General features: G+C 46.4%; 1 protein-coding gene across 1 annotated transcript; it reads left to right on the plus strand.

The window, feature by feature from the left end:
- Positions 1–27,403: 27,403 nt before the first annotated feature.
- LOC129693597 (uncharacterized) lies at positions 27,404–48,563 on the plus strand. Its single transcript, XM_055630390.1, has 3 exons — positions 27,404–27,573; positions 42,308–42,440; positions 45,450–48,563. Exons 2-3 carry the CDS (start codon positions 42,382–42,384, stop codon positions 46,528–46,530), a joined length of 1,140 nt encoding a protein of 379 aa, XP_055486365.1. The 5' UTR covers positions 27,404–27,573; positions 42,308–42,381; the 3' UTR covers positions 46,531–48,563.
- Positions 48,564–65,353: the final 16,790 nt, after the last annotated feature.

Raw genomic sequence — 65,353 nt, forward strand, 5'->3', positions numbered from 1 at the left:
AAAATGCAACACCTCTTATATCTCTGTATTAAATTCCATCAACCATTCCTCTGCCCAATGGCTAATCGATCAAGATCTTGTCGAATGCCTTACTAAAATCCATGTACACGACATAAATAGCTCTGCTCTCATCGATCTTTTAGGTCATGTCTTCAAAAAAATCAATTAGATTTAATCAATAGTTTATTCAAGATGGCTGCTGGCCAGAGGCATTGTGTTTTTCAGCTCTACCAATCTATCAAAAATCATGAAAATGGCTTGACATCCATGCAGTAAGAAAATTTTACAGCTTTATAAGAAAGTTAAGTTTCAATCTGCAGGACTATTTTCTGTTATTTTTGAAGTTTTGGGAACTTTTGATGACATGTGACGAAATGTGTTGACACACCAGCAATACTGGATCACCTGGAATCAGCAGAACTGGATTTCCTGGAATTTCTTTGTACTTTCATAACTAACCAAAGAAATGGCTACTAAGAAATTGGCAGAAGAAATGGAAGAGGTTAAAAAATCTCTGAACTTCATGTCAGATGAACTAAGTAAGGTAGCCAAACAACAGATGAGCCTACTTGACTTAATTGATGAAGTGTGACAACTGAAGACTGTGATCAAAGAAAAGGATAAGAAAATTGAAGAGCTTGAAAGAAGAGTAGAAGATTTGGAACAGTACACAAGGATGGATGACCCTGTAATATTTGGACCTGAGACAACCCATCGCACCTATGCACAGATCACTGCAGGTGATAAGGAGGGTGAGGAGGCACCAAGAAGTGAATTACACTCACTTGAACAGCAACTCATTAAGTTCTTCAATGCCAAAGACATTCCTATAGACAGTAAAAATATAGCTGCTTGTCATACCATGCCTCAAAAACAGGACAACAGGCCGAAAATCATCATTCGATTTGTGAATAGAAAACATAAAATTGAAGTGCTAAAGCTTGCAAAAAAAATTGAAGGGCACAAGGGTCTATGTAAATGAGCACCTCACAAAGAGAAATGTTGAAATTGCAAGACAAGCCAGAATCCTGAAAAAGGAAAAATGAATTCAGGACACTTGGACAAGGAACGGTAGAGTAATGATAAAACTGAATGGGACACCAAAACAAGCTAAATTAATAGCCAGGGTAGACAAAATTGCTGGAAAAACTCAGCGGGTGCGGCAGCATCTATGGAGCGAAGGAAATTGACAACGTTTCGGGCCGAAACCCTTCTTCAGACTGAAGAAGGGTTTCATAGAAACATAGAAAATAGGTGCAGGAGGAGGCCATTCGGCCCTTCGAGCCAGCACCGCCATTCATTGTGATCATGGCTGATCGTCCCCTATCAGTAACCTGTGCCTGCCTTCTCCCCATAACCCTTGACTTCACTAGCACCTAGAGCTCTATCTAACTCTCTCTTAAATCCATCCAGTGACTTGGCCTCCACTGCCTTCTGTGGCAGGGCATTCCATCAATTCACAACTCTCTGGGTGAAAAGGTTTTTTCTCACCTCAGTCTTAAATGACCTCCCCTTTATTCTAAGACTGTGGCCCCTGGTTCTGGACTCGCCCAACATTGGGAACATTTTTCCTGCATCTGGCTTGTCCGGTCCTTTCATAATTTTATATGTTTCTATAAGATCCCCCTCATCCTTCTAAACTCCAGTGAATACAAGCCTAGTCTTTTCAATCTTTCCTCATATGACAGTCCCGCCATCCCAGGGATCAATTTCGTCAACCTACGCTGCACTGCCTCAATCACAAGGATGTCCTTCCTCAAATTAGGTGACCAAAACTGCACACAATACTCCAGATGGGGTCTCACCAGAGCCCGATAAAACTGCAGAAGAACCTCTTTACTCTTATACTGAAATCCTTGTGTGATGAAGATCAACAATCCATTAGCTTTCTTCACTGCCTGCTGTACCTATAAGCCAACTTTCAGTGACCGGTGTACATGGAAGCCCAGGTTTCGCTGCACCTCCCCCTTGCCTAACCTAACCCCATTGAGATAATAATCTGCCCCCTTGTTTTTGTGCCAAACTGGATAACCTAACATAGAAAATAGGTGCAGGAGTAGGCCATTCGGCCCTTCGATATGATCGCCATTCAATATGATCATGGCTGATCGTCCAACTCAGTATCCTGTGCCTGCCTTCTCTCCATACCCCCTGATCCCTTTAGCCACAAGGGCCACATCTAACTCCCTCTTAAATATAGCCAATGAACTGGCCTCAACTCCCTTCTGTGGCAGAGAGTTCCAGAGATTCACCACTCTCTGTGTGAAAAATGTTTTCCTCATCTCGGTCCTAAAAGATTTCCCCCTTATCCTTAAACTGTGACCCCTTGTTCTGGACTTCCCCAACATCGGGAACAATCTTACTGCATCTAGCCTGTCCAACCCCCTAAGAATTCTGTAAGTTTCTATAAGATCCCCCCTCAACCTTCTAAATTCTAGCGAGTACAAGCCAAGTCTATCCAGTCTTTCTTCATATGAAAGTCCTTACATCCCAGGAATCAATCTGGTGAACCTTCACTGTACTCTCTCTAAGGCAAGAATGTCTTTCTTCAGATTTGGAGACCAAAACTGTACACAATACTCCAGGTGTGGTCGCACCAATACCCTGTACAACTGTAGAAGAACCTCCCTGCTCCTATACTCAAATCATTTTGCTATGAATGCTAACATACCATTCGCTTTTTTCACTGCCTGCTGCACCTGCATGCCTACTTTCAATGACTGGTGTACCATGACACCCAGGTCTCGTTGCATCTCCCCTTTTCCTAATCGGCCACCATTTAGATAATAGTCTACTTTCCTGTTAATGCCACCAAAGTGGATAACCTCACATTTATCCATATGATATTGCATCTGCCATGCATTTGCCCACTCACCCAGCCTATCGAAGTCACCTTGCAGCCTCCTAACATCCTCCTCACAGCTAACACTGCCCCCCAGCTCCACGTCATCCGCAAACTTGGAGATGTTGCATTCAATTATGATCCTTGTCCAAATCATTAATATATATTGTAAATAGCTGGGGTCCCAGCACTGCGTCTTGCGGTACCCCACTAGTCACTCCCTGCCATTCTGAAATGGACCTGTTTACTCCTACTCTTGGCTTCGTGTTTGCTAGCCAGTTCTCTATCCACATCAATACTGAACCCCCAATACCGTGTGCCTTAAGTTTGTATACTAATCTCTTATGTGGGACATTGTCAAAAGCCTTCTGAAAGTCCAGATAAAACACATCCACTGGTTCTCCCTTATCCACTCTACTAGTAACATCCTCGAAAAATTCTATAAGATTCGTCAGACATGATTTACCTTTCGAAAATCCATGCTGACTTTGTCAAATGATAACCTAACCCCATTGAGTTAATAATCTGTCCCTTGTTTTTGCCGCCAAAGTGGATAACCTCACATTTGTCTATATTATACTGCATCTGCCACGCATCTGCCCACTCGCTCAACCTGTCCAGGTCACACTGCAACCTCCTAACATCCACTTCACAGTTCACACTGCCACCCAGCTTTGTGTCATCCGCAAACTAGTGTTGCTCCTAATTCCCTCTTCCAAATCATTAATATATATGGTAAACTGTTATGGCCCCAACACCGAGCCTTGCGGCACTCCACTCACCACCGCATTCTGAAAAGGACCCGTTCACTCCTACTCTTTGCTTCCGGTCTGCCAATCAATTTTCTATCCATATCAACACCCTACCCCCAATACCATGTGCTCTAATTTTAGTCATCAGTCTCCTGTGCGGGACCTTATCAAAGGCTTTCTGAAAGTCTAGATACATTGGACCACATCCACTGGCACCCCTTCATCCATTTTACTTGTCACATCCTCAAAACATTCCAGAAGATTAGTCAAGCATGATTTCCCTTTCATAAATCCATGTTGACTTGGACTAATCCCTTTACTGCTATCCAAATGCCCCATTATTACCTCTTTAATAATTGACTCCAGCATCTTTCCCACCACCGAAGTCAGGCTAACTGGTCTGTAATTCCCCGTTTTCTCTCTCACTCCTTTCTTGAAAAGTGGGATAACATTAGCTGTCCTCCAATCCACAGGAACTAATCCTGAATCTATTGAACATTGGAAAATGATCACCAATGCGTCCACTATTTCTAGAGCCACGTCCCTGAGGACCTTGGGATGCAGACCATCAGGTCCAGGAGATTTATCATCCTTCAGTCCCATTAGCCTACACAATACTATTTCTCACCTAATGAAAATTTATTTCAGTTCCTCTACCCCCTAAGATCCGCTGTCCTCCAGTACATCTGGGAGATTGTTTATGTCTTCTTTAGTGAAGACAGATCTGAAGTACCTATTCAATTCTTCTGCCATTTCCTTGTTGCCCATAATAATTTCACCCGTGTCTGCCTTCTAGGGACCCACATTTGACTTTGCTACTCTTTTTCCCTTAACATATCTAAAGAAGCTTTTACTGTCCTTCTTTTCAGCCCGTACTGCTGAGGATTTTAAGCCCGTATAGGCCAACCTTTTCGGCCCAAAACGTTGCCTATTTCCTTTGCTCCATAGATGCTGCCGCACTCGCTTAGTTTCTCCAGCAATTTTGTCTACCTTCGATTCTCCAGCATCTGCTGTTCTTTCTTGAATAAAGTGATAGCCATCAGAGACATAAGAGAACTTGATCAATAAATATGTGAAAATGAGGAACATTTTGGTAGAGAGGTGGAATCTGGTGAAACAATGTTTGTGAGTGACAAATCTAGTATAAGATAATGTGTGAATACACAGACTTCAAGCCTTTTGACTTTCAAGATCATAAACATTATGTGTTGGAAAATAACATTAATCCAGAGATCCACTTCTACCAGAACATTAACATGGATTGTGAATATTACTCAGAAGACAAGTTCAATGCAAATGTGAAAATGGAGGGGTTTTCAGTGATTCACTTTAATAGTACGAGTCTCTACAGTAACATCTCCAAAATTAAAGATTACCTTCAACAGTTTCAGCAAAGGTTCAGCGTAATAGTAATATCAGAGAGGGTTACACAAAAAAGCTGGAGAAACTCAGTGGGTGCAGCAGCATCTATGGAGCGAAGGAAATAGGCAACGTTTCGGGCCGAAACCCTTCTTCAGTAATATCAGAGACTTGGCTGAGTGATGGTAAAGAACTATAGGATGGATTAGAAGGCTATGAAATATTTTGGCAAAACAGGGTTAATAAAACAGGAGGTGGTGTGGTATTTGTGATGTCTGCTCTTAAATGTAAGGTTATTGGTGATATGACAACTGCTATTGACAATTTGATGGAATGTGTAACATTGAAATTAATATTCAAAGATTCAAAAATATATTCATTAGTTGCATTTATAGAACACCGAGGTCATGTATTGACCAATTGACCAATAAGAAGGTTTCTGAATTATATGATAAACATAATGATACGGTAATTTTGGTTTGTGGTGTCTGAAAAATATTGATTTACTGAAATATAATGATCATACAAAAACTACAGAATTTGTTAATATTATGTTTAGCTTGAGTTTCTATCCGTTAATTGTAAAGCCTAGTAGAATAACAAAGGATAGTTTAACATTGATTGATAATATTTTCATTTCAGTTGGGATGTAATGTTAAAATTGTGCAAGGCATTGGTGAGGCCAATTCTGGAGTATGGTGTACAATTTTGGTTGCCTAATTATAGGAAGGATGTCAACAAAATAGAGAGAGTACAGAGGAGATTTACTAGAATGTTGCCTGCGTTTCAGCAACTAAGTTACAGAGAAAGGTTGAACAAGTTAGGTCTTTCTTCTTTGGAGCGCAGAAGGTTAAGGGGGGGACTTGATAGAGGTCTTTAAAATGATGAGAGGGATAGACAGAGTTGACGTGGATAAACTTTTCCCACTGAGAGTAGGGAAGATTCAAACAAGAGGACATGACTTGAGAATTAAGGGACAGTAGTTTAGGGATAACATGAGGGGGAACTTCTTTACTCAGAGAGTGGTAGCTGTGTGGAATGAGCTTCCAGTGAAGGTGGTGGAGGTAGTTTCGATTTTATAATTTAAAAATAAATTGGATAGTTATATGGACGGGAAAGGAATGGAGGGTTATGGTCTGAGTGCAGGTAGATGGGACTAGGGGAGAATACGTGTTCGGCACGGACTAGAAGGGCCGAGATGGCCTGTTTCCGTGCTGTAATTGTTATATGGTTATATGGTTATATTAATGTAAATGATGGGAAAATAAAAAGTGGACTATTAGTGACTGATGTAAGTGATCATTTGCCTGTTTTTACAGTGTTGGAGATTAACATTATGTCAAAATTAAGAACAAAGAGACAGAATAATTTGGTTAGAATAAAATCACCAGAGGCAATTATAGCTTTTAAGACAGCACTCTTGAATTATGACTGGCAAGACGTTTATGTGACATAGAAACATGGAAAATAGGTGCAGGAGTCGGCCATTCAGCCATTCAATATGATCATGGCTGATCATCCCAACTCAGTATCCCGTACCTGCATTCTCTCAATACCCCCTGATCCCTTTAGCCACAAGGGCCACATTTAACTCCCTCTTAAATATCGCCAATGAACTGGCCTCAACTACCTTCTGTGGCAGAGAGTTCCAGAGATTCACCACTCTCGGTGTGAAAAATGTTTTTCTCATCTCGGCCCTAAAGGATTTCCCCTCTAGCCTTAAGCTGTGACCCCTTGTCCTGGACTTCCCCAACATCGGGAACAATCTTCCTGCATCTAGCCTGTCCAACCCCTTAAGAATTTTGTAAGTTTCTATAAGATCCCCCCTCAATCTCCTAAATTCTAGCGAGTACAAGCCGAGTCTATCCAGTCTTTCTTCATATGAAAGTCCTAACATCCCAGGAATCAGTCTGGTGAACCTTCTATGCACTCCCTCTATGGCAATAATGTCCTTCCTCAGATTTGGAGACCAAAACTGTACGCTATACTCCAGGTGTGGTCTCACCAAGACCCTGTACAACTGCAGTAGAACCTCCCTGCTCCTATACTCAAATCCTTTTGCTATGAATGCTAACATACCATTCGCTTTCTTCACTACCTGCTGCACCTGCATGCCTACTTTCAATGACTGGTGTACCATGACACCCAGGTCTCGCTGCATCTCCCCTTTTCCTAATCGGCCACCATTTAGATAATAGTCTACTTTCCTGTTTTTGCCACCACATAGGACATTGCTAATGTAGATGATATTAATGAAACATATGAAGCATTTTTAGAGACATTCTTGATAATATATGACCGACATTGTCCATTGAAAGAGTATAGACACAATTCCAAAAAGAGGGTGAAACCATGGTTAACATACGGGTTGGAAAAAGCTTGTAAAAAGAAAAATAGGCTTTATAGGAAATGTATTAAATATCGAACAAAGGAAAAGGAGGACGTACAAAAAATATAAAAACAGACTGACATTAATTATGAGATCACAAAAAAAGATTAATATGGTCAAATGTTGCAAAAACATAAAAATAATATTAAGGCTATTTGGCGTGTACTTAATGATATAATTAAAAATAGTAGTGAAATGGATTTTCCAACATATTTTGTAAAAAATGACAATTCAATTATTGAAAATACAGTGGAGATTGCTAATGAGTTGAATGATTTCTTTGTTAATGTGGGCCCAACATTTGGCAAAGGAAATGAACCTTCCTAGAGATGAAAACATTAATTTTGATTTTGAATTTAACAACAGCAATTCAATGTTCCTTGTTGGAGTTTATGAGTTAGTAGTCAGAAAGGATAAAAAAATCAACTGATGGTAACACCATATGTCGCTTATAAAATAAGTAATTGATTGTGTCCTCGAGCCCTTGACCTATATATGCAATAAATCCTTTTTAAAAGGTATTTTTCCCAATCAAATGAATATGGCTAAGGTGGTTCCAATCTATAAAATAGTGACAAACATATTGTATCAAATTAGACCTGTGTCTTTGCTTCCTCAATTTTCTAAAATACTTGAAAAGCTATTTGTGAATAGACGATGACCATTGAGAAATATGAGATTAAGTGGTCATCAATATGGATTTAGTAATCGATCCGACATCCATGATGGATTTTGTAGAAAATATAGCAGCAGCAATAGATAAGAAACTACACACTGTGGGTGTATTTATTGATTTATGTAAAGCATTTGATAAAATTGATCATTCCTTACTTTTGCAGAAATTGGAACGTTATGGTATAAGAGGTGTTGTAGTGCGTGGGTCTCAGAATGAGGCAAGTAGTCCGCAGTTTGAGAAGCACTATACTTTATTTCCTCCCGGTTCAGGGGAAGACGAAACCAGGGGAAGATGGCACCCAAACCCTGCCTTTTATACCCTCCGGCTAAGGACCGCCTCCGGACTGCACCACTCCTGTGCCGAGGGGTTCGGCAGTATAATGGGACGACCCTTAGGAGCTGCCACAGGACCCCCCCCCAGAACCAGAGGCACAAAACGCACCGGCGGGCGCACGACCCGGCCGGCCCGCGTGCGGAAGTCAGCAGATCCCGGGGCTTGCGGGGGCGTAGGTGGAGGGACAGGTCGAGGGGCCGGCGGGAGGACAGGTGGAGTGACAGGTGGAGGGAGTCGTGAGGGGGGACGCCCTCGGGGCCGAGGTTGAGCAACCAGCACCGGCTGGTCAATGTCCAGGTGCGCCGGCTTCAAACGGTCAATCGACACGGCCTCCGGCCGGCCCCCCATGTCCAGGACAAAAGTCGACTGCCCGTGTTCCAGCACCCGGAACGGGCCCTCGTACGGCCTCTGAAGTGGCGTCCGGTGGGCATCACGGCGCAGGAAGACGTATGGGCAGACCGTGAGGGCCATTGGCACGTGTGGTCGAAATGTCCCATGGCGGGACGTCGGGACGGGTGCGAGCCTGCCAACTCGCTCGCGAAGGCGTTGAAGGGCGGAGGAGGGCGTTTCCTGATGCTCCGGCGCCGATGGCACGAACTCCCCGGGCACTGTGAGTGTTGACCCGTACACCAGCTCCGCCGATGATGAGGCCAAGTCCTCTTTGGGAGCGGTCCGGATGCCCAGCATGACCCACGGCAACTCGTCCATCCAGTCCGGGCCGGTGAGCCGTGCCTTCAATGCCGCCTTCAGCTGCCGGTGGAACCTCTCCACCAGACCGTTAGCCTGCGGGTGGTAAGCCGTGGTGTGGTGCAGCTGCACCCCCAGCAAGCGAGCCATGGCTGACCACAGCTCGGAGGTGAACTGTGGCCCCCGGTCGGAGGAGATGTGCGCCGGCACCCCGAAGCGAGCAATCCAGTGCGCGGACAACGCACGAGCACACGTAGCCGATGAGGTGTCAGCCAACGGAATGGCCTCCGGCCACCGCGTGAAGCGGTCCACCATGGTCAAAAGGTGGGTGATGCCCCGGGACGGTGGAAGGGGCCCCACAATGTCCACGTGGAGATGGTCGAACCGCCGGTGAGGTAGACCGAACTCCTGGAGAGGTGCGCGGACATGGCGCTGGATCTTTGCTGTCTGGCACGGGATGCAGGTGCGAGCCCAATGGGCAACTTGCTTGCGCAGACCGTGCCACATGAAGCGAGCTGCCACCAGTGCCGTTGTCGCCCGGATTGATGGGTGAGCCAGTCCGTGGATGACCTCGAACACTCTCCGGCGCCAGGGCCGATGGGGCGCGGCTGACCGGACGACACATCGCACAGGATTGTCATACCCCCAGGACCGAGAGGGACATCCTCAAGACGGAGTCCGGAGATGGCAGTCCGGTAGGTGGGCACCTCGTCGTCCGTGAGCTGTGCCGCCGCCAGAGCAGAATAGTCCAATCCGGGCGCCACCTCGAACACGGCATTTATAGCAGGGCGGGACAATGCGTCGGCCACCCGGTTCTCTTTCCCCTTGACGTAGCGGATGGCTGTGGTGTACTCGGAGATGTAAGCCAACTGCCGCTGCTGACGTGCGGACCAGGGGTCGGAAACCTTCTGCAGGGCGAAAGTGAGCGGCTTATGGTCGGTGTAGGCGGTGAACGGGCGGCCCTCCAGGAAGTAACGAAAATGGCGCACAGCCAGGTACAGAGCCAGGAGCTCACGATCGAACGCACTGTACTTGGACTGCGCGCGGGTGAGGTGCCCACTGAAGAAGGGCCAGAGGCCGCCAAACTCCGCCCGTCAGCTGCTCCAGCACAGCACCAACTGCCGACTCCGAGGCATCCACAGTGAGAGCAGTCGGGGCATCTTCCCGCGGGTGCACCAGCAGCACGGCCCGAGCAAGGGCCTCCTTCGCGCCGTCGAAAGCTGCCTCCGCCTCGTGGGTCCACTCAACGCTCTTCTGCTGCCCACCCGCCAGAAGTTGATACAGGGGCCGCATGATGTGGGCCGCGGATGGCACGAAACGATGGTAGAATGCCACCATGCCGACAAATTCCTGCAGGCCGCGCACCGTGCGTGGGCGGGGAAACCGACGGACTGCGTCAACCCTGTCAGGTAGGGGAACTGCGCCTAGCGCAGTCACGCGGTGGCCGAGAAAGTCAATTTCGTTGACCCCAAAACGGCACTTGTCCAGGTTGATGGCCAAACCATGCTCGCTGAGCCGCTGACAGAGCTGTCGAAGGTGAGCGCAGTGTTCCTGCTGCGAGCGGCTGGCCACCAGGATGTCGTCCAGGTACACGAACACGAATTCGAGGTCCCGACAAACCCCGTCCATGAGGCGCTGAAAGGCCTGTGCAGCGTTCTTGAGGCCGAACAGCATCCGAGTAAACTCGTAAAGCCCGAATGGCGTGATGATAGCCGTCTTGGGTACGTCATCCGGGTGAACCGGGATCTGGTTATAACCCCGCACCAGATCCACTTTAGAAAAAAATGTGGCCCCAGCCAAATGGGCCGTGAAGTCCTGGATGTGGGGTACGGGGTATCGATCCGCTGTTGTTGCAGCGTTCAGCCGTCGGTAATCCCCACAAGGTCGCCAGCCCCCGCTTGACTTAGGGACCATGTGGAGTGGGGACGCCCAAGGGCTGCTCGAAGGGCGGACGATCCCCAAGGCCTCCATCGTGCGGAATTCCCGCCGTGCCAGACGCAGTTTATCTGGTGGCAGTCGTCGTGCTCGTGCATGGAGGGGTGGGCCGGTAGTCGGGATATAATGTACAACTCCATGGCTGGGGGTTGCTGAATGAAACTGCGGAGTGAGAATGTCCGGGAACGCAGCCAAGATTTGTGCGTATCGGGAGTCCACGGACGCCAGTGGCCGCCCCACCGATTGACCCAAGCGCAATGTGATCGGCTCCATTGTAGTGGCGTTGACCAAACGCTGACGCCCGACGTCCACCATGAGGGAATGCGTCCGGAGAAAATCGGCCCCGAGCAATGGTTGGGAGACGTCGGCAACGGTAAAGTTCCATGAAAAATGGCAGGAGCCGAGCACGATGGGAACCATGCGCAGTCCATATGTGCGGATGGGGCTGCCGTTCGCCGCGGTGAGGACGGGCCCCCGCTTACCGGAACGAATGTCGGCCAGCGAAGGGGGCAGGACGCTGAGCTCCGCACCTGTATCCACGAGGAAGCGAGTCCCGGAGCGCCGATCCCAAGCGAAAAGGCGGTGAATTTGGCCGGCCACCGCGGGGACTATTGGCAGCCGGCCCAGGCGTTTCCCGGGAACGTGCATGGCTGGCGGCATTGTCGTGCTGCAGCACCCCAGCGCTGATGGAAATAGCACCAGCTCCTTGTGTTCGTGCTATTTTGAGCTTGCCTGCCCCTGCTGGTGGTGCCTGCAGCTTGCTGGCGCTGGACTGCAGGTGCAGTACCCCTCACTGCCGCTGGGGGTAATCGAACGGGCCGTCGGGCTGGAGCTGTCACTCCTTCCACAGCTCCCCCGCCCCACCGGAGGAAATCGGGAGCTGCTGGGCTGACGTCATCGGTGTGCCTGCCGACGGCCAGCGCGTTGACGTCACCGGCTTGCCTGCCGACGGCCAGCGCATTGACGTCATCCCGGCGCGTCGACCTCGTCACTGCTGACGCCCAGCGCGCTGACGTCATCAGGGCGCGCCATCCACATGGCGTCGGCGCGCCTCCCGAGGGCCCGAAGATCAGCAAACGAGGCGTCGGTGAGTTGCAATCGAATGTAGGCCGGCAGCAGATGCAGGTAAGTATATTCAAACAACAGGCATGGCGTGTGCCCGTCTAATAACGCCACCATTTCCTTTAGGAGGGTAGATGGCCGCCGGTCGCCCAGGCCCCCCATATGCAGGATCCTACCTGCCCGCTCCATCCTACTTAGTCCATAAATTTGGAGCAGGAGCTGTTTCAGGCCGAGGTATTTGTCATTGTCCGGGGGGGCTGCGAGGAAGTCCGATACTTCTTCCACCGCATCCTGGTCGAGGGCTCCCACCAGGTAATAGAAGCGGGTGGCATCGACCGTGATGCCCCGCAGGTTGAACTGGGCCTCCGCCTGCTGGAACCAGATGAGCGGCCGTGTGGTCCAGAAGCTGGGCAGTTTTACGGAGACCGCGTCCAGAGACAGGGTCGGGCTGGCGTGTGAGGAGGTAGGGCTTTGTTCTGTCTCCATCATGATGCCAATGGAGCGTCGGGGTCACCAATGTAGTGCGTGGGTCTCAGAATGAGGCAAGTAGTCCGCAGTTTGAGAAGCACTATACTTTATTTCCTCCCGGTTCAGGGGAAGACGAAACCAGGGGAAGATGGCACCCAAACCCTGCCTTTTATACCCTCCGGCTAAGGACCGCCTCCGGACTGCACCACTCCTGTGCCGAGGGGTTCGGCAGTATAATGGGACGACCCTTAGGAGCCGCCACAGGGTCACACAAAATTGGTTGGGAAGTTATTTAAGTAATAGGTTTCAGTATGTAAAAATTAATAATACTGAATCACTGCTTAGAAGAGTAACCTGTGGTGTTCCACAAGGTTCGGTACTGGGACCTAAGTTATTTATAATTTATTTAAATTTAAATAAATGTGAGGTTATCCATTTTGGTGGCAAAAACAAGAAAGCAGACTATTATCTAAATGTAGGTATGTTACAAAACCTACCTGAATCGTCATTGGGAATCTGCCCACAGCCAGGTCCGTGATTTTGGCGCTGTTTGGAGGGGGCGGGTTTAAAACGCGATTTTTACTAGGCTGTACTAATCGCAGATGTTCAGCCTAGTAAATCATTAACGAAAAATCGCTGCAAGACCCGGTCGCAAAAGGTATTATTAGTTTTATAGGCCTCGATAATATAGTTTTAATAATTTTAAAATTACTGTCTCATTCCGCAACCTCTCGCAGCCCCAGGGTTTTATAAAGCAAACAATTAAAGGTATGTACCTTATTTTTACATTAAATGGGGCATATATATAACCCTATATATCAAGTTATCTATAGCGAGTAGTTCATTTTGGGCTTTTTATATCCCGCAGTATTTTTCTCGGCATTTGAGGGCACTAATCCAGCGCGATGTCAACGTTCTAAACTAGCGCGTTCACATGAACCCACTAGAAAGCCGATTTAAATGGGCATTTATTTACAGCAATTGAACACTAAATTCCTTCCGTTTGGCCTATAAATTAATGTAAATTAGATATAAAAATCATGTTATATTGTGAATTATTTGTGAATAATCTTTGGACACTTAGGCTATTTAAAAATGTTAATCTTTCCTTAAGAAATGGGCTTTTGACTATCCAAGATCACAGCTTTTTTGTAATGTCCATTGAAAATCAATAGGGAACAAGATGCTAATTTCCGAGTATGAAAATGGCCATTACTTTTTTAATACTTGAGATATGAAAGTGAATTTGGTGTCAAATTAAACTTATTGTTATGCTTTATCTGATGGGATAAATTGCAGACTTGATTTTTAAAATCTCAAAATTTTGTAACATTGCTACTAAATGGTGGCCGACTAGGAAAAGGGGAGATGCAGCGAGACCTGGGTGTCATGGTACACCAGTCATTGAAAGTAGGCATGCAGGTGCAGCAGGCAGTGAAGAAAGCGAATGGTATGTTAGCTTTCATAGCAAAAGGATTTGAGTATAGGAGCAGGGAGGTTCTACTGCAGTTGTACAGGGTCTTGGTGAGACCACAACTGGAGTATTGCGTACAGTTTTGGTCTCCAAATCTGAGGAAGGACATTATTGCCATAGAGGGAGTGCAGAGAAGGTTCACCAGACTGATTCCTGGGATGTCAGGACTGTCTTATGACGAAAGACTGGATAGACTTGGTTTATACTCTCTAGAATTTAGGAGATTGAGTGGGGATCTTATAGAAACTTACAAAATTCTTAAGGGGTTGGACAGGCTAGATGCAGGAAGATTGCTCCCAATGTTGGGGAAGTCCAGGACAAGGGGTCACAGCTTAAGGATAAGGGGGAAATCCTTTAAAACCGAGATGAGAATAACTTTTTTCACACAGAGAGTGGTGAATCTCTGGAACTCTCTGCCACAGAGGGTAGTCGAGGCCAGTTCATTGGCTATATTTAAGAGGGAGTTAGATGTGGCCCTTGTGGCTAAGGGGATCAGGGGGTATGGAGAGAAGGCAGGTACGGGATTCTGAGTTGGATGATCAGCCATGATCATATTGAATGGCGGTGCAGGCTCGATGGGCCGAATGGCCTACTCCTGTACCTAATTTCTATGTTTCTAAATGATATTTGTAAAGTATCCAATACGTTGAAGTTTGTAACGTTTGCGGATGATACAAATGTATTTTGTTCAGGGAATGTTATAAAAGAACTATTGAAAACAGCGGAAAGAGAATTGATAGTGCTAAAAAAATGGGTTGATATTAATAAATTATCCCTAAATGAACAAGAAACAAAATTTATGGTGTTTGGTGGTGACAGGGTTAAATGTGAAATGAAATTGAATTTAAATGGAGTTGAAATTGAAAGTGTATGTAGATTGATTATTGCATGTGAACCAATCATAGTAGAAATAGCATCACTAACCCCACCTTACTGTATGATTTATACTAACACCCACTTCCTACACTTTTTCCCGTCATTTGCAGGTCCCGTGGGAACAGACCCTCCAGCTCAGCGTCTAATCTGCACCTGTTGCAACAAAACCAAACAATTCCTGAATCTCAAGACCAGCTCGACTCTGCCCACGAGGACGATCCAATTAACACATATGAGGTGTCGACTGTGCATTCACTCCATCACAAAACTGGTAAGATTCTGGATCCTTCTGTTCTAATGACAATTAAAAACAAGTCCATGAAGGCCAAGCTAGACACTGGGGCCCGCGTGAATGTATTTGTCTGTGCACATCTACAACAAGGAGAAGTTTTGTATCCTCTGGGAAGAACTATTTTCAAATACGTGCTGAAAAACACCACAAGAAACCTGATTTTCTATATTTTAAAATCTGAATCTGACTGTCACTCTACTGGGCATCCATGCGTGCCTGGCTAATCTTCTTTGACCGGTCCGTTCACAAGCTACTAATATCTGAGGACCCGAAAAAAGGATACTGTGATCTATTCAATGGCAAACTAGGCAAGCTGCCTGTGACCTACAAGCTGCCTGTGACCTACAAGATATCGATTGACCCCAACGTTGACCCAGTCGTCCGTGCACCCACATGAAAGACAGAATTGAGGCTGAACTAAAAAACATGGTCTCCATGGGCATATTAGCTGAAATCAGTGAACCCACTGACTGGGTTTCCACCATGGTTGCCACCCTTTAGAAGGACAAAAACGAGCTCCGTGTATGCATCAATCCAAAAGATTTAAAGGCCCCCATCAGGCGTCCACATTATCCTATGAGGACTGTTGAGGACGTCGCTGCGCAGATCGGACGAGCAACAGTATTTTCCGTCCTCAATGCATTAAGCTCGTTTTGGCAGATACCGCTTCATGACGAGTCATCAAACATGACCACATTTGCCATTCCGTTTGGCAGATTTAAATTTCTCAGAATGCCATTCGGCATTAACTCGGCCAGCGAAGTCTTCCAGAAAAACATGGAACTACTGTTCCAGGTACTCCCATGTGCCATTATCGTAGACGATAACCTGGTTTATGGCAAAGACACAGCAGAGCATGACCAACCTAAAGCTTATCATGGACCAGGCATGTCAGATCAACCTGAAATTCAACCCTAATAAGTGCAAGTTCAGGGTTCCAGAGGTCACATATGTTGGACATGTTTTCACTCCTGACGGTCTTAAACCCGATCCGAAGAAAACTGCTGCCATCACAGAGATGCCAGCCCCCATCGACGTGTTTAGCCTGCAACTATTCCTGGGTATAGTGAACTATCTGGTAAAATTCATACCGAACCTCAGTGAACTGAGTTCGCCTCTGAGACAACTAATTCAGAAGGATACTGCCTGGTCCTGGTTCCAGCAACGCCAACAAGCATTTCACTCTTTAAAGTCGAGGCTGACCAGCGCTCCCACGTTGACATTCTTCGACCTGAGGCATCCTGTCACAGTTACCTGGGATGCCTCACGATACGGGCTGGGCGCTGCCTGCCTACAAACATCTGCCGATGGGACTTGTATCTTATGCCTCCCGCACCATGACGGACACCGAACAGCATTACGCGCAGATCGAGAAAGAGCAGTTGGTTGTGGTCTTCGCTTGTTCAAAATTCAAGGACTTCATCTTTGGGAATGCTTTCATGGTCGAGACAGACCACCAACCTCTTGTGACCATCCTTAATGCACCTATACACGCAGCACCTGCACGACTGCAGCGTATGATGATGCAGCTCCAGCGATTAGACTTCAGAATTGTTTATAAAAAGGGTAAAGACATGTTTGTTGCTGACATTCTCTCTCGTGCACCACGGGCATCCAGCGAATGATACCCCTATGAACAGGACGAGTTTACGGTTCTCAGCATTGACTTTATTCCCATGGAACAATTGCGCCGTCTAGCTGAACACACAGCTGCCGTTGGCATTCCCCAGCTACTCTCATCCATAATGAAGAGAAGCTGGCCAGACAGGCAATCCAGCACACCGCTGGAGGTGCAGCCGTTCTTCTTAGGCCGTGATGAACTGGTAATACAGGACGGTGTCATAGTTAAGGGCCACAAAGTCGTGATCCCTTCTTCCTTACGTGACGAATAATACAAAGAGGCACACAGCGGCCACCCAGGCACCGATGCCATGTTGGCCCATGCACAGAACATGGCTTGGCATGGCCAAGTACATGCGGGACAGGACAGCCTCCTGCCCCATCTGCAACAGCCTGGCGCCGTACCAACAGAGACAGCCTCTGCTACAACAACCTCCACCAGCACTGCCCTGGACGTCACTGGCAGCAGACATTTTCGAATGGCACGGTAAACATTATCTAGCACGGTCTGAAGAAGGGTTTTGGCCCGAAACGTTGCCTATTTCCTTCGCTCCATAGATGCTACTGCACCCGCTGAGTTTCTCCAGCTTTTTTGTGTACCTTCGATTTTCCAGCATCTGCAGTTCCTTCTTAAAAACAATATCTAGTCCTGGTCGACTCCTACTCTAACTGGTTCGAACTTGATTTACTGCCCTCTATCACATCAGAAATGGTCATTCAAAAGCTACAGAGACACTTTTCCACATTTGGCGCACCTGTCCGCTTGCAAACCGACAACGGAAGACAATTTAACGGCCACGCGTTCAAACACTTTGCCAACTGATGGAATTTCCTCCATGTCACGAGCAGCCCCGAATACCCACAAAGTAACGGGCTCGCTGAACGGGCTGTCAGAAGCGCAAAACAACTAATGGAACGTGCTCACCTAGCCAAGTCAGATGTGTACCTAGACCTTTTAAACCTCAGAAACATCGCTAGAGATGGGGTCCTGGGCTCACCAGCCCAACACTTGATGTCCAGAACAACGCGACCTCCGATATTAATTGCCAAGCAGAAGCTGATGCCACAGGTGTTTAAGCCAGCCACGATCCAGAAGCACATTCAGGAGAAACACAACATCCAGAAACGATCATATTACAAGTCCAGCAAACCGCTGAAACCACTACTGCCGGGCCAAGTCGTACGTTTGCAAACTACTTTGGGACATTCTCGTCTAGATTGCGTTGTTGGTCCGTCCAAAGAACCCCGATCCTACCTTGTTGACATTGATGGTGCCTTGTACCGACGGAGCCGCCAACACTTGCTGGCTGTGAAGAACCACATCCTCCACCAGCTGATCCTTTCGCTCCACCTCTACTGTTCCAGCCGTCTGCTCCCGTGGCCACCACTAGTCCCAGCATGTCCCATTCTCCACCGTGACCGGCAGCTGTGACTAATAACAACACTACCTCTCCCGCATGCTCCCCCTATCGGTCACCACAACTATCCCCTGCTGCTTTCTCACTTCCGGCTTCACTGCCTCCCTCTCCCACTAACCTTTCTGGCGAAGGGGAAGAGGGGTTGGTCCGTACCCGTTCGGGCTGTATTAGTAGACCGCCTAACAGATATGGCGAGTATGTTTGAATTCTAAAGTCGCATGTGTGTTTAACTATATTCACTCTTTACGGGGAAGGATGTAGATTGGTTATTGCATGTGAAGTAGAAATAGCATCACTAACCCCACCTTACTGTATGATTTATACTAACACCCACTTCCTACACTGGTCAGTCTTGGAAGCGGTAACGATGAACTAACAACTAACAACCTGCTGTACGTTATGCTATGTGTACAGATTAAAGATGACTTTGAACTCTAGATTGCACAGCTTGATTATTTACAGAGTATATCAAACAAAATTCCTGGAAGTGATTATAGATTACAAACTTTGTTGGAAGCCACATATAGAATACATCAAACGGAAATTATCTAAATCCGTTGCTATTCTTTCCAAAACAAAGGATCTGTTGAATAAGAAGTGATTGTATATATTGTATTGCTCGCTTATAATGCCATATATGTTATATTGTGTTGAAGTTTGAGAAAATGTAGATAAAACATATATAGACCCTATAATTTTACTTCGGAGTCATGTGAGTGACCACATGAAGACCCCGCCAGCACGCATGCGCGACATATCGTCTCACGCATTGCACAGCGACAGGCGGGGTGAAGAGTTCTCCTGCGGCAAGATTTAAAAACGGGACCTACAGGTACTGTAAGTTACTAATCTGAGGTCGTGTATTTTGCCCTTGTGTTCTCTGTTGCAGAAAACCATGGACAAGGACAGGAAGTCTAGGGTCATGTTTCGACTGGCTGGGGGGGACCGCGAAAGTTCCGGCAGCCAACAACGATCTGCGGCACCTGGACTGCAGTTACTGCGGTCCGTAGTCACCAATGTAACACCTGCTCAGCTGGGACCAGCGCCGCAAGCTGCACAAGCCGAACCAGCGCAGCGGACTGGGGGGAAAGCGAAGCAGAAGTCGCTCCGGCCGGTTGACACGGATGAGTCGGGCCAGGAGGACTCGCTGCCGGGGAGCAGTGGAGGTGACTGCATGGAGCGGTTGATGGAGCAAATGCTCCAACATGACATGCTCCGTAAGATGGAGTATGGTCACCATGGGAGTCTTAGGACACCCATTACAGCACCTTACCCAGGGCTGTATGATGCATCTCCCTCGACAGAGGGGAACATTATGGGCCAGGGCTGGGCTGGCTCCGAAGAAGGTGGTATGGCTGAAGAAACCGGCAGTGTGCTGATGGTGCAGGATCCACAAGAGCTGCTGGGGGTAGTCATGAAATTTGCATTGCCAGCGCAAACAAGACAGCCGTTACAACCTAAGCTGGCAGCCAGTATCGACTACCTGTCCTTTCATCCACTAAAGGAGCAGGTAGTCAATGAGACAACAGCAAAATACATGCCTCCTGAGAACTGTGTCTCATTAAATGTCCCCGCAGTGAATAGTGCTATCTGGGGGTACATTGGAGCCGGCATCAGAACCCAGGAGGTTAAGATGCAGAAGATATTGAAACTCTAACATCGGGCATAACGGCATTTGCTCGTTCCGTGGATGGAACGGAGATGACGGACACTCAACAAGACACTCTGGCGTTGCTTTGTAGCACGCAATATGAAATGAGGAGCACGATTAGACCTGCATTAAACCCCATATTTGCTGGGTTGTGTAAGACTGCTACTACACAACCGCAAATATTGCTATTTGGAGGTAATTTATCCAAACAGGTCAAAGTGCTCAACGAGGAGGCTAAAGCCGTCGGGCTCATGAGGGCGTCATCATCAACGAGCAAGACCACATTTCCCAGACGGCAGCACCCCTATGCATCCACCAGAAGGCAACGACACCAGGACGCTGGTGAAAGCATGAGGGCCGCACAACAACCACAAAGGTCTTTTTTAGGCCAAGGCCCAGAGCGACCCTCATGGAAAATGTGCCAACCCCGCACTCCGGCGCCTCTTCCACAGAAGAGGCAGAAACAGACTGATTCCTGGGATGTCAGGACTTTCATATGAAGAAAGACTGGATAGACTCGGCTTGTTCTTGCTAGAATTTAGAAGATTGAGGAGGGATCTTATAGAAACGTACAAAATTCTTAAGGGGTTGGACAGGCTAGATGCAGGAAGATTGTTCCCGATGTTGGGGAAGTCCAGAACAAGGGGTCACAGTTTAAGGATAAGGGGGAAATCTTTTAGGACCGAGATGAGGAAAACATTTTTTCACAGAGAGAGTGGTGAATCTCTGGAATTCTCTGCCACAGAAGGTAGTTGAGGCCAGTTCATTGGCTATATTTAAGAGGGAGTTAGATGTGGCCCTTGTGGCAAAAGGGATCAGGGGGTATGGAGAGAAGGCAGATACAGGATACTGAGTTGGATGATCAGCCATTATCATATTGAATGGTGGTGCAGGCTCGAAGGGCCAAATGGCCTACTCCTGCACCTATTTTCTATGTTTCTATTTGAATGTTCCACCGGTAACCATGGAGGTAGGTGGGTCTGGTTCTTTCCAGAACATAAAAGGTGTAGGTTCTGTACTAACAGGGGGTAGGTTACACCTGTTTTGGGAGGCATGGAGGTCTATTACTACTGACCCATATATACTACAAAGTATTCAGGGATATGAAATTGAGTTTATCCAAAAAGACATGCCCCCAGTTCAACATGTGCCTAGCCGAGAGTTTGTGCTTTCACAACAGGAAAAACTGGAAGGACATGCAGAGCTGGGGAAAGGAGTAATAGAGAGATCAGAACATGACTCTCTAGAATTTGTATCCAACATATTCACAAAAACCAAAAAAGATGGTGGATACAAAAGTATTCATCATCATTGATTTGCCAAAACTGAATACTTTTGTAAAGTATATTTATTTCAAAATGGAAACATTTGTTACTGCCAAGCAATTGGTTTCCGAAGGTTACTTCGTGGCTTGCATACTATTCGGTACCTACACAAAAGGATCATCGCCGATACCTAAAATCTAACTGGATGGGGCAAGTGGCAGTATAAAGCGTTGCCTAATGAATTAACATCAGCCCCAAGACTATTTACCAAGATATTAAAACCAGCCTTGGCACTACTCCGGAAACTAAGGGGCAGAAAACGCTGGTGGGTGTTGTGTACAGGCCAACTAACAGTAGTAGTGAAGTTGGAGATGGTATCAAACAGGAAATTAGAAATGCGTGCGACAAAGGCAAAACAGTTATAATGGGTGACCTCAATCTACATATAGATTGGGTGAATCAAATTGGCAGGGGTGCTGAGGAAGAGGATTTCTTAGAATGTATGCGGGATAGTTATCTAAACCAACATGTAGAGGAACCAACGAGAGAGCAGGCTATTTCAGACTGGGTATTGAGTAATGAGGAAGGGTTAGTTAGCAATCTTGTTGTACGTGCCCCCTTGGGCAAGAGTGACCTTAATATGGTTGAGTTCTTCATTAGGATGGAGAGTGACATTGTTAATTCAGAAACAATGGTTTTGAACTTAAAGAAAGGTAACTTTGAGGGTATGAGACGTGAATTGGCCAAGATTGACTGGCAATTAATTCTAAAAGGGTTGACGGTGGATATGCAATGGAAGACATTTAAAGACTGCATGAATGAACTACAAAAATTGTTCATCCCAGTTTGGCAAAAGAATAAATCAGGGAAGGTAGTACATCTATGGATAACACTGTTATGCAGATGATACCCAACTTTATTTGCCGCTGAGGGGGGAAGACGCCTTTTCTGTAAAATCGCTTCTGTCTTGTCGTGATGACATTAAGTCCTGGTTGGCCCTAAACTTTCTTGGATTTAATGAAAAGAAGACAGAGGTGATTTTATTTGATCCCAATGGCTGCCGTGAGCCTCCATTTGTTGATTTAGGACCATTGTCAAGGTACGTGAAGCCAACAGTTGTGAACCTGGGTTTTAGGATGGACAGTGACTTTAAATTAGATCGCCAAATATGCGCGGTGGTTAAGTCCAGCTTCTTTCACCTAAGGAAGCTGGCGAAGGTGAAGCCCATTCTCGAGCGGCAGCATTTTGAGACAGTAATCCATGCCTTTATTACATCTAGGCTGGATTACTGTAACGCGCTCTATTTTGGTGTTGCTCGTTCTTCACTGGCTCGTCTCCAGTTGGTTCAGAATGCTGCTGCTCGCCTTTTAACAGGGACTCGAAAGAGGGAGCACATATCGCCAATTCTGGCCTCCCTACACTGGCTCCCGGTGCACTTTCGAGTTCATTTTAAGATACTGTTATTTGTTTTTAAATCTCTGAATGGGCTCACCCCGCCTTACCTCTCTGAGCTGCTCCACCCATACGCTCCTGCCCGGTCCCTCAGGTCAGCTGGTCAGCTGCTCCTGGAGGTACCGAGGTCTAGTCGGAGGCTCAGAGGGGATAGAGCCTTCTCTGTTGCTGCTCCGGCACTCTGGAACACCCTGCCGTTGCACATCAGACAGGCCCCCTCACTGTCCATCTTCAAATCCAGTGTTAAAAACACATTTGTACTCCCTGGCTTTTGACCATGCCTGAGGCTTTGCTTCTGTTTGTGGTGTTTTTGATGTTTCTTTATTTTACATGTCCTTTCCTACTATTTCTTTTGATTGTTATTTTTGGTGTGTATTAACTTTATTGTCAATGATTAGTGATGTACAGCACTTTGTTGCAGCTATGTTTGTTTTTAAAGTGCTCTATAAATAAAATTATTATTATTATTATTTATTATTATTAACAAGGGAAATCAGGGATAGTATCAAAGCGAAGGATGATGCGTACAAATTAGCCAGAAAAAGTAGCATACCGGAGGACTGGGAGAAATTCAAAGACCAGCAGAAGAGGACAAAGGGCTTAATTAGGAAAAGAAAATTATATTATGAAAGAAAACTGGCAGGGAACATAGCAACTGACTGCAATAGTTTTTATAGATATGTGAAAAGAAAAAGAGATTAGTTAAAACAAATGTAGGTCCCTTGCAGTCAGAAACAGGTGAGTTGATCATGGGGAACAAGGATATGGCGGACCAATTGAATAACTACTTTGGTTCCGTCTTCACTAAGGAAGACATAAATAATCTGCCGGAAATAGCAGGGGACCGCGGGTCAAAGGAGTTGGAGGAATTGAGTGAAATCCAGGTTAGCCGGGAAGTGGTGTTGGGTAAATTGAATGGATTAAAGGCCGATAAATCCCCAGGGCCAGATAGGCTGCATCCCAGAGTACTTAAGGAAGTAGCTCCAGAAATAGTGGATGCATTAGTAATAATCTTTCAAAACTCTTTAGATTCTGGAGTAGTTCCTGAAGATTGGCGGGTAGCAAACGTAACCCCACTTTTTAAGAAGGGAGGGAGAGAGAAAATGGGGAATTACAGACCAGTTAGTCTAACTTCGGTAGTGGGGAAACTGCTAGAGTCAGTTATTAAAGATGGGATAGCAGCACATTTGGAAAGTGGTGAAATCATTGGACAAAGTCAGCATGGATTTACGCAAGGTAAATCATGTCTGACGAATCTTATAGAATTTTTCGAGGATGTAACTAGTAGCGTGGATAGGGGAGAACCAGTGGATGTGGTGTATCTGGACTTCCAGAAGGCTTTCGACAAGGTCCCACATAAGAGATTAGTATACAAACTTAAAGCACACGGCATTGGGGGTTCAGTATTGATGTGGATAGAGAACTGGCTGGCAAACAGGAAGCAAAGAGTAGGAGTAACAGGTCCTTTTCACAATGGCAGGCAGTGACTAGTGGGGTACCGCAAGGCTCAGTGCTGGGACCCCAGCTAGTTACAATATATATTAATGATCTGGATGAGGGAATTGAAGGCAATATCTACAAGTTTGCGGATGACACTAAGCTGGGGGGCAGTGTTAGCTGTGAGGAGGATGCTAGGAGACTGCAAGGTGACTTGGATAGGCTGGGTGAGTGGGCAAATGTTTGGCAGATGCAGTATAATGTGGATAAATGTGAGGTTATCCATTTTGGTGGCAAAAACGGGAAAGCAGACTATTATCTAAATGGTGGCCGATTGGGAAAGGGGGAGATGCAGCGAGACCTGGGTGTCATGGTACACCAGTCATTGAAGGTAGGCATGCAGGTGCAGCAGGCAGTAAAGAAAGCGAATGGTATGTTAGCTTTCATTGCAAAAGGATTTGAGTATAGGAGCAGGGAGGTTCTACTGCAGTTGTATAGGGTCTTGGTGAGACCACACCTGGAGTATTGCGTGGTGAGACCACACCTGGAGTATTGCGTACAGTTTTGGTCTCCAAATCTGAGGAAGGACATTATTGCCATAGAGGGAGTGCAGAGATGGTTCACCAGACTGATTCCTGGGATGTCAGGACTGTCTTATGAAGAAAGACTGGATAGACTTGGTTTATACTCTCTAGAATTTAGGAGATTGAGAGGGGATCTTATAGAAACTTACAAAATTCTTAAGGAATTGGACAGGCTAGATGCAGGAAGATTGTTCCCGATGTTGGGGAAGTCCAGGACAAGGGGTCACAGCTTAAGGATAAGGGGGAAATCCTTTAAAACCGAGATGAGAATATCTTTTTTCACACAGAGAGTGGTGAATCTCTGGAATTCTCTGCCACAGAGGGTGGTTGAGGCCAGTTCATTGGCTATATTTAAGAGGGAGTTAGATGTGGCCCTTGTGGCTAAGGGGATCAGGGGGTATGGAGAGAAGGCAGGTACGGGATACTGAGTTGGATGATCAGCCATGATCATATTGAATGGTGGTGCAGGCTCAAAGGGCCGAATGGCCTACTCCTGCACCTAATTTCTATGTTTCTATGAAACAAAAACATATTGTCATGGCATATCTTGATGATATATTAATTTTGGGGAAAACCCTGGAACTAGCTAAATGAGCTGTTTTAGCTACCAAACTTTAGTTTGAAAAACTGGGGTTTAGCATCCATCCAGATAAGCTATTAATTCATTCAAATTTGTGATTTGTGTGTTCTGCTTCAGGTCCTGACTAATGTACTGTACATCTGGAGCTGAATATCGTCTCAAAGAAGATCATCCATGGTGCTGAGGACATTGTGGATGGCATGTAGAGTGAGCTAGTCACCCAGTAAACAATGGGTAGAAATACAGTGGGTGCCCACCAGGGATCAGTGGGCACAGGCGGGTGGTGCAGGAGACCCCTGTGGCCGTCCCGCTGTTGAACAGGTAGGCCTTGTTGGATACGTTTGGGGGCAGCCTCTTTGGGATGGGAAGAAACAGGCATGTTTGTGGCACTGGGACTAGCTCAGCTGCACAATGAGCGCGGTCAAAGATCAGCAGAACCGCAGTAAATGGGGGCTCAATTGTAAAGGGAGCAGTTGGGTGAACAAGGCCCTTGAATTCTCTGTTGTCCTCCTGGTGACAGGCTCATGAATATCTCAAAGTACAATCTCATCAGCGAGGATAAACAATCAGTGGTTGTAATACACATCACTACTAATGACATGTAAATCAGGGATCAATGGCAACAGGATGAATAGTTGGAGCTCAGAAAAGGTGCTATTCCTTGGAGTGCAGGCGGCTGAGGTGTGATCTTATAGAGGTAAATATAATCATGAGGGGATAGTGTGAATGCACTGAGTGTTTACCCAGGGTAAAGGAATTAAGAACCAGAGCTCTTTGGTTTCAGGTGAGAGGGAAAAAAATTAACAGGAGCCTCATGGACAACTTTTCATTCAGGGTGTAATTGGAATAAGGAATGTGTTGCCAGAGGAATTATTTAAGGCAAGTACTATAACAATATTTAAAAGACATTTGGACAGGGACATGGATAGTAAAGGTGTAGAGGCATATGGGCCCCCAACGTGAGAAAATGGGACGCTTATATCTTGGTCGAAATGAACATATTGGGCTGAAGGTAGAAACAAAAAGCTGGAGTAACTCAGCGGCAGGCAGAATCTCTGGGAGGAATGGGAGACGTTTCGGGTTGAGACCCGACTTCAGACTTGCCTGAAGAGTCTGTTACCGTGCTGTATGACACTAATCAGGCCCTTTGGCCCTCCATGACCATACATCTTTGCCCATATGAACTAATCCATTTGCTCGCATTAGAGTGTATCCTTCCATGCATTACATAGCAGAATCATGAGCAGGATCTTCAAGATTGTAATCTCTGCATTGTTTCTGGTGTCACATGCTCCTGATTATCAGAATACAAAGGAAGGCCAGATGAATGTGTGGCCAAAGGGATGGTGAGGAGGGAGGGCTTTGGATGGTGGGACATAGACATTTCTGGAGTGGGCACAGCCTATACAAGCAGGTCAGTTTGCACCTGAATGGCAAAGGTCCAATATCCTTGCTGGGAGTTTTACTCCTATTGTTGGGAAAGTTTGAAACTAATTTGATCAGGGGAAATGGGACTTAGACTAGATGTGCGAATGAGGGTAAGTTTCAGTCAATTGCAGAAACCCTAGGTCAGTCATTAGGTAGAACAGACATGGGAATGATGTTGTACATGGTAGGATGAGAAGGTCAAATTGCATCTATTTTGTTGTAAAGATTCTGACCAGTAAAACAGATGAATTTAGCGCTGTGGTATATGGTATTTTTGCAATCACTGAGACATAGTTGAAAGACTAGTAACTAAATGTTAAAAGGTATAGAAGTTCCAGGCATGACAAGGGTAGTGTAAAAGAGGAGAAAACATTGCATTATTTGTGAAGGACATCATCATTGCACTAATGAGGGAGGATGATCCAGCATGCACTTCAAATGCAACAATATGGGTAGAGATTAAGAAAGGAGGGGATTAGATTCCCAACAGTTAGCAGAAGATAGAGGATCAAATATCAAGGAAAATTGCAGAGAGAAATTGTATTGGAATAATAGAGGATTTGAATTTCCCCAGTATTGTGGGATCATCTTTATGAGATAGGATTACAGAGGGTAAAGTTTTTAAAGTGTATACAAGAAATCTTTTTGTGCCAGATGATAGTCCACCTATGGGGCCATTCTGGGCGTAGTCCTATGGAATGGTCAGATAAATGGGTGAAGTGTCAGTTGGTGAGCACTTTGGCATTATTGGTCATATCTCAGTAAGTTTCTATTTGGGGTTAAAACTCAGCAGCATCAGTTTGACTTCACAATCCCTCCCACCACGGCCACTCCCACTCTATCTGGCCCTCCTTCTATACCTCCGTTGTGGCAATCCCACAGCTGCTGCCGGTCTCCGTCCCCTCTCTTGGCCTTACCGCTCACGAAAGTTGTGTCTGTGGCTCCGATCACACGGTCTCACCGCTCACACTCTGCCAGAAATAACATTGGAAGGTGAGTGAACTGAACACCAGAGACAGCACTGAATAAGTGTAACGCAGACCAATAGACAGCAAAACGTACAGTGACTGATTACCAGCTCCTTCCTTCAGTGTCCCGCACAGGGGACTGGCTGCTTCAGGTTGTCATTGTGACCTGCCCTGATCAGCCATGATCATATTGCAGGCTCAAAGGGACACACACACACAGGGAGACACACACACAGGGAGACACACACACACAGGGATACACACACACAGGGAGACACACACACACAGGGAGACACACACACACAGGGAGACACACACACAGGGAGACACACACACATACAGGGAGACACACACACACAGGGGAGACACACACACACAGGGAGACACACACACACACACAGGGAGACACACACAGGGAGACACACACATAGGGAGACACACACATAGGGAGACACACACATATGGAGACACACACATAGGTAGACACACACATAGGGAGACACACACAGGGAGACATATACACAAAGGGAGACATATACACAAAGGAAGACACACACACAGGGAGACACACACACAGGGACACACACACACACACCTTTCCTTCACCCCCCCTATCCTCCCCCCCTCTCTTTCCTCCCCTCCCTCTTTCCTCCCCTTCCTCCCTCTCTTTCCTCACCCTCCCTCTTTTTCCTCTCGCTTCCTCTTTCTCCCCTTTCTCCTTCCCTTCCTTCGTCCCCTTTCTACATTCCCTCCCCACACACAGGGAGACACACACACACAGGGAGACACACACACACAGGGAGACACATACACAAAGGAAGACACACACAGGGAGACACACATACAGAGAGACACACACACAGGGAGAGACACACACAGAGAGACACACAGACACACACACACACACAGAGACACAGACAGACAGACACACACACACAGGGAAACACACACACACAGGAAACACACACACAGGGAGACACACACACAGGGAAACACACACGCACACAGGGAGACACACACACACACACACACACACACAGACAGGGACAAAGACAGGGCCAGGGAGAGAGAGAGACAGACAGAGGGAGAGAGAGACAGGGACAGAGAGGGAGACACACACACATACACAGAGACAATATAGTGTACTCTAGTATAGGGGAAACACACACACACACAGGGAGACACACACACATGCACACATACACAGGGAGACACACACACACAGGAAGACACACAGACATGCACACACAGGGAGACACACAGACATGCACACACACAGGGAGATACACACACATAGGGAGACACACACACACACACACCTTTCCTTTACCCCCTCCATCCTTCCCCCTCTTGTTCCTCCCCTCACTCTTTCCTTCCCCTCCCTCTTTTTCCTCACGCTTCCTCTTTCTCCTTCCCTTCCTTCGTCCCCTTTCGACATTCCCTCTCCGTCTCTCTTTGCCTCCATCCCTCACTTTTTTTTCTCTCTCTCTCTCTCTCTCTCTTTCACCCCTCCCTCTCTTTCCCCGGCCGCCCAATGGGGTGTCTGGCGGGCACGGTGCAGCGCGGATTTGCGGCGCTGGCGCTGCCGTGCGAGCTGAAGGGCAGGAGGGAGTGAGGGAGCGAGGTTGCCGCAGTAGTCGGAAGCGCAGCGCTCGCAGACGGCTCAAAAAAGCTCTGGCACCCGCTGCCCGGGAGCGACGCGCTTCCCCAATCCGTGCATATCGCTGTCATGCGGCGTAAACTTGAGACAAACTGTGCAGGTACTGAAGACAGCCTGTCAGCGTGAGAATTCTGTCTTCAGCGTGAGGGCGTGAGAATTGGCTGAAATGCGTGATTGTCACGCTCAAAGCGTGAGAGTTGGCAGCCCTGATAGACAATAGGTGCAAGAGTGGGCAATTTGCCCCTTTGAGCCAGCACTGCTATTCACTGTGATCATGGCTGATCATCCACATTCAGTACTCCGTTCCTGCCTTCTCACCATATCCCTTGACTCCGCTATCTCTAAGAGCTCTATCTAACTCTCTCTTGAAAGCATCCAGAGAATTGGCCTCCACTGCCTTCTGAGGCAGAGAATTCCACAGATTGACAACTGCGCGGTCAATCCCTTGATAATCTTATGTTTCAATAATATATCCTCTCATCCTAAATTCCAGAGTATACAAGCCCATCCGCTCCATTCTATCAACATATGACAGTCCCACCATCCCGGTTATTAACCTCGTAAACCTAAATAGCAAGAATATCCTTCCACAAATTTGGAGACCAAAACTGCACACAATACTCCAGGTGTGGTCTCACTAGGGCCCTATACAAATGCAGAACGCACTCTTTGCTCCTATACTCAATTCCTCTTGTTATGAAGGCCAACATACCATTTGCTTTCTTCACTGCCTGCTGTACCTGCATGCTTACTTTCAGTGAGTGATGAACAAGGATCCCCAGATCTCTTTGTACTTACCCTTTTCTCAACTTGACGCCATTTAGATAATAATCTGCCTTCCTGTTTTTGCCACCATAAGTCACAACTATCCACATTAAACTACATCTGCATGCATCCGCTCACTAACCCAACCTGTCCAAGTCTCCCTGCATCTTCATAGCGTCCTCCTCACAGTTCACACTGCCACCCAGCTTTCTGTCATCTGCAAATTTGCTAATGGTACTTTGAATCCCTTCATCTAAATAATTGATGTATATTGTAAATAGCTGTGGTCCCTTGCGGTACCCCACTAGTCTGCCACTGCCTGCCACTCTGAAAGGGACACGTTAATCTCTACTCTTGGTTTCCTGCCTGCCAACCAATGTTCTATCCATGTCAGTACCCTACACCCAATATTCAGGAGGGATGGACAGAAAGGAAAAGGAGGCGGGGTAGCGTTGCTGGTTCGAGAGGAGATTAACACAATAGAAAGGAAGGACATTAGTTTGGAGGATGTGGAATCAATACGAGTAGAGCTGCAAAACACTAAGGGGCAGAAAACGCTAGTGGGTGTTGTGTACAGGCCACCTAACAGTAGTAGTGGAGTTGAGGATGGCGTCAAACAGGAAATTAGAAATGCGTGCAACAAAGGTAAAACAGTTATAATGGGTGACTTCAATCTACATATAGATTGGGTGAATCAATTTGGCTGAGGAAGAGGATTTCTTGGAATGTATGTGGGATAGTTTTCTAAACCAACATGTAGAGGAACCAACGAGAGAGCAGGCTTTTCTAGACTGGGTATTGAGTAATGAGGAAGGGTTAGTTAGCAGTCTTGTGCGTGGCCCCTTGGGCAAGAGTGACCATAATATGGTTGAGTTCTTCATTAGGATGGAGAGTGACATAATTAATTCAGAAACAAGGGTTCTAAACTTAAAGAAAGGTAACTTTGATATGAGACGTGAATTGGCCAAGATAGACTGGCAATTGATTCTTAAAGGGTTGACGGTGGATATGCAATGGAAGGCATTTAAAGGCTGCATGGATGACCTACAACCATTGTTCATCCCAGTTTGGTAAAATAATGAATCAGGGAAGGTAGTGCATCCGTGGATAACAAGGGAAATCAGGGATAATATCAAAACAAAAGATGAAGCCTACAAATTAGCCAGAAAAAGCAGCCTACCAGAAGACTGGGAGAAATTTGAGTCCAGCAGAGGAGGACAAAGGGCTTAATTAGGAAAGGGAAAATAGATTATGAAAGAAAATTGGCAGGGAACATAAAAACTGTAAAAGTTTTTATAGATATGTGGCGAGGAAAAGATTAGTTAAAACAAATGTAGGTCCCTTGCAGTCAGAAACAGGTGAATTGATCATGAGGAACAAGGACATGGCAGACCAATTCAATAACGACTTTGGTTCTGTCTTCATTAAGGAAGACTTAAATAATCTGCCGGAAATAGCAGGGGACCGGAGGTCAAATGAGATGGAGGAACTGAGTGAAATCCAGGTTAGCCGGGAAGTGGTGTTAGGTACATTGAATGGATTAAAGGCCGATAAATCCCCAGGGCCAGATAGGCTGCATCCCAGAGTACTTCAGGAAATAATTTTGCAAAACTCTTTAGATTCTGGAGTAGTCCCTGAGGATTGGGGGATAGCTAATGTAACCCCACTTTTTAAAAAGGGAGGGAGAGAGAAAACGGGGAATTACAGACCAGTTAGTCTAACATCGGTAGTGGGGAAAATGCTAGAGTCAGTTATTAAAGATGGGATAGCAGCACATTTGGAAAGTGGTGAAATCATTGGACAAAGGCAGCATGGATTTATGAAAGGTAAATAATGTCTGACGAATCTTATAGAATTTTTCGAGGATGTAACTAGTAGAGTGGATATGGGAGAACCAGTGGATGTATTATACCTGGACTTTCAGAAGGCTTTCAACAAGGTCCCACATAAGAGATTAATATACAAACTTATAGCACACGGTATTGGGGTTCAGTATTGATGTGGATAGAGAACTGGCTGGCAGACAGGAAGCAAAGAGTAGGAGTTAACGGGTCCTTTTCAGAATAGCAGGCAGTGACTAGTGGGGTACCGCAAGGCTCAGTGCTGGGACCCCAGCTATTTACAATATATATTAATGATTTGGCCGAGAGAATTGAATGCAACATCTCCAAGTTTGCGGATGACATGAAGCTGTGGGGCAGTGTTAGTTGTGAGGAGTGAGGATGCTAGGAGGCTGCAAGATGACTTGGATAGGCTGGGTGAGTGGGCAAATGCATGGCAGATGCAGTATAATGTGGATAAATGTGAGGTTATCCACTTTGATGGCAAAAACAGGAAAGTAGACCTGAATGGTGGCCGATTAGGAAAAGGGGAGATGCAACGAGACCTGGGTGTCATGGTACACCAGTCATTGAAAGTAGGCGTGCAGGTGCAGCAGGCAGTGAAGAAAGTGAATGGTATGTTAGCATTCATAGCAAAAGGATTTGAGTATAGGAGCAGGGAGGTTCTACTGCAGTTGTACAGGGTCTTGGTGAGACCACACCTGGAGTATTGCGTACAGATTTTGTCTCCTAATCTGTGGAAGGACATTCTTGCCATAGAGGGAGTATAGAGAAGGTTCACCAGACTGATTCCTGGGATGTCAGGACTGTCTTATGAAGAAAGGCTGGATAGACTCGGCCTGTACTCGCTAGAATTTAGAAGATTGAGGGGGATCTTATAGAAACGTACAAAATTCTTAAGGGGTTGGACAGGCTGAATGTAGGAAGATTGTTCCCGATGTTGGGGAAGTCCAGAACAAGGGGTCACATTTTAAGGATAAAGGGGAAATCTTTTAGGACTGAGATGAGAAAAACATTTTTTACAGAGAGTGGTGAATCTCTGGAATTCTCTACCACAGAATGTAGTTGAGGCCAGTTCATTAGCTATATTTAAGAGGGAGTTAGATGTGGCCCTTGTGGCTAAAGGGATCAGGGGGTATGGAGAGAAAGCAGGTACAGGATACTGAGTTGGATGATCAGCCATAATCATATTGAATTGCGGTGCAGGCTCGAAGGGCCGAATGGCCTACTCCTGCGCCTATTTTCTATGTTTCTATACCCTGTGCCCTAATTTTGCACTCCAATCTCCTATGTGGGACCTTATCAAATGCTTTCTGAAAGTCCAGGTACATCCACTGGCTCTCCCTTGTCCATTTTCCTAGTTACATCCTCAAATAATTCCAGAAGATTAGTCAAGCATGATTTCCCCTTCGTAAATCCATGCTGACTCGGACTGATCCTGTTACTGCTATCCAAATGTGCCATTATTTCATCTTTTATAATTGACTCCAGCAACTTCCCCACCACCATTAAAATCACACATAGAAAGATACAAAATGCTGGAGTAACTCAGCATCTCAGGACAGAAGGAATGGGTGACGTTTCGGGTCGAGACCCTTCTTCCCTAATTTCCTGCTTGATCCTATCCCAAACTCCTGATCTCTTTGCTATCAGCAGTTCTCTTGCACCAGTGGCGTGAATCATTTCCAGAATCACATCCAGTTCAAGTTCAACAACATTGCTGATGGTCTTGGCAATTGTGTATTCACAGTTAGAAATATCTTACAATTAGATGTCTCTCATTGGCAAGTACTCAATACTTGGACGAGGAAGCACTTTTTCCTCAGAGTGGTGAGTCTGTGGAATTCTCTGCCTCAGAGGGCGGTGGAGGCAGGTTCTCTGAATGCTTTCAAGAAAGAGCTAGATAGGGCTCTTAAAAATAGCGGAGTCAGGGAATATGGGGAGAAGGCAGGAACGGGGTACTGATTGGGGATGATCAGCCATGATCACATTGAATGGCTCGAAGGGCCAAATGGACTGCTCCTGCACCTATTGTCTATTGTTGTGATACTGGGCACAGACAGAAAATAACCCATGACGTACATGCTTATAAAGATTCAGTTTTTCAGTTTCAGATCAGGGCACTGCCAGCAAGCTGAGGATTTACTGCTCAACTGAAAATGCCCTTAAGAAAGTGATGATGAGCAGCCTTAGTCAGACAGCATGGAAAGAGGCCCTTCAGCTCAACCAGTCCATGCTGACCAAAATGCCCCATCTGGACTGGTCCCACCTGGACTAGTGCCCATATCCCTCTGAACATTTCCCCTGAATAACCACAGACCTGTTTGACCAGTTTTACCTGGGTTTCTTCATGCCAGACACATTAATTCTGCCTTCCTGTTAAGGGCAGTCAATCATACACCCCCTCGGGAATTCAGCTCTTTGGTCCAGGTTTGAATCAAGGCTGCGATGGGGTATGGAGTCTTGTGGAACTGGCAAATACCAAACTGCCCATTAATGAGCAGGTTATTGGGGAGTAATTGCTACTTGATATCACTGTTGACAACAGCTTTCATTGCTTTGTTCATGACTGAGAGTCGACTGTTTGAGCAATAATTAACTGGATTGTACAGACTTGCCTTTTGTAAATAGGACACACCTTGGATATTTTCCACATTGTCACATAGATTTCTATGTTGTAAAGGCACCATAATTGGTTGGTGTACACGTCCTAGGAGCTAAACTGGGATGTTGCCTGCTCTCAAAGCCAGAGATCTCAGCCATTGCTTGATATCCCATGGAATGAATCTAACTGGCAGCCTTCTGCGATGGTGGTATCTCTGGCTTTGAGAGCAGGCAACATCCCAGTTTAGCTCCGAGGACGTGTACACCAACCAATTATGGTGCCTTTACGGACTGTTCCAGCTGCTACGGTCAGGCAAACGCCTCCGTTGCCATGCGGTGAGAACGGAGAGGTTGAGAAGGAGTTTCTTCCCAGAACCAATTCGGACTGTAAACGCCTTTCTCACCAGGGACTAACTCTACAGAACGTTTTTCCTTCCATTATTTATTATGTAAAAGAATATGTGTGTTATGATTGTGTTTATAATTTGTTTGGTTGTTTTGTTGTTTGTCTTTTGCACAAAAGTCCGCGAGCATTGCCACTTTCATTTCACTGCACATCTCGTATGTGTATGTGACAAATAAACTTGACGACTTGACTTGACTTAAGTTCTACCATCTACTCGGCACTCACATACTCAGCCCCACTATTATTGAGAATGCCTTGGAGCCTCTTCAGCTGCTAATTATCCACCATCTATCCAGCCTCCTCTTATAATTCATGTTTTAGGAGCAGATTAAGGCAATTTGGCCCATCAAGTCTGCTCTGCTATTCAATCATGGCTGATCTATCCTGATCAAGCTGATCAGCCATCCAAGGTGCTGAACATCCCCATAAATCTCCTATACCTGCCCACCAGTTTAATGACATCCTTCCTAATGCAGAGCAACCCGAAATGTTCACAGTAGTTTAAATGTTGCCTTGCCAACGTCTTGCACAGCTGTAACATGACATCCCAACTCCCGTGCTCAGTACAGACAGAATCATAATCATACTTTATTAGCCAAGTATGTTCTACAATATATGAGGAATTTGATTTGCCAGTCATACCAATAAAATGTAACAACACACAAAATACATTTTAACATGAACATCCACCAGAGTGACTCCTTCACATTCCTCACTGCAAAGGAAGGCGATAAAAAAGTTAAATCTCTTCCCTTCTTTGTTCTCCCGTGGTCGTGGGGCTCCTGGGAACGTCAATCAAACAATCCAAATCTGTCCACGTGGGCAGAACTCAAGGGGTTGAGCTACAGGGAGAGGTTGAGCAGGCAGGGCCTCTATTCCTTGGAGAGCAGGAGATCGAGGGGTGATCTTGTAGAGGTGTATAAAATAATGCGATGAATAGTTCGGGTAGACGCACAGAGTCTCTTGCCCAGAGCAGGGGGATCGAGAAGCAGAGGGCGTAGGTTCAAGGTGAAGGGGAAAAGATTTAATAGGAATCTGAGGGGTGACCTTTTCACACAAAGGGTGGCGGGTGTATGAAACAAACTGCCAGAGGAGGTAGTTGGGGCAGAGTCTATCGCATTGTTAAAGAAGCGATTAGACAGGTACACGAATATGACGGTTTAGAGGGAAATGGACTAAACGCAGGCAAGTGGGACTAGTGTAGATGGGACAGTTGGGCCTGTTTCCATACTGTATGACGCTATAACCTCTCCCTGTAGCTAATGCCCCGTAATCCAGGAATCAATCTGGTAAACCTCAGCACTTTTTCCACATCCCTCTTGTAATGGTGTGAACAAAACTGCACACAGTACTTCAAATGCGGTTAATCAAAGTCCTATAAAACTGTATCATGACTTTCTGGACCCTTATACTCAATGCCTTGACCTATGCTTGTAAGCTTGCCTTCTTTCCCACTCTATCTACTTAAGTTGCCATTTCCAGGTAGTTATGAACTTGGACCCCATGATCCCTCAATGCCATTCATTGTATATTTCCGCTTACATTTGATCTCCAAATTGCAGCACCTCACACTTGTTCGTATTAAACTCCACCTGCCATTTCTCCATCCATTTCTGTAGCTAATCTATATTCCACTCGAGACCTTACGCCTTCCTCACACTCAAAACCCCAACAATCTTAGTGGCATCTGCAAACTTAATAACCAACCCGTCTACATTTACGTCCAGGTCATTTTTATATATCATCAACAGGAAGTTATGTTAACATTGTATAACATCTTGGGTCAGCTCCCGACTAAACGTCAGAATATCAGAAAACTATACATAAATAAAGATCTGATCGTGTGCTCTTCCCATTTGCGTGATTTTTCTATTTTGCGCAAGATCGGTACACGATCGAGCTACAATTTTTTGCCATATTACTCACCTTTCTCCTGTGCTCAAGTGTAACAAGTTTTGTTCCGATCGATGGTTTAACCAGGTTAATTGGCGGGACTGTCATATGTTAATAGAATGGAGTGGCTGGGCTTGTATACTCTAGAAACATAGTAAATAGGTGCAGGAGGAGTCCATTTGGCCCTTCGAGCCAGCACCGCCATTCATTGTGATCATGGCTGATCGTCCCCTATCAATAACCTGTGCCTGCCTTCTCCCCATATCCCTTGACTCCACTAGCCCCTAGAGTTACTCCATCATTTGGTGTCTCTCTCCACTGTATTAGCCATGCCTTTTAAATATCATCCGAGGACCTGACAACTACTGCTCTGCAGCTCTATCCATATACCACACCCAATGTGTGAAAAGGTTACCCTTCAGGTTCCTATTAAATCTTTCTCCTCTCAGCTGAAAACGTTGTCCTCTGGTTCTCGATTCCCCTACTCTTGGTAAAAGACACTGTGCAGTCACCATATCTAATCCACTCATGATGTTATACGCTTCTATAAGGTCACCCCTCAGCCTCCTGCACTCTGAGGAATAAAGTCCTTTACATACATTACAATCAGTAATAGCACCAGCACGGATCCTTGTGGGACACCACTAGTCACGGGCATCCAGTCGCAAAAACAACCCCCTCGCATCATCCTCTGCTGCATATTACCATGGTTCTTTTGGTTCAGTTTGCCAGCTTGCCCTGAATCTCTGTAGTAATGTCCTGATGCTCTGGTGATTGTGTTTCCACAGCCACATCAATCTTCATTTGTCTGAGGTAGGACTTGAACCACTCAATTGTATTAAATCTAATATCCATTGACTTTGGTGTTACCAGGGCTGCTTGATGTCCAACTCGTCAAATGCTGCCATGAAGTAAAGGGAAGTCACCCTCACCATACCTCTCAAACTCAGATCTTGAATTCATGTGGTCTGAAGACAAATGATCTGGACTGGGCAATCTGATCATATTGGCACAGTATTTATTTGTGCTAGCGCCATGAATCATGCAGCAGGGCAGACCAATGTGGTTATGTTCCTGGACTAATAATCAGAGGTTTAAACTATTCATCTATATACATCAATCGAATCCCACTGGTGCAGCTGAAAATTTGAATTCAAAAAATTAAATTAAATTGGCAGCTGGTTTGAATATCCCCTCTGGTTCACCAAGTCTGAGAATTCTGCAACATCCTCTCACTTCTCTCCCGCTGTGATTCTTCCTGCTCTCCGTGTTTTAACTTGACTCGCTGCCACAGCCACGTATTCCTTGGCACTTGCCTGCGGCTCCAGCAGTCTGAAGGGTCCCGACCCGAAATGTCACCCATCCTTTTTCTCCAGAGATGCTGCCTGACCTGCTGAATAAAGCCCCTGTCCCACTTTCCAGAGTTAATCACGAACTCTCCCGAGTTTTCCCCTTGATTCGAACTCGGGGAATGTCGGTAACAAGCTCGTAGGAGACCGTAGGAGTCCGTAGATGTTTCGTAGCGGCTCGTATTGGTAGCCGTAGGAAGTCGGGGCATCAGGCAAGTCGGGACATGTTGAAAAATGTCAACAAGTAAAAAAAATTGCTCCGAGTACCTACCACTGGTTATTACCGTAATTCTCCGAGTTCGAATCAAGGGGGAAACTCGGGAGTTCATGAGTAACTCGGGAAAGTGGGACAGGGGCTTTACTCCAGCACTTTGTGTCTATCTTTGATTCACCAAAATCCTTTACGGAAAGAAAACTACTGTTCTACAGTTCTGGTCTACATATGACTCCAGACCCATGTAGTTACTGATCAATAATTATGTTACCTGCCTCTTCATTCCAGCAACAGTTCAGGATCGACAATAAACACGTGTTGTCACCGAAGCCCACATCCTGTGAATTAACCAGTTGTAGTGGCCTGGTCAAGGTCAGGAAAAGACCGGACGCCAGGCGGATTCAAAAGAAGCTTTTTAATTCCAACAGTTCAAGACACACACCGACACTCTTATCTCTACCCCTCAGGTGTCAACCGGTAAACCCCGTGGCAGACCAACGCCCCTGTCCCTCAATCTGCGAGGGGGATGATCCAAGGAGTGACCTACCCCCCAGGGACCGCCACAGTAATGGAGGAAGGCAGAACACTCACTTCCGCACCAGTGTCAACGAGGAAACGTTCCCCACTGCGGCGATCCCAAGCGAAAACATGATGAATCGTGCCGGCCGCCGAAGGAATCGCTGACGACCAGCCCTTTAGTTTCCCGAGAACGAACAGGGTGGGCGACAAAGCCTGGCTGCAGCTCCCCAGCGGCGATGATAATAACACCAACCAGCTTTGCTGGCGTCTGGTTGAACTGCAGGCTGGTTTGAGCCCCAGCGACCTCCGCTGGCGTCTGGTGAAACTGCAAGCCGATTTGGCTGGTTTGAACGCCACCGACCTCTGCTGGCATTGGTTTGAACTGCAGGCTGGCCGTGCTGGAAGGACGTGCTTGCCGTTGAATGCGTAATGGCCGCCGGATTTTGCCGTGGGGGCCGACCGGGAGCAGTGGAGACGCGGTGGATAGCGGTCCCGACCTGCTCTGAGTCTTCAAACGCCTCGGGAAGGACGTCCACTGCTTCCAGGTTGTGGTGGCGAGAATTCCACAGCTCGTCGGCATGTTCACCCAGCGCCAGCATGTCGGTAAACGGATCCCTAGCGAGCTGCATACGAATGTCGGGAGGCAGCTGCTGCAGGTAGGCATATTTAAAGAGAAAGCACGGCTCATGGTCCCCCATTAGGGTGAGCATGTCTTCCAGGAGGGCAGATGGCTGGCGGTCGCCCAGGCCGTCCATTCTGAAAATGCGAGCTGCCCGCTGGGCATCACCCAGGCCAAACCTCCTGATGAGAAATGCTTTAAGGCCAGCATATTTGTTTGCTACCGGGGGGGCCCTGAGGAAAGGCTTAACCCGCCTCGCGGTCAGTTGGTCAAGTGAGCCAACCACGTAAAAGTACTTAGTCTCATCCTGCGTGATACCTCGCACAGCAAACTGGGCCTCTGCCTACTGGAACCAGGTTTCGGGTTCTTCAGTCCATGAAGTTGGGAGCTTCAGCGCAACAGCGTTATTATCCATCACGACGCGTGATGAACGATGTCGGGGTCACCGGTGTAGTGGCCTGGTCAAGGTCAGGAAGAGACCAGACGCCAGGCGGATTCAAAAGAAGCTTTTTAATTCCAACAGTTCAAGACACACACCGACACTCTTATCTCTACCCCTCGGGAGTCGACCGGTAAACCCCGTGGCAGACCAACGCCCCTGTCCCTCAATTGGCGAGGGGGATGATCCAAGGAGTGGCCTACCCCCCAGGGACCGCCACACAGTGATCGTTGTTCAGAACTGACATCTTGCAGTAAGGAGGAGCGGTAAGGATGCAAAGGAAAAGGAAGTGCATGCAAGATTGAAGAGGATGGAATCTTCCGAGTCCTTGTGGAACTTCCCATCTTGAGCCACCCTGATTCAATTTTCACGTCAAAGACCAACATTTGAACTAGTTCCCCAAACGCAATGCTCCTTTGGAAGGGTTTGCTGGGAACTTGAACCACGCTGTGCTAGGGATACCTTTAATGCAGGTGCAACAGGGTACTAATCTTGCAGTGCTCACAGGACATTAATCCTGTAGCAAAGAGCGTCTGCAGAAGATTGCAAGGGTCCTTGTCATGGATCATCCCGAATGACTTAGGACTTTTGGACTTCGGACACTTTCTTTATTTTCTTCCTTGTAAACGTTGCAAGAATATGGTGACTGAATTTGTGGGTTGTGTAAAATAATTTCACTGTGCTGTGCTGTGCTGTGCTGTGCTGTGCACATGTGACAATAAAGAACTACTGAACTATTGATGTGGGAAGGAACTGCAGATGCTGGTTTACACCGTAGACACAAAATAACCCAGTTGGACAGGCAGCATCTCTGGAGAAAAGGAATGGGTGACGTTTCGAGTCTACACAGAATGGTTTTTGTTTTTTATATATTTTTATTTTGAATATAGTTTATTTTTGAAACTGAATAAAAAACCTGTAGTGCCTACTGGTGCTCATCTGGAAGACCTTCCAGTGATCAAGAAACAAATCTAAAGCATTTCAAGTTCCTCCACATACTGTGCTCAGCAGTAACCTTCCCTCCCCCACCATTAACCCCACCATGATCAGATCCTCCAATCCGTGACATCCCACCACCCATCCTCTCCTGGCTGACACTTCTAATTGTCTCATAATTTCCAACCTACCTGATCCTTCTCTTCCATGAGAAAGGCTGGTCTCTCTGAACGGCTCTGCTCCACAATGACGCCACAGTAATTTGGTTTGTCTGCCTTTGGAGCATCGTGTGCAGTTCTGGTCGTCCCATTACAGGAAGGATGTGGAGGCTATGGAGAGAGTGCAGAGGAGGTTTACCAGATGCTGCCTTGACTACAAGAAGAGGTTAGACAAATGTTGTTTTTTGTTTGTTTTCTCTGGAGCTTCAGAGGTTAAGGGATGACATGAGACAAATTAATACAATTATGAGAGGCAGTCAGAATCCTTTCCCCAGGTTGGAAATCTCAAAGACGAGAGGGTATAACTTTAAGATGAAAATGTTTAAAGGAGATGTGTGTGGCAAGAGGCGTTTAGATAGGCACATGATATTCAGGGAATGGAGAGAAATGGATCAGATATAGACAGTGATTAGTTTAATTTGGCATCATATTCAGCACAGACATCATGGGCTGAAGGATATGTTCTGGTGCTGTACTGTTCTATGCTCAATTACTGAGATCATCACTACCTCTCTCTCCATTCCCACCGTTCAACCTGTGACCAATCAAAGAAAACCGATAACACGTTTTCAAATAACCTGTGTCCTCACCTATAGTAAAGTCTTATCAAAGTACGACGCAAGTGAGATGGTCGTAAACTCCGTTGCACCATAACCACCAAGTTATCCTGGAATTTCCAGTCATTGGATTCCATGATTCCAGTTAATGCTTCCCTTCGGTCAGATTCTGGTTTACTCATCATCAGGTTCAGTCTGGCCTGCTTCCTGGTTATTTCTTAACATATTTTCCCAGAAGATTTGATAGAAACTGCAACTTTGGACCTGCTCGATGTGTCAGACAGCCTCTATGGAAGAGAAACAAAGTTAACAGTTCAGCTCAATGTTGCTTCATCAGAATATTAACTTAACTATTCCTAAATGGGATATATTATTAGGTTTGTGGTAAACAGCAACACAACTGCTGCCTGGCCCTCTGAGTATTTCCAACACTTCGCTTTATATTTCAGATTTCCAACAATTACTTTGCTTTTGTATGAACTGAAATTTGAGATACTTAGAAACACAGAAAATAGGTGCAGGAGTAAGCCATTCAGCCCTCCGAGCTAGCACCGCCATTCAATATGATCATGGCTGATCGTCCAGAATCAGTACCCCATTCCTGCCAACTCCCCAACTCCCCATATCCCTTGACTTCTTGACTTCAAATGATCTGAAACAGTACATGAACGTTTCATTATAAGATACATCCCTGTAATATCAACACATATTAATATTTGTTAACATTTCTGTATTTCAGATCCATTATCACAGTTCAATGCGATGGAGGTGGGTTTGCGCAATTGAAATGTTTCAGGATCCAGGTAACAAAGAATGCAACGTGAGGAAATTGTGAAAATGTCAACAGCTCAAGTTCCAGATCACTTTTGCAGGTAAATTACCAGTCATTTTCTACACTTGATAAACACCATGAGGATCGTTAATAAATAGATAGTCATGGTCATCAGTAAAGCAACTAACGTAGTCATTAGTACAAACTGTAATCAAAAAAGAGGGCCAAATAAATCAAACTATCTATCTATATATTAAAACTGTGAGTGTGAGATTCCATTTTCAGATTTTTTTTTCAGATTAGAATTTTGGCCTTTGATTCCTTGGTCCACCAAAACCACACGCAGAAACTCCGAGTTTTTTTCCATTTCACTTTTACATTCGCAAATCCACTCCTCATTAAATTACGTCATTTTTACGTACACATTTTGATTAAAATCCTTCCCCCCCCAAAAAATTTCAAATGTTTAAAAAAAAACAGCTCTCACCCATAGAATGTTGGTGAGCATTCCATCGTGTGATGTCACAATGCCCAATGCTCACAGATGTCCAATCGGAATGGATTCATTTACAAATGCCTTTGCTCCAGCCCCGCCATCTGGAGGCTCTTCTTTGACGATAATTTTAAAAGACTCTTCATGGTATTTAGATGATGCAACACTAAATAGATTTGTGAAATTAATATTGAGATGGCATTTCAAGATGCTGCAGGCCCATTCTTTGGAAACTGAACCAAAGTGTCACATATGTGACCAGATATCATCACAAAGTGATACATTAAAAATGAGAAATAAGGGATTAATCTTATTCATTGCTATTCCCCTTCCTTCAGAACTATGATGCATGTCTGCCTACGATATGAACATTCTAGCTTTATAAAATAGTAACGAGCATTAAACAGTAACGAGCCCAGCACCGAACCCTGTGGCACACCACTCGTCACAGGCATCCAGTCTGAGAAGCAACCTTTTACCATTACCTTCTGCTCCCTTCCATTGAGCCAATTTGCTATCCATTCAGCTATCTCTTCTTGGATCCCATGCAATCTAACCTTCTTTGTTGATAGTTGACACTCGAGTTTCTGTTTTAATTGTGTTTGCTTTAATAATTATTTGTGCTCTTCACCATGTGCTTCCTCCGAATTAATCCGAATCCTTGAATCCTGCATATATTTCATTACAATGATCCATGCAGCAGTGACTGGGTTGATCTGGGCTGGTGTTCCAGGGACAGACAAATAATAAATAACAGGTCATTACATAAAACAGATCAGGTGAGGACTATGATCAAATGGATTCGTTGTCCTTCCATAAAACACATTCCCTCCAGCCCAACTCTCCCACACCCACCAAGATGCCCCATCTACATTATTCCCACTTGCCAACATTTGGCCCATATCCTTCCAAACCTTTCCTATCTCTGTACCTGTCCAAATGTATTTTAAATGTTGTTACAATACCTGCCTCAGCTACTCCATATAGCAGCTTGTTCCATGTACCCACCACCCACTTGTGTGAAAGTTATCCCTCAGGTTCCTATTAAATATTTACCCTCACACCTGAAACATGTGTCCTCCGCTTCTTAATTCCCATACTCTGGGTAAAAGACTCTGGGCATTCATCCTATCTATTCCCCTCATGATTTTATACACCTCCATAAGATCATCCCTCATCCTCATGCGCTCCAAGGAATATTTCCATTAGTTCTATTCTATGAATGCCATTGCTTTGATGCCAGGAGCAAAGGAAGTAAAACGATTGTTGCTAAAAATATCAATTTCAAAATTTTGTTCAAATATTTCCCAAATTGACTTTAAGGCTTTTATGTTTAATCCTCCCTTCATATACACGAAAATGATTTCAAAGATGAAAGTAGGCTTTTGAATATTCTGCATAGAATATTTGTATGATGACACACACACCACATTTCAGAATATTGTTTGTATACCAGGTATGCAATGAACATTACACAAAAAGTGCTGGAGTAACTCAGCGTCAGGCCGCATCTCTGGAGAAAAAGGATAGGTGATGTTTTGGGTTGGGACCCTTCGTCAGAATGAAAGTAGTGGGGGGTGGGGGAGGGAGGGGGGAGAGAAGAACTGGAGGTGTGAAAAACCAGGACAAATCTGGGCCGGTACAGATGACCTCAGGCAGGGTGGTTCCCTGGTAGGCCAATTGTTGGATAGGGAAGGTGTGATCTCAAAACTGACTCATTGTTGCGAATTGTAGATCTGGTTAAACAACCAGGGTGGAGGAAGGGGACAACAGGGTGGGGCGTGTTAGTAGAAGTTATTTAAAATTTGAGAATTCAATATTCATACTGCTGGGTTCTAAACTACCCAAGAAAAATATGAGGTGCAGTTCTTCCAATTTCCGTGTGGCCTCACTCTGGCAATGGAGGTGGCCCAGGACAGAAAGATCAGTATGGGAATGGGAGTAATAAACCACAAGATCCAGTAGGCCTCGGCGGACCAAGAATAAGTGTTCAGCATAACAGTCCCCGCCCGAGTCCACGTTTGCATTGGGAACAGCGATGGCAAGAGATCAGGGCCCTTGTTAAAACTGACGGTTGGCGACGTTTCAGGTCAGGTCGCTTCATCAGACCAATGACAGGTGACGTTTCAAGTCGGGATAGTTCTTCAAAAAACTGATGACGTTTCAGGATGGCCCTCATCTTCAGATGGATGATAGGTGACGTTTTGGGTCAGGACCCTTCTTCAGACGGTTTGCGGTGAAGTTTCAAACTTTTCAGGCTCTGGAGATGACATGCTTTCCTGACATGAAATGTCACGTGTCCATTCTCTCCAGATGGTGTCTGACCCACTGAGCTCCTCCACATTTTGTATTTTGCTCACTAACTTCATTAAGTTAGAAACAGAGCAGAACTGTCACCTGAGGCATTGGGAAAGAACTTCCACTTTTATACGAACACACTGGCCCTGAACACTCATTATTTCACCATGACATTTTCTCTGTAGATGCAGGATTAATCTTCTCTGAATATGTATTCATGTATCGATGTCTTGATGTAGTTCAGTTTCTGTCATTGCAATTTTAAGAATTTGTGTGATTGCAAAAATGAGATCAAATTATATTTTTTATTTAAAACAGGAACCAACATGAACTAAAGAGAACAGAGACCATACAACACTTTGTAAATCAGTTTTCTAAGTGGCAATGTCGAATGACGGGATATATACGTGAACTACAAGAGATTGCAAACAGTATTGATCGGTATCACAAAGGTGCCACAATTGCAAATGTCACAGGGTCTTCTGCAGGTGCTGTAGGAGGTGTGCTTACGTTTGCAGGAATAATTGCTGCTCCTTTCACTGCTGGCAGCTCCCTGATACTCACTGCAGTGGGAGCGAGCATAGGAGGAGCTGGTGTTGTCACTAACTTGACAGCTAGCATCACTGAATATGTTACACGGTCAAAGATGCAGAAAAGGGTAGATGAGATCATCAGACAATATAAAAATGATTGGAAAGTTATATCAGCACACTTGACGAACATCGACAGTAATCTCCAGTTCCTGTGTCTTCTTAGTGAGGAAGAAAATACCGAATGTGATTGTAATGAAGGCACAACAGGGGATTGTCAAAGGAACAGCAAAGTAAAGCAAGTCACCAGTAAACACAGGGAAAATTATTTGCCCAAAGTTAAAGATAGATTATATTTACAAGGGGTTAGGGAGGAAAGGAATATTTTCAACAAATGCAGGAAAAAGTATTTTGATGAAGTTAAAGCTGGATTACAATCTGGTTCCATCGGCGTTAACACATTTAAACTGACAGCATCAATCATGGGCAAACAAGTCTTATGCAAATCTCCTGGCCTTAGCAAACTAGCTGAGAAGTTAACATCTCTGAGTCACAATGCTCAAAGAACACAGTATGCCCTGGAAACTGGGAAAGTGAAACAACTGCTTTATGGAACTCCTCTAGCTTTGTCCAAAACTACAAGAGCTGTTTCAGGAGTTGTGGGAGCACTCTTTATAGTGTGGGATATCTACTCTATAACTAAGGATTCTATTGAGCTGAGCAAAGGAAGTAAAACTGAAGTAGCTAAAAAGTTACGAGATGATGCTCAGAAGATAGATGATGCGTTAAACCTGTATGAGGACATATGCCAGTTTCTAAAAAGGTTCTTGAGAGAGACTGGGACATTGGATAATGAAGTCCAGATTTGAACAGAAAAAGGATGAAAATTGTTTCTTCATTTCCAGTGGCATTGGACTTAGATCATAGGATACTAAAGTAAGGGATCAAGCCCTTTGGTCCACAATGTCTGTGCCAAACATGATGCCAAGATAAACTGATCTCATCTGATTCATACTCCCCCTTTCCCTACAAATCCAAAAACCTCTTAAACACCACTATCCTATCAGCGTCACCACCAACCCTGAAAGAGAATTCTAGGCATCTATCACCATCTAGGCAACATTCAATAGACAATAGGTGCAGGAGTAGGCCATTCAGCCCTTTGAGCCAGCACCGCCATTCAATGTGATCATGGCTGATCATCCCCAATCAGTACCCCGTTCCTGCCTTTTCCTCATATCCCAAGACTCCGCTATCTTTAAGAGCCCTATCCAGCTCTCTCTTGCCTGCCTCCACCGCCCTCTGAGGCAGAGAATTCCAGACTCACCACTCTGAGAAAAAGTGTTTCCTCGTCCAAGTATTGAGTACTTGCCATGAGAGATCTAATTGAAAAGCGTTTCCTCGTCTTCGTTCTAAATGGCTTACCCCTTATTCTTAAACTGTGGCCCCTGGTTCTGGACTCCCCAACATCGGGAACGTTTCCTGCCCCCAGCGTGTCCAAACCCTTAACAATCTTATATGTTTCAATAAGATGCCCTCTCATCCTTCTAAACTCTAGAGTGTACAAGCTCTGCTGCTTCATTCTCTCAGCATATGACAGTCTCACCATCCCGGGAAGTAACCTTGTAAACCTACGCTGCACTCCCTCAATAGCAAGAATGTCCGTCCTCAAATTAGGGGACCAAAACTGGACTACTCCAGGTGTGGTCTCACATTCCCCGCATGTCTCCTTTAAACTTTGCCCCCCTCCCCCTCACATTAAAGCTATGACCTCTGGACATTGACCTTTCAACTTGGGCAAAAGTTCCGACTGGAATCTCTCTCCAGGGTACTTTCTTTGTAGTTACTATATGCCACTTTGTCCCACCCATCATTCCTTCTTATCCCCACTCCCAACAGACAGAAGGTAAGTTCATAAGTCACAGGAGTAGAATTCGGCCATTTAGCCCATCAAGTCTACTCCACAATTCATTCATGGCTGATCTATCTTTCCCTCTCAAAGCTCTTACAGATAGCAGAGTTAAGGGATATGGGGAGAAGGCAGGAACGGGGTAATGATTGTGGATGATCAGCCATGATCACAGTGAATGGCGGTGCTGGCTCGAAGGACTGAATGGCCTACTCCTGCACCTACTGGGTTGTCTATTGCCTAACCCATTCTCCTGACTGCTCCCCATAACCCTCCACACTCTTACTGATCAAGAATCTGTCAATCTCCACCTTAAAAATACCCAACGACTTCACCTCCACAGCCGTTTGAGACGACTTCCACAGATTCACCACCCTGACTAAAGAAATTCCTTCTCATCTTCTTTCCAAAGGTATGTCCTTTTGTTCTGAGGCTATGTCCTCTGCACTCTTGTAAGACTTAGTGCGGTTCTCCTCCATCTTATTTAGCCACATTAGCTGTAACCTCCATTTTGTACGCAGCATGCTGGTAGCATTTTAAAATATTGGCCACTACAGAAATCTGCAAAAGCCTGTGAATACAGAAGCCTATGAAGGTAACCTTCACTGTCTCAGTGAGAGTGGAGATAAGAGCCGTTCCCAGTCGTCTACAGGGCTCGAAATTAGAGGTTGCCCGGGTGCCACTGACCACTCAAAGTGCTGCCGGGCAACCTAAAAGGCGAGTCATTTTGCCCGGCTTGGCAACTTGGTTTATACCGAAGATATACCGTGGGAAAGATGCTAAGTGTGGCGTGATGGAGGGTCGGAACGGATGACGGGCCCTGCACAGCAGCAGCGGCGGCTCCATCTCCTCCTCCTCCTCCTCCTGCACCCCGCCCGGCCTGATAACGCTATAGGATCTTTGCTGTTAGCGGCCGCTGCTGCCACTCCGCCAACGGCAGTTTCAAAACAAACCCTTGGAGGAGGGAGGTGTCAGTCAGAGGCGGAAGTAGTAGAGGGGAGTGGGGGGGGGGGGGGGGTGGCTGAGGATAGAGCACGGTGATTGGAGGAGGGAGACGTGCCAAAACACTCTCAGCCAGGATTGATCCCAGTTTCCGGCGCTGCAATTGCTGCCGAACTGCCACTGGACCATCCCCGTCCGAGAGCCCCCCCATGCCCGGGGAAGGCCAGAGACGCCGGGAGTCAAACGGGAGCGGTGCCCCCAGGCCGACAGCCAGCGACGCACCAACTCTGCCTGTCCATGAGTGGATTGAGACAGGGCTGTATGCGAGATAGGCAGAGTTGAGCTGCACTTAGCGCTGGATTGAGCTGAAATTACCGTTCACAGGGCCTCAGAAGCCTCGCGTGTGTTTGTGTGCGTGTGTGTGTGTGTGCGCATGCATGCGCGGCCGCCAAGATATTCTGTCCCCGGGTCCCCTCCATATTTTTGTAGTGATTTGAGCGATGATGCCGGTGTTGTCCGAGGAGCGCTGACCTTCCTTCCCACCTCCTCTGCCCATTCCTCTCTCTCTCTCTCTCGTACGCCCCCCTCCTCTCCATCCCGCACTGATCCCCATTCCTGCCTCTATTCAGCCCTCACTGACATCCCCTGTGCTCCCCTCCTCATCTATTCATCCTGCACTGATCACCCTATCCACCTCGCATTGATTCTCCTGCCACTTCCCATCAATCCTACACTGGTCCCCCAATTCATCCTGTACTGACCCCCCTTCCCATCCATCTGCACTGTTCCTCCCCTTCATCCTGCACTGCTCCCCCCATCCATCCTGCAAAGTTCCCCCCCATTCAACCCACTGTCATTCCCCGAGCTCCCCCTCACAATTTTACCTACTCCAACCAACATGCACTAATTCCCCTGCCTCAATCCATCCAATCCGCACCGATAGCCTTCTCAACCACTACCCCCCCCCCCCACCCCCCCTACTCCACTGCCACCTATCCATCCTGCACTGATTCACACACACACCCCCGACCCTATTGTGCTGGAAATGTCTTCAGAACGAACACTGACTATGTTTGATAACGGAATGCAATCAAATGTGTTTTAATTCCCAATGTTATTATTTGTTTTAATCCATAAAGATGGATTAATTAAATTGTGAACACGTGAAACATTAAAACCGCAGTGTTCGATTGTCACTGTTACCATTGACACGTTATTACAGAATTCATTTTAACAGCAAATCAATGCTCTTAATATGGAGTATCAGTGCTGTAGTTATTTAATGAGCAACATTCACAGCTGTACGTTCTATTTATCCACGTTTTACTTCTACAATTGGTCATATACATCACAAATTTGGTCAGGAGATATTTCAGTTGAAATTTTAACGTTAATTCTGAAGTGGGAATGATGGATTTTTTTTTTTTTAATTTGTTGCTTACAAACTTTGTATCTTCATGCTGTTCACAACACATACAACTAATCTGGATGTCCGGTAATGTGGCGTCTTGACACCTTTAAATATATTGCCAAAGGAACATTTGCTGCATTTATGTCCTTTGGCCATCTCTTGTTAGTTAGTGTAATGTTTAACCTGTCAGATGGGTATAGTCAGTTTTAACAGCTATTATCATAAAATGCCTTGCAACCTGTATATTTTGTTGTGGATAAATTATGTGGGAAGCAAGAGTGTTTCTGTACCAATAGCAATAACGACCCATACTATGGCCATGTCATGGTAATTTTCGGTCCTTCACAGACGTCATGCTTGCATAAATCTGTAGTGTGCATGGTTAAGCATATATGTTATCAAGGTCCAGGATTTAATGACACAAGTTGATCATACGCTGAATAATCCAACCACATTTTTGTTTGGAAGTGGAAAGAAATAATAAAAATTGCATTAATTGCAATGTGTAAAAAGAGTTGAGATACTGCATTATAATTTTGCTGTATGTCATTGTGGTATATATCATGCCTTGATTGGTGAATATGTTTAGTTTGTGACTTTATTTGAAGCAGAAATAATATGTGAATGCTTCATTGAGCATAATTCCGACTGGTAACTACACACTTCGTCTGAGCACATTATCGCACACGTCATGCAAGCCGTCTTAAATGACCACCTAAGCTGTCATTTGGCAACATAAAAAGCTGCCGAGGTTGCCCGGCTGGCAACAGGGAAAAAAGTTAAGCGAGAGCCCTGCGTCTAGCATTCCATTGCGATACCAGCAAGCTGTATGGGAGGGGCAAGGTATATAATAGAACTGTTCTTGCCTGCGCAGCTGGTCTGTCTCCCACTATACTCCTGCATTTCCCCAAATGTAACTGAGGGGATCCATTGTGTTTAACTAAGCTTCTTTGTTACTAACCATGTGGCTACGGTCGTTTTATCAGTATATAGATGCTTGTAATTTCTCTGCATCGCCAGTCTATGGTGTGGACATATGTGCACACTGTTGGATGATTTTCTATTTCACCCAGGTGACTTAGTAAAGAGCTTTTCACAGAGATTTTGACTTTTTGATTTTTTCTACACTTCAAGCAGACCAAACTTTAACACTCTCCCACTAGTGGAAACATCCACTCCTTACCCACTCTATTCCTTTCACTATATGAAGAGTTTCAATGAGGACTCCCCTCATCCTTCTAAACTCCACTGAGTACAGGTGCAGTGCCATCGAACTCTTATCATGGATTATTCCAGTAAACCCTGGGATCATTCTCGTAAACATCTTCTGGACTCTCTCCAATGCCAGCACATCCTTATGCGGCCCAAAACTGCTAACAATACTCCAAATATGGTCTGACCAGTGCCTTATAAAGCCTCAGCATTACATCCCTGTTCCTTCCTCCAGCCTCACAATACATTTCTCTTCACTCCACATCTGATACCCTTTTGTCTTATCCCTCAGGTAGTTTTGTCACTTATTCTACACATCTGCCAATCACCACCTCATACGTAGCCACCAATGAGCTTTGATCTCCATTCCCTTTGTCCTATTTTCACACTTTACACCACCTTATGTACGTATCTCCCTCTCCCGACATGAGTCTGAAGGGTCTCGATCCGTAACGTCACCCATTCCTTCTCTCCAGAGATGCTGCTCTCCAGATGCAGCACAGGACGGCACGGATAGAGTTGCTGCCTTACAGCAAATGCAGCGCCGGAGACCCGGATTCGATCCCGGCTAGGGGTGCTTTTCTGCATGAAGTTTGTACATTTTACCCGTGACCTGCGTGAGTTTTCTCCAAGATCTTCATTTTCCTCCCACATTCCAAAGACGTACAGGTATGTTGATTAATTGGCTTGGTAAATGTCAAAATTGTCCCTAGTGGTTGTGGGATAGTGTTAATATGCGGGGTTCGCTGGTCGGCGAGGACCCAGTGGGCCAAAGGGTCTGCTTCCGTGCTGTATCTCTAAACTAAACTCAGAGATGCTAGACACAAAATGCTGGAGTAACTCAGCATCTCTGTAGAGAAGGAATGGGTGATGTTTCGGGTCCTTCTTCAGATCCTTCCTCAGAGATGCTGTAAGTATGCAGATAATACTAAGATAGGTGGGGTTGTGGATATTGAAATAGATTTTCAAAGTCTACAGAGAGATTTATGCCAGTTGGAAGAATGGGCTGAAAGATGGCAGATGGAGTTTAATGCTGATAAGTGTGAGGTGCTACATCTTGGCAGGACAAATCAAAATAGGACGTACATGCTAAATGGTAGGGAATTGAAGAATGCAGGTGAACAGAGGGATCTGGGAATAACTGTGCACAGTTCCCTGAAAGTGGAATCTCATGTAGAGAGGGTGGTAAAGAAAGCTTTTGGTGTGCTGGCCTTTATAAATCAGAGCATTGAGTATAGAAGTTGGGATGTAATGTTAAAATTGTACAAGGCATTGGTGAGGCCAATTCTGGAGTATGGTGTACAATTTTGGTCGCCTAATTATAGGAAGGATGTCAACAAAATAGAGAGAGTACAGAGGATATTTACTAGAATGTTGCCTGGGTTTCAGCAACTAAGTTACAGAGAAAGGTTGAACAAGTTAGGGCTTTATTCTTTGGAGCGCAGAAGGTTAAGGGGGGACTTGATAGAGGTTTTTAAAATGATGAGAGGGATAGACAGAGTTGACGTGGAAAAGCTTTTCCCACTGAGAGTAGGGAAGATTCAAACAAGTGGACATGACTTGAGATTTAAGGGACTGAAGTTTAGGGGTAACATGAGGGGGAATTTCTTTACTCAGAGAGTGGTGGCTGTGTGGAATGAGCTTCCAGTGAAGGTGGTGGAGGCAGGTTTGTTTTTATGGTTTAAAAATAAATTGGATAGTTATATGGACGGGAAGGGAATGGAAGGTTATGGTCTGAGCGCAGGTATATAGGACATGGGGAGAATATGTGTTCGGCACGGACTAGAAGGGTCGAGAGGTCCTGTTTCCGTGCTGTAATTGTTATATGGTTATGTGCTGCCTGACCCATTGAGTTAATCCAGCACTTTATGTCTTTTACTCAAGTTTCCAGCATCTGCAGTTCCAAGAGTCAAGAGTGTTTTGTCATGTCCTGAAATTGAACAAAATTGGAGCAGCACAATAGATATGTGAACATAGTAATCTGTAAAACTCACAATAAACAACATAAAAGATCAGTATATATATATATATCTCAATATAACTTAAAAGTCTGTGTCTTGTTTGTGTGTGTATGTGTCAATCTGGTTAATACCTATTTTCTTCCAAACACTAGGCCACAACCTTCCCATTTTAACACATCCTACTCACATTTTTCCCCTGGTGGCGATAAGCATCTCATCGGCCCCACGCCCCCCCAAATTCACCCCCCACCCCCCGCACCCTCCCCCCCCCCCCCCCCCCCCCCCCACCCCTCAACACCTCCCCTCCCCTCCGGGGTGAACGCAGGCTCTGCACTCCCCCCCATTCCTTTGTCATTTAAAAAGTTTCAGAAGTGATAAATCTGGCTGTAAATTTTTTAAATCGCCCTTGGTTCTCATGGGTTTTTACATACCAAAAGAAAATGCCTCTGAAGCAAAATTTACTACCAGATTTATCACTTCTGAGACTTTTTAAGCGTTCTAAGAGACTGTGCCGAGCAACTGAAGGATGTCTTCACAGACATTTTTAACATCTCACTCTGCCAGGCAGTAGTGCCGAATTGTCTTAAGAGTGCCACCATCGTCCCTGTACCGAAGAAACCAAACCCAGCCTGCCATAACGACTTTCGACCAGTGGCCCTAACACCCATTGTAATGAAGTGTTTTGAGCGACTAGTTATGCAGCACATCAAAAACACAGTCTACCTGCCAACCTAGACCCACTGCAGTTCGCCTACAGAGCCAACCGATCCACAGAGGACGCAGTCTCAACAACACTGAACCTCGTGTTGTCACATCTCGATCGGAAAAACACCTATGCCAGGATCCTCTTCATAGACTTCAGCTCCGCTTTCAACACAATCATCCCGCAGCAGCTGGTGGAGAAGTTGGAGCTGTTGGGGGTTGATGCTGGCACATGTAGCTGGGTCCTGAACTTCCTGTCGCAGCGGCAGCAGACAGTCAGGGTGGGCAGTAGGACATCAAAAACGATAGCCGTGAGCACTGGCTCACCCCAAGGCTGTGTCCTAAGCCCCCTTCTGTTTAGTCTGCTGACACACGACTGTACTGCCAGACTCAATAACAACTTCATCAGCAAGTTCGCTAAGGACACAACAGTAGTGGGTCTCATCAGTGACAACGATGAATCGGCGTACAGGATGGAGGTGGAGCTGCTCACAGGTTGGTGCAAATCCCACAACCTCATTCTTAACGTGGGAAAAACTAAGGAGATGGTGGTTGACTTCAGGAGGGCGGGGAAACAACACCATACACCTCTGCACATCGACGGAGCTGATGTGGAAAGGGTCAGCAGCATGAAGTTCCTAGGACTACACCTGTCTGATGACCTGACGTCCACGGCCAACACCACAGCTCTGGTCAAGAGAGCCCAGCAGCGACTTCACCCCCTCCGAAGACTACGGAAAGCAGGCCTCCCCACCACACACCTACGGACTTTTTACAGGGGGACTGTTGAGAGCACACTGACATACGGCATCACTTCCTGGTTCGGGAGCTGCAAGGCGTACGAACGTCACCAACTGGACAGGATAGTGAAGACCGCAAGCAGGATTATTGGTGCTCCACTCCCCTTCCTGCTGGACATATACAAGAAGAGATGCATCAACAGAGCCATCTCCATCATCAAAGACCCTTACCACCCATCGCATGACTTTTTCACCATCCTCCCATCTGGGAAGAGGTACAGGAGCATCAGCTGCAAAACCAGCAGGATGCTCCTCAGCTTCTTCCCACAGGCTATAAGACTGTTAAATGAACTTTCCCCCCTGCCAAGTATCGCGCACAAACACCCCGCTGCCAGTCGGAACGGCTGTTGAATGTTATTGAATGTTATTAGAGGGTTAAATTGTTCATGACATGTATTTTAACTTTAATTGCTATTTATTTTGTAACGAAAACTGAATGGACACTGGTCGAGAAACGTTTTTTTTGTTTCCTCTGAGTATGCGAATACTCAGGAAATGACAATAAAGATTTACAATTACAATTACAATTACAATTTTTAGATACCAAGAATCAAGAAAAAACACAAATAATGCCTTACTGTTGCTGAAATGCAGTGAGCAAACGCGATAATTCGCAATATTTTTAACTGATATCTGCACGGCCAATGTTCGCCAAGCAATTTAGCTGTTGATGTTCCTTCAGCTCTCGCTTCTCTTTACCTTCATTTCGCTTCACTTTTGGAATTCTGAAGTTGAGTACATGTCTCTCACACTTACCCCGACTTCCACAATTTTTTACAGCTCAAAAATTCAACATTTTGGCGGTTTTTAACAGGTTGGAAAGTACGCGTTTCTTGCATTAATAACATATACCGGAAGTTTCGGATGTCCTCTAGATGGATTGAGCGGCTCCATGCGTCAAGCCCTATGACCCAGTGACCTTACGTGCAACCCCACTATCAATTCATGACAGTGAGATTTAAAAATCATGTTATATTGTGAATTCTTGTGTGAATGTTATTTGGACACTTAGCCTATTTAAAAATGTTAACCTTTTCTTAAGAAATGGATAGATGTTTTGAATTTTGTAATTAGCTACAATTAGGTAACTAACTAATTATATACTTGAATTTCAGGTCATCCAAGTAAGATTGTTTCATATTTGTTTCAGAATGCTTCAATCTATAATAACTGAAAATTTCATTCAGTTCTCTTAATATTTAAGAAAGTTATTGGCTTTTGTCCTCGATCACAGCTTTTGTGTTAAGTTAATGGAAAAAGCAATAGGGATAAGATGCTAATTTCAGAGTATGAAAATGGTCATAAATGTTTTAATACTGAAGATATGAAAGTGAATTAGGTGTCAAATTAAACTTCTTTTTATGCTTTATCTGATGGGATAAATTACAGACTTGATTTTTAAAATCTCAAAGTTTTGTAATATAGTTAATATTTGTATACGGTATATCTGATCTGATCACAACCTGCACAACAAAGTTTTTCACTGCACCTGGGTACACACGTCAATAATAAACTAAACTTAAAATAAAACCGCATGTCCCGGGGGATTATGTCCAGATTCCCCCGCTATTGAGGGGAGGTTTGCCGGCCTGGGGTGTGAGGGCGGCTTCTCATTCCGCCGCTGATGAGAAGGGGGAGAGAGTAAAATGTCGAGGTAGCGTTGGGTTCAATGGGTGTCTGAGGGGGCAGCACGGACTCTATGGGCTGAAGGGCCGTCCGGCTGTGAACACGGGACAAAGTGGGACAACACTCACACTCACTGTCACAGACAGGTTGCGGTTACCGGGAGTGAGGCGACCACACGTCTTGTCCGCGGGTGAACTCTCCCCCCGCGCCCGGCGGCGCCGCTCCCTTCCCGCCAAACGGCCGCCCAGCACACTGCGCACGCGCCGCAACCGCCCGCCAGCGACCGTTGGGGGGGAGATGCGCGTGCTCCGGGGCCGGCGGTTTGATGCGCGTGCGCCTCCTCCCCCCCCGGCAACTGCCGTTAATCCGCGCGCGAGAGACGCGGGAGATGGAGGATGAGGTTGGGGGGTGAGGACCGTCGTTATGAGCATCTTTGGTTATGAGGGCGTCAGTTGGAACGGAGGGAGTGTGGGTCGGCGAGTGAGGGTTCGGGGCAGAGGGGGAGTCGAGTGAGAGAGAGAGAGAGGGAGAGACGGGGTGTAAGTGATGGAGAGCGGGTGAGTGCGATTCAGGAACGGAGTGATGATGAGAATGTAGGGTTGTGAGAGAGGATGTAGGGGTGTTGAAGAGGGAGTGAGGGTGAGGGAGGTAGTGAAAGTGCAGGGAAGAGGGAGGGAGTGAGTGTAGGGGTGAGGATGTAGAGGTGAGGGAGAGTGTGAGGGGTGGAGGGTGACGGAGATTTGATGCGAGTGCACTGGTACATTTGGTCTGATGGATGTGGGCACTCGGATGCCAGCCGTCACTGGGGGGGGAGAGGGGGGAGGAGAGAGAGAGTGAAAAAGGAGAGAGAGAGGGGGGAGTGGAGAGAGAGAGAGTGGGTAGTGGAGAGAGAGAGGGGGGAGTGGAGAGAGAGAGGGGGTAGTGGAGAGAGAGAGAGGGGGGAGTGGAGAGAGAGGGGGGAGTGGAAAGAGAGAGGGGGGGAAGTGGAAAGAGAGAGGGGGAGAGAGAGGGCATATGGGGTAGCAATGTTACAAAATTTTGAGATTTAAAAATCAAGTCTGCAATTTACCCCATCAGATAAAGCATAACAATAAGTTTAATTTGACACCTAATTCACTTTCATATCTCAAGTAATATAAAAGTTATGGCCATTTTCATACTCAGAAATTAGCATCTTGTTCCCTATTGATTTTCTATGGACATAACAAAAAAGCTGTGATCGAGGACAGTCAAAAGCCCATAACCTTCTTAAACATTTAGAGAACTGAATGAAATTTTCAGTTATCATAGATTGGACCATTATGAAACAAAAATAAAATAATCTTACTTGGAGGACCTGAAATTAAAGCATATAATTAGTTACCCAATTGTAGCTAATTTCAAACTTCAATTACTAGATCTAAACATCTATCAATTTCTTAATAAATGATTAACATTTTTAAATAGCCTAAGTGTCCAAATAATATTCACAAATAATTCACAATAAAACATGATTTTAAAATCTCATTTACATCAATTTATAAGCCAAATGGAAGGAATTTAGTGTTCAATTGCTGTAAATTAAAGTCAATTTAAATCAGCTTTCTAGTGGGTTCCTGTGAACGCGCTGGTTTAGAACGTTCACATTGTGCTGGATTTGTGCCCTCAAATGCCCAGAAAAATATTGCGGGATATAAAGAGCCCAAAATGAACTATTCGCTATAGAAAACTTTATATACAGGGCTCTTAAGAAGCCCCTTTTAATGTAAAAATAAGGTAAACATAGAAACATAGAAATTAGGTGCAGGAGTAGGCCATTCGGCCCTTCGAGTTCAATATGATCATGGCTGATCATCCAACTCAGTATCCCGTACCTGCCTTCTCTCCATACCCCCTGATCCCCTTAGCCACAAGGGCCACATCTAACTCCCTCTTAAATATAGCCAATGAACTGGCCTCAACTACCCTCTGTGGCAGAGAGTTCCAGAGATTCACCACTCTCTGTGTGAAAAAAGTTCTTCTCATCTCGGTTTTAAAGGATTTCCCCTTTATCCTTAAGCTGTGACCCCTTGTCCTGGACTTCCCTAACATCGGGAACAATCTTCCTGCATCTAGCCTGTCCAACCCCTTAAGAATTTTGTAAGTTTCTATAAGATCCCCTCTCAATCTTCTAAATTCTAGAGAGTATAAACCAAGTCTATCCAGTCTTTCTTCATAAGACAGTCCTGACATCCCAGGAATCAGTCTGGTGAACCGTCTCTGCACTCCTTCTATGGCAATAATGTCCTTCCTCAGATTTGGAGACCAAAACTGTACGCAATACTCCAGGTGTGGTCTCACCAAGACCCTGTGCAACTGCAGTAGAACCTCTCTGCTCCTATACTCAAATCCTTTTGCAATGAAAGCTAACATACCATTCGCTTTCTTTACTGCCTGCTGCACCTGCATGCCTACCTTCAATGACTGGTGTACCATGACACCTAGGTCTCGCTGCATCTCCCCCTTTCCCAATCGGCCACCATTTAGATAATAGTCTGCTTTCCTGTTTTGTCACCAAAATGGATAACCTCACATTTATCCACATTATACTGCATCTGCCAAACATTTGCCCACTCACCCAGCCTATCCAAGTCACCCTGCAGTCTCCTAGCATCTTCCTCACAGCTAACACTGCCCCCCAGCTTAGTGTCATCCGCAAACTTGGAGATATTGCCTTCAATTCCCTCATCCAGATCATTAATATATATTGTAAATAGCTGGGGTCCCAGTACTGAGCCTTGGGGTACCCCACTAGTCACTGCCTGCCATTGTGAAAAGGACCCGTTTACTCCCTACTCTTTGCTTCCTGTTTGCCAGCCAGTTCTCTATCCACATCAATACTGAACCCCCCAATGCCTTGTGCTTTAAGGTACATACCTTTAATTGTTTGCTTTATAAAACCCTGGGGCTGCGAGAGGTTGCGGGTTGAGAGAGTGATTTTTAAACTACTATAACAGTATACAAGGCCATAAAAACTAATAATACCTTTTGCGACGGGGTCTTCCAGCGATTTTCCGTTAATGATTTACTAGGCTGAACATTTTCGATTGCAACAGCCTAGTAAAAATCGCGTTTTAAACCCGCCCCCTCTAAACAGCGCCAGAATCGCGCACACGGGGTGGGGCAGATACTCAGACACGATTCAGGTAGGTTTTGTAACATACTTATATGGGGGAGAGAGAGAGAGAGGGCAGAGAGAGTGGGAGAGGGGAGGAATAAGGGGAAGCGAGAGAGAGAGGGGGATAGGAGAGGAGGGAGTGATGGAGAGGGTGAGGGATGGAGGGGTAGGGAGGTACAGGGAAGAGGATACGGGATAGAGGGAGAGGTGGGTTGGGTGAGGAATGGAGTGTGGGGGGGGTGATGGAGTTTGAGGATGAGGGATGAAGGGAGAGGGGTAAGGGATGGAAGGGGAGAGAGGGGGAGGGATAGTGAGGAATGGAGAGCGAGTGATGGATGGGGGGAGGGGTGATGGAGGAGGTGATGGATGGAGGGTGAGGGATACAAGGCCGAGGGATGAAGGATGGGGTGAGGTGAAGCTTCACTCAAATCCATTTTATTTTTCATTCAATTAATGAATTTGAAAGCCACCAATGAAGCTCATCTTGGTTCCTCTCATTGCTGTTATGTATTGGGGAAAAAGGGAAGTACAACGGGAACGGGGGGGGGGGGGGGGTCCTTGTACATCAGTATATGATAGTAAACATGCAGGTACAGCAGGCAGTGAAGAAAGAGAATGACATGTTGGCCTTTATAACAATAGGAGTCGAGTATAGGAGCAAAGAGGTCCTTCTGCAGTTGTACAGAGCCCTAGTGAGACCCCACCTGGAGTATTGTGTGCCGTTTTGGTCACCTAATTTGAGGAAGGACATTCTTGCTATTGAGGGAGTGCAGCGTAGATTTACAAGGTTAATTCCCGGGATGGTAGGACTGTCATATGCTGAGAGAATGGAGCAACTGGGCTTGGACACTCTGGAGTTTAGAAGGATGAGAGGAGACCTCATTAAAAGATAAGTTTGTTAAGAGCTTGGACACGCTAGAGGCTGGAAACATGTTCCTGATGTTGTGGGAGTCCAGAACCAGGGGGCCACAGTTTAAGAATGTGTAAACCATTTAGAACGGAGACGAGGAAACATTTTACTCACAGAGAGTGGTGAGTGTGGAATTCTCTGCCTCAGAGGGTAGTGGAGGCAGGTTCTCTGGATGCTTTCAAGAGAGAGCTAGATAGGGCTGTTAAAAATAGCGGAGTCAGGAGATATGGGGAGAAGGCAGGAACGGGGTACTGATTGAGGATGATCAGCCATGATCACATTGAATGCTGGCTCGAAGGGCTGAATGGCCTACTCTTGCACCTATTGTCTATTGTCTCGGCACCTTGCAGGTCATCTGATGCTGTGGGCTGCAGCAGTCAGCAAAGGACAAGAGGTTGCAGGGGAAAGTACCTGGGGATAGAGTGGTTTGGGTGGGAAGGGAGGAAATGACCAGGGACTTACGGAGGGAACGGTTTCTGCGGAAAGCAAAAAGTGGTAGAAATGGGAGGATTTGGTTAGTTGTGGGATCCCATTAGAGGTGGAGAAAATGTTGGAGGATTTTATTTGGAAGAAGGATCCCAACCCAAATCATCACTATCCATGTTCCCCATAGATGCTGCCTGACCTGCTGAGTTACTCCAGTACTTTGCATCTATTTTTGTAAACCAGCATCTGCAGTTCCTTATGTATAGAGTCATAGTGTACAGATACAGGCTCTCCAGTCCAATTTGACCATGGCAACCAAGTTGCTCCATCTAACCCAGTTGCATATGCCTGCCTTTGGCCCATATCCCACATAACCTTTCCTATCCAGAAGTCTTTTCAGCGTTACCGTACCTCCTCTGGCAGATTGTTCCACACATCTCCCACTCTCAGTGTGAATCTGACCCTCAGGTTGCTATTTGATCTTGCCTCTCTCATCTTAAATCTACATCCTCTAGCTCTTGTTTTCCCTATTCTGGGTAAAGACTACTGTAGTGGCCTGGTCAAGGGCAGGAAAAGGCCAGACGCCAGGCGGGTTCAAACAGTAGTCTTTTAATCCCAACAGCGAGAGTATACCACACACACACCTCGAGAGCACTAAATCCAGGGTTGTCTGGAAACCCCGTGGCAGACCAACGCCCCTGTCCCTCAATCGGTGAGGGGGATGATCGAAGGAGTGGCCTACCCCCCAGGGACCGCCACAGAACCCACCGCCCCAAGCACCCGAGGCACGAAACGGACAGGAGGGCGTACATGGTGGCCGGCCCGGGTGCACATAATGGCCGCCCCCGGAACAGGCAACTGATCAACAGGTGCGGGGGATGGAGTAGCCAGAGAAGGAGGTATCCTAGACAGAGGCCGCCCTCGCTTACGGGGCCGCGCTACCAGCACAGGCTGGTCGATATCAATATGTGCTGGCTTCAGCCGTGCAACTGAAACAGTCTCATGCCGACCCTCCCATGTCCAGGACGAAAGTCGACGAGCCATGTTCCAGGACCCAGAAGGGACCTTCGTACGGCCGCTGGAGAGGTGTCCGATGCGCATCCCTGCGCAGGAAGACGAACTGGCAGTCCTCCAGAGCAGAGAGAACGTGCGGATGGAAGGACCCATGACGAGACGTGGGCACTGGCGCCAGCTTGCCCACTGTCTGCCGAAGATGTTGCAGAGCGTCCGAAGGCTGCTCCACCTGGCCACGTGCCGGCGAGATGAACTCCCCAGGCACCGTCAACGGAGACCCATACACCAACTCGGCAGAGGAGGAGGCCAAGTCCTCTTTCGGTGCAGTACGGATCCGCAGCAAAACCCACGGCAGAGCGTCCACCCAGTCCGGATAATTGAGCAGTGCCTTCAGGGCATCCTTAAGTTGTCGATGAAACCGCTCCACCAGGCCGTTCGCGTCGACTGCAGATCTCGATAAGGCATCGGCCACCCTGTTGAATTTGCCCTCAACGAACCGGATGGAGGTGGACACATACGCCAACTGCATCTGCTGCCGGGCAGACCACGGGTCTGAAACCTTGGCGAACGCGAAGGTTAGCGGCTTGTGGTCCGTAAATACAGTAAACGGCCTCCCCTTCAGGAAGTAGCGGAAATGACGTACGGCGAGATACAGGGCAAGGAGCTCACAGTCGAAGGCGCTGTAACGATGCTGAGCACCACTGAGATGCCTGCTGAAGAAGGCAAGTGGCCGCCAGCATCCATCAACGAGCTGCTCCAACACTGCTCCAACCGCAACTTCAGAAGCGTCCACCGTCAGGGCGGTAGGGTGTCCTCTCGTGGGTGGACGAGCATCGTGGCCTCAGCCAGTGCCTGCTTAGCTCACTCAAAAGCCGCTGTTGCTTCCACTGACCAATCAACCTCCCTGCGATGACCTGCAATCAGGCGGAAAAGCGGACGCATGACTGCGGCCGCTGACGGCAGGAAGCGGTGATAGAAGGTGAGCATCCCCATGAATTCCTGTAGACCCCTAACTGTGTTCAGACGGGGGAACCTGCGAACAGCATCCACCCTGGTCGGCAGAGGCACCACCCCTTGTGGAGTCACATGGTGGCCGAGGAAGTCGATAGCCGTCACCCCGAAACGGCACTTGGACGCGTTGATGGCCAAACCGAAGTCACTGACACAGCTGACGGAGGTGGAATGCAGTGCTCCTGCCACGAGCGACTGGCCACGAGTATGTCGTCCAAGTACACGAAGACGAAGTCCAGGCCGCGGCACATGCAGTCCATAAGCCGCTGAAAGGCCTGCGCAGCGTTCTTTAATCCAAACGGCATCCGTACAAATTCGAATAGACCAAATGGTGTAATAATGGCCGTCTTCGGGATATCGTTGGGGCGGACCGGAATTTGATTGTACCCTCGCACGAGGTCCATCTTGGAGAATACAGATGCTCCGGCCAGATGGGCATTGAAGTCCTGAATGTGCGGGACCGGATACCTGTCGGCTACAGTCGCATCATTCAGGCGACGGTAATCCCCACACGGGTGCCAGCCCCTGTTCGTCTTAGGGACCATGTGAAGCGGTGACACCCATGGGCTATCGGAGGGACGCACGATGCCCATCGCCTCCAGCTGGCGGAACTCCTCCCAAGCTAGACGGAGCTTGTCATTCGCCGCAGTGAGGAGGGGGCCTCGTTTGCTCGCACGGATGTCGGCGATGGAGGCAGAACACTCACTTTCGCACCAGTGTCGACGAGGAATCGACCTCCAGTGCAGCGATCCCAAGAGAAGACGCGATGAATTGTGCTGGCCGCCGAAGGAATCACTGACGACTGGCCCCTTCGTTTCACGGGAATAAACAGGGTGGGCGACATAGCCTGGCTGCAGCTCCCTAGCGACGATGGCACCAACCCCCTTTGCTGGTGTCTGGTGGAACTGCAGGCAAATTAGGCTGGTTTGAGTGCCAGCGACCTCTGTTGGCGTTGGGTGGAACTGCAGGCTGGCCATGCTGGAAGGACGTGCCTGCAGTGGAATGCGCAATGGCGGTCGGATTTTGTCGCGGGGGCCGACTGGGTGCAGTGGAAACGCGGTCGATAGTGGTCCCGACCTGCTCTGAGCCTCCAAACGCCTCGGGAAGGACGGTCAGCACTTCCAGGTTCTGATGGTGAGAATTCCACAGCTCGTCGGCTTGTTCACCCAGCACCCACATGTCGGTAAATGGATCCCAGGCGAGCTGCATACGAATGTCGGGGGGTAGCTGCTGCAGGTAGGCGTATTTAAATATGCAAGGTTCATGGTCCCCCATTAGGGTGAGCATGTCTTCCAGGAGGTCGCCCAGGCCGTCCATTTTGAAAATCCGAGCTGCCCGCTCGGTGTCACCTAGGCCAAACCTCCTGATAAGAAATTCCTTAAGTATATTTATTTGCTACCGGGGGAGCCCTGAGGAAACGCTTAACACGCCTCGCAGTCACTTGGTCAAGCGAGCCAACCATGTAATAGTATTTTGTCTCATCTGCTGTTATACCTCTCATAGCAAACTATGCCTCTGCCTGCTTGAACCAGGTGTCGGGTTCTTCGGTCCACAGAGTTGGGAGTTTCAGTGCAACAGCGTTATTATCCACATCCATCACGACAAGTGATGAACGGCATGGGGTCACCAGTGTCGTAGCCTGGTCAAGGTCAAGAAAAGGCAAGACGCCAGGCGTGTTCAAACAGTAGTCTTTTAATCCCAACAGCGAGAGTACACCACACACATACCTCGAGAGCACTAAAGGGGCGTCTGGAAACCCCGTGGCAGACCAACACCCCTGTCCCTCAATTGGCGAGGGGGATAATCCAAGGAGTGGCCTACCCCCCAGGGACCGCCACTGTACATTCATCATATCTATTGCCCTGATGTCTACAAGCAAAGGGTGGCAGTAGAGAAGGAGTTATACAGTAGATTTATATTTCAGGCAGTTAAATGTTCTGAAAAAGGGTCGGAAACGGGAACATCGCCAATCAATGGACTGTTCCAGCTGCTATGGTCAGGCAAACGGCTCTGTTGCCATGCTGTGAGATCGGAGAGGTTGAGAAGGAGTTTCTTCCCAGAGGCCATTCGGACTGTAAACTCCTATCTCACCAGGGACTAACTTTACTGAACGTTTTTCCTTCCGCCCACAATATTTAATATACAATACAATACAATCAGTTTTATTCGTCACATATATGTAAAATGTTATTAATATGTAAAAGAATATGTATGTGTTTATGATTGTGTTTATAGTTTGTTTGGTTGTTTGTTTCTTTGTCTTTTTGCACAAAGTCCGCGAGCATTGCCTCTTTTCATTTCACTGCACATCTCGTATGTGTATGTGACGAATAAACTTGACTTGACTTGACCAGAGATGTTGCCTGATCAGCTGAGTTCCACCAGCAATTTGAATTTTATAAGTATTATATTTCCTGACTATGGTGATCGGATTGGAATTGGACGATTAGTTAAGGTCATGACCCATAACAGCATTGATGAACAGTGATATTGGGGTCTTAAGTCCACAGCTCCCTGAAAGTGGCAACGCAAGTAGTGGAGTATAAAGGCATACAGCGTGCTTGACTTCATCGGTCTGCCTACCATTCCCATGCTGACCTTTCTGGCCTGGGCCTTCTCCATTGCTTGGGTA

This window comes from Leucoraja erinacea, unplaced genomic scaffold (assembly GCF_028641065.1).
Source record: "Leucoraja erinacea ecotype New England unplaced genomic scaffold, Leri_hhj_1 Leri_362S, whole genome shotgun sequence".
NCBI classification, from domain to species: Eukaryota; Metazoa; Chordata; class Chondrichthyes; order Rajiformes; family Rajidae; genus Leucoraja; species Leucoraja erinaceus.

Bases quoted from the DNA above. Each gene is read 5' to 3' on its own strand.
- LOC129693597 (XM_055630390.1), top strand. From the start codon at position 42,382: ATGCAACGTGAGGAAATTGTGAAAATGTCAACAGCTCAAGTTCCAGAT. The intron at 42,441-45,449 runs GTAAATTACCAG...TATTTAAAACAG, and splicing joins GTTCCAGATCACTTTTGCAG to GAACCAACATGAACTAAAGA.